Genomic DNA, 72,089 nt, shown 5'->3' on the forward strand with positions numbered 1-72,089 from the left:
AAGCAAACAGACAAATGCATATGATGTATGCCTGTCCTATGGCTGATAATATCATTTATCGGTTATATAGCCAATCCGACATGTTCTGGTAGCTAACCGTGGACAGAAACACCCATCGCGAAGCAAGTGGGACTGAGTCACAACCCCCTTGCTACTATCCGCTCAATGCAGAATAAGCGGAAAAACCACTACTGCTGTTACTACCCAGGCGAATGTTTATAAGCTCAACCTGGAGCAAGTAGAAGAATCCAGTACTGCTGCTACTACCCATGCATCACAATCACTGACCTGGAGCAATTGAGACGAACCACAATCCTTGCTACTGTCCAGGTATCTCAATCAGTGACCTAGAGTAAGTGGGACGAACCACAATCCTTGCTACTGCCCAGGTATCTCATTCAAGAATTCATTCAATCTCAAGTCAATCATTAATTATAATTCATAATCATTTCATTATCAATCGTCCTCATTTATCATACTCATTCAAAATTCTATAATTAACTCAGTTTTTTATAATTTTCCTTTCTCATCTCATACCCGAAGCAAATGAACAATGCCACTGCCTACTATCCGGGAGTTACATATCACATTCACTTACAAACCATCCTATTTTACACTTCCTCAATCACAATTCATTACTCCAAACTTTTCTTCTCTTGTTAAGTTAACTCCTTCTCTACTATCCTTGTGATTAGAACTATGTTTCAAGATCTTAGAGAGCAAAAATAGAGGTTCAAAATCACATTTAAAACACAAAACTCAATTTTTTGAAAAACAGGGCCGGCGTACGCGAACCATGTCCCGCGTACGCGAAAGTGAAACTTTTCCCAACTCGCATACGCGAGCACTTTTGGCCGAACCAAACGGCCGCGTCGCGTGTACCCCCGCGTATGCAAGCCTCCCAAAAAGCCAAAAAGCTGTTCAGTGTTGCAAAATTGCCTTTCTCACATCAAACTTTTGACGCGCATACCTTTTTTATTAAAAATTATTTTTCATTTGTTTTTGGAACGACGTAGACTTCACGGACCAAATTCTCATATAAAACAAGTTTGGAAAGGTTTGAGGGTCCGAAAGCCGAGTTATGGCTCACCGAAGTTCTATCAAAAAATCAATTTTTCTCAATAATACCCAAACCTCTATCTTTACAAATTCTTAACTCAATACCAACATTCAAAACTCCTAAACAGCACTAAAATTTACCAAACCATCATCTCAACTTCCACATTCATTCCATTGCACATTATCACTTTCATATATACAAATTTAATACCCAACTACCACACATAATCATTTTTCATCTTAATTCAATATTATCATCAGTCATCACACATTCTCATTAACTTCATCATTCAACACACTCATCATCAATCTTTCATCATAGTATCCAACCACCCAACGCAACAATTCTAATAACGAGTCACTAATCATCAGTCTTCCACATCATACTACTTATCCTATGGTCTCTTAGCCCAAGTTTCCACGTTACATTATATTTTAATTAGGAGAAACCGAAACCATGCATTGGCTGATTCCTCCCTAATACTCGGAACACCACAAATTATCGTCGTTTCGCAAATACCCATAGCTCCAAACCCTTTTCAAACAGAAATTTAGCAACAATTGTCCGACCTCAAGCTTTTAACACCATCAATTGACCACCAATTTCATCAATTTGCCTCCATAACATATAATTCAATCTAATATCACATATACATCACTAAATCAACACCCCATATTCTATATGAATAATTTCACAAGGGTTAGAGGTTTCTCACTTTACCAACGGAAGCTAGGGACAGAACCTAGAAAATCCACAAAGCTAATTTGCTCTTAAACATCAAAATTCAACAAATTCTCAACACCAAAGCTCAACAAATTTTGAAATTGAGATGAAAAAATCTGGGTGAGAAAACTCAAATTTCTTGCCAAATTATTTAGTGGGTTTTGTAGAGGATTTCGAGACGAACGCGTGACTGCTGACGGCTTGTTAATCGGAGTTTCGGATCGAAAGTTACTTGAGATTGAATTTTGGAACCAAGGGTTTGCATATTATTGGCTCCCATTTCTTGTATTCGGCGTGTGGTTTGTGTTTGATAGAGAAAATAGGGCTGAACATGGGTTTATATACATGGGCCTTGGGACCAATACGGGTTTGTTTTGTCCAGTTCGGCTCGTTTGGCCCAATCTTGCATTGGGCCAAATTCTTTAAAATTAGTGTCAAAGTTCATATTTTAATTATTTCTACCCTTATAAATTATCAAATTTAATTTTTTAATTTCTTTAAATAATAATTAATTTATTCGTTAATTATTTATAAATTCGCGGGTTTCACAACTAGACGATGCCAAAGAATTTGGAAAATACTTATTAAGAATGAAAGAGAATAATTAAAATTTCTTTTTTAACTTGAACTTGAGGTTGATCACTTAATCAAAATTACTTTTTGGGCTGACGCAAGAAGCAGGGCTGCCCGTAAGTATTTTGGAGATGTTATTTTATTTGATACCAATTATAATACAAACAGGTAATTTGCTGTTCTATTTTTTTTTCTGAAACAACTTTTGGTGTATATGAGACTCTACTTTCGATGCATATGATCTTTTGTTTTTGTGTTGTTGATTTAGGTATAATTTCATTTTTTATTTTTTGTTGGTGTCAATCACCATGGTCATTCTGCACTTTTGGGATGTGCTTTGATGAAAAATAAGGATATTCAATCATTCAAATGGTTGTTTGAATGTTGGCTTTATTGAATGGGAGAAAAGGCTCTAAAAGGCATTTTTACCGATCAATGTGCATCAATACAAAGGGCTATTGGGAGTTGTATGCCCATAACCATTTACAGGTGATGTATTTGGCATATTATGAAAAAGATTCCATAGGAATTAAATGGCTACAAGAGACACGAAAAAATTGAACAAGAGATAAGTCATGTTGTTTGGAACTCTTTTATAAAAAATGTATTTGATAGAAATTGGAATGATTTCCTTATGAAGTATGGTGTTGGAGATAATAAGTAGCTTTCAGGTAAGGATGTCTTCATTAGAATTAACTAATAGTCTTATTTTTAGTGTTTGGATATTTATGTGGTTTGCTTGTGTAATAGAGGTGCCAACCTATTAAGGTGCATTTCATTTCTGATTTACGTATTTTATCATTTTTTCAGAGCTTTTCGAAGATCATCATTTAATGGATCCCAATTTATCCTGATCACCACTTCTTGGCCGGGATGAGAAGTACGCAAAGGAACGAGAGTATGCATGCATTTTTTAACAAATTTATTACGCACAACAGCTCTTTGATCCAATTCATCAAATAATATGATAATTGCCTAGGAAGTAGAAAGCAAAGAGAGAGAATTCGATGCTGCAGATTTTCATATTGTCATACCGTGTGCAACAAAATCATCAATAGAAGCTCAATTTCAGTATGTGTATACTCACGAGAAGTTTAAGCACAATTTAGAGTAAAGGTGAATTGCATCACAAGATAAACGCAATCCGCTCTAGGTTTTACAACATATGAAGTTGTAGAACAGATTTCAAACTCAATAGTCAATAAGTTTGAGGTTATATACTACGCGATATCATGGGAAGTAAAATGTCAATCATTATTATTCGAGTCAAAAAGGATATTGTGTCGTCATTCTCTGAGCACGTTAGGCTTTGAGCAATTAGATAAAGTGGCACCAAGATATATATTAGAACGATAGAGTAAGAAGATAAAGAGGAGGCACACACATATAAAGAGCAGCTACGACAAGCCTTTATTGGAGCCAAGAAGCAAGAGATTTGATGATTTGGTGTTTCCATCACACAATATTTGTGAATTTGCATAAGAATCTGAGTAGTTGACAACAATTCTGCACTACGCTTAGGAAAATGTAATGGCTAAGATGCATGAATATGAAGCCAAAAGTATAGAAAAATGTTTGTTATCACCCAAAAATGCTTCTTTGGATGATATTAATGACCTTCAAAGCCCGCCTCGCATGAGAAAAAGAGGACATCCCGAAAATAGATTGGGATCAAATACCGAAAAATAGATTACAAATACATCAATGAAAAAGAAAAAAAAAGCTCTAACGGAGATAAAATTGATGTGCTTTAATTAGGTAAAATTGTTCTTGTGCATGTTAATGGTTGTGCTAATATATGATTTGTTTTTGCAGTTGAACCTTTTAGATGGTAGATATTTGATTCAGTCAAATTCCAGCATTTATCAAGGACAAATTATGAATTATCAGTTTAGATATTTAAGGGAATAAGATAGTTTTCTTGGTGTTTTATGGAATGATTTTCGGTGTTATGTTGAATAATTTCAGTGCTTTCTATGTAATATTTTTATTTTTTAATGGAAATGAGGTTTACTTTTAATATTTTTCTGTGTTGTTCCATTTACCATGTTACTATTGGTTTTGAAATTAATTTTTGTTTGTTCATGATATTTTAATCTAATAGTAAGTATTACCTTCGAAATTGTATTGTGTTGTGTAAATCAATAGTAAGTATTGGTTTTTAAATTAATTTATGCAATCATTTGATGGCTAGTAATTTGAGGTGTAAATCCTGTATAAATTTTGGTATACGTGATTTTTCTTCAATATATTGAATATAATAAGTATAGTATATTAAATATAATAAGTATGAACCTAGATTTATTTAAATTAATATGACTGCAATACCGCATAAACAAAAGATTTGGAATCTATGAATATTTACTAAAGAATTGTTTGTTTTAACAAAACTGTACACAGTACACACAATTCAAAACAACATTGAAGAGAAATTATTAACAGTTTACATCACACAATCTATTGACTTTCTATATCCCCTAATGTAAATTTTCAGCAAGGACTTGATAATGCAGTGGATGGTTTGGAAAGTCTGATGACTTCAGATTCTTCAATGGCTTTACCTCTCAGTTGATTTATTTCTCCAAAGAGAATGAATGAAGCATATTCGAGTCTGAAATGATCAGCTTGTTCCTACAATTTCAAAAAAAAAAAATATTTATTAAACTATGTTAATTTAGTAATAGAGAATTATCTATTTTTAACGATAGTTATTTGTTTCCAATTCTTCCATGAATGTTTTTTTTTTATTTTTTTGGGATCAATTATCTCCAGCTATTTCATTACATATATTGCACAATCCTAACTAAAAACAAAAATTAAATAACACGTTAAAATAGGACAATAACAAAAAAACACAATAAAATTTATTGAATAGAAAGATTGATACCTTATTTGCTGCCCGTTGATGTTAATGTATGGTGCTTCGACGCCCTCATTGTTGTATATCAAAGGTTTTTCTCCAACGAGCACCATCATTTGTGAAATCATCAAGCTCTAAAAATCAAAGAAAGCTAAATATAAGAAGCTCTATATTTAATATCTAATTTCACCGAAATGAATAAATAATGTCACACAAACAAGTACTAGTGCACTTTATTTCAAATCGAAGTGCACCGAATTTATATCATGATAAAAACACACAGAAACAAGAGAATTTATACATAAAATAAAAATATGTATTACATAAGCAACTTACAACAAATTTATTAATTTGTATTTTAGCATCAGAATGAGATTTTTTATGATATGGGTCAAGGATATGAAATTTTTTCTTTCGAACATCTGTAATCCATAGCCACCAATGGTCCGCATAGCAAATTGGGACAAATATCTGAAGTTTAGTCAGAGAGAACAATATTTTAGTCTAAGTGGCACCTAATAAAATAATTATTTAAGAAGCTTTAGAAATTAAAACTTACAAATGGATGTGATGCAAGTTTTTTTCTTATCCAGAAATGCCAAGTACTCCTTATATTCATCAATGTGGAAGGCTTGTTAATTTTTGGATCAATGTAGACCTCCTTATGTTTCGCCAACATGCTATTCTGCAAAATTTGAATAACACCGAAAGAATGAGTTTTAGCACATAGTATATTTTCAAAATGCACCAAAAGTTCAATGGTAATAGAGCTTACCACAATATCAAGTGGGACATAGTATATGAGTTCTTCAAATCTTTTACATTTTCTTCTGTTTAAAATTAGACACATTGCAGAAACTACCTACGAAAACAAAAATCCCAAACTATATATATGGCACAATAACTCATAAAAAAATTATTAATGTTAATCTAGGATTACCAAATTTTTTATATATGATTTGACTTTTAAAAATGAGAAGTGCATTCTAGTTGCCTCCAATTGAGCTTCATGGTCCAACTTAAATATGATTTCCCACTCATTAGTGCTATCATCTCTATAAGTCTTGATATATGTGACGCAGTGATAGCATTTTTTTAAGTTGCTCTGATATTTTCTTTTGCTTTACCAGAGTTTTGAACTTCTCAAGGAAGTTTAGACTAGGCTGCACCTTTTCTTGTGGGAGATTTTTCTCCTTAGCACATTTCAATGCTGCTGTAACTTCAATATCCATTGCTTTAACAAACTTTTTCAACTCTTCCACCAACACTAGACTATCTTGAGATTTTTCAATTTTAACTGGTAGTTCACCTTCTTGGGTAACTGTAGCTTCATCACTTGATTGACTAAAGCCAAGGTAAAATGATGACGTATTAAATTCATCCTTCAATACAGTATTAGCAACCATCATTATTCCAACTTTCAAGTCTTGAGCTGGTGGATGATTGTATAGTGACACATAAAATATTTTACAAATGAACTGAAAATATTAAAAAAAAAATTTATTAAGTAGAACTTACACATTAGGAGAAACTATATGTTGAGTTTTCTTTTGGAGAGCTTCCTCATGAGCTTCTTGTTGAGGTTGTAGAGGACTGCAGGATTACACAAAAAGAATCATGAAGCAAAACTATTAGAAAAAAAAATTAAGTAATACTTACGCATTAATAGGTTCTTCTTCCATGTATTCCTTTGTGGGAGACTTTGCAGTAAGTAGTTCAGTTTACAGAGGACTTGAGATAGTGATTTCCGATGAAGGAGCAATTGCTCGAAGTGGAACTTTAATGAAGGCAAATTATAAAGAAGTTAATATGCATTAAACATTCAGGTGCAAATGATTAACTCAATGATGATAACATTGAAAGTGAATTGGAAAACTCACATGTTCAGTGGTCCAAATTGAGAATGGGTTTGTTTTTTTAAGAATAATATTTGTTCTTTAGGATCATTATTGATATCAATAGTTGGGCTCCTCATCCTTTCCTACAATTGGATTTCTTTTTCCATTCTTGCTTTCTGAACAGGGTTTGGTTCATCTAGTTTTTTTTTTTCTTGTTCTTTGAACCTGTAATGCACCTCAAATCATTTGTTCTTTGTAGCAAATCCTAATTCTTCGACAATAACTTTCTTGTCATCGCTCATCTTGCTAAACATATCAGAAACGAATCTTGTGAAGCACCTCAAATCATGAATTTTCTATAAATAAATGAAAATTATGTTACATAACTATATTTATAAAACAGAAATGGATTTTTCTAACATATATATGCTTACTTGATATTTTGATCCTTTCTGCTTTGTGGTGCTCCTCTCAACAACTCTCTTGATTGTCATTTTTTCTGTAAAGAATAAAAAATTAGATTAATAGGTAACAACAACACCAAGTATACCTCAATTCACATGAAATGCATCAAAAGTCACACCAAATGTACTGAAAGTATTTCTTGATTACATTACATAATCTCAGTTCAAAAAGACATACAAATCAATCAAACATGCACAAAATGACACCAAAAGTACTACAATAACATTCTATGGAATAGTTACAACAAATCCATGAATAAATCCCTCAAAATTAGTTTCAAAATATGCAAATCCCTCAAACATGGACAAAAACACATGCAAATCACTCAAATATGTACAAAATGACATCAGAAACACTACAATATTCTATTGCCTAGTTACAACAAAAAGAGGACAACAATACCAATTGCACCTCTATTCAGACAAAATGAATCGAAAGTTGTTACTGATTACTACACACGAACTTAGTTCAAAATATGCAAATACTCAAACATGCACAAAAACACATTTAAATTCCTCAAATACATGCAAATATAGGCTAAACTATACGAGAAATACTACAATAATATTTTTACACCGACCTAACACAGTTATCACCAAATGAACAATATATGAGAACAATAATATCTACTTTAACGCAAGAACACAAAATAAATCTACTAAATAAAGAGAAATATGACTATCTAGTGTTTCGCGATTGAAAATGTGAAAGAGAAAAGTGAAAAAAATGGACGATTAGTGAACAGTACCTTCAATAATCTTTTGTGTTCTGTTTCTATGTTTTTTGGTGAAGATTTTGAACATTGCTTTGAGATCTTGAGTTTTCACAAAGATTTTGAGAGATTTTTTAGCGATGTTTGAAATAAATTTGTTTCAGTTTCGATTGAGAAATGAAGCATTTTTTATATTAATCTTTGTGCTACTGAGCAGTTGCACGAACGCGTGTTTACACGCTCTCTAATTTAAAGTTGGTTTTTATTAGACTTGAACCAATTTAGTTGAATTTAAATAAAAAAAAGTTTGTATATATATATATATATATGAACCATAATTAAAATTCTATAATATCTATTCTTAGAAAAGGATTGTCTATTTGTCAAGGTTGCGAGAACCGGACCGGTCATCGAACCGGTCATGTGACTGGTTCAATAGTTTAATGATTCAACCGGGAGTGAACCATAGTTGAACTGGTTTAATTAAATATAGAGTAATATTATAAAAAATTCAATACATCATTTTAAAAGGTTAAATTCAATCATTTTTAAACTAATAAGATTCAAAATTTAACAATTTCACAAAATGAACAATACATAATTTATCATTAAAAGGTCATAAACAATTTCAAATATCAAAGTTTATAACTAAAGAAATCAAAACGCACGTAAATGACAAACACAATGTTTTGCAACCAAAAGAAACAATATTCAACAAACAATACTTCAACTAAATAAAGACACTACTCATCAGAAGTCATAATCATCATTAAGTGTTCCGATGTCTCCATCATAAACAGGTAATCCAAAGCCAGCATCTTCAGAAATACATCCAAAGAAGTATTTGAGGATTCAATTACAACATCAGGCATATCCACTTCAACTTCCATGTCTCCACCATCTAATAAAATAGAAAGAAAACTCAATAAGAAATCAATATTAATGACATGTATCTTTATGGAAGGAAACAAAGTTTGCTATGTCACTCACCATTAGGATACGAAGGCATATCATTATCAGTGTATATTAAACTTTCAATGCCTTCAATATCTCAATTAGTAAATTCAGGATCATCCTCATCTGCCATTACCCAAAAATCTACCGTGTCAATGCTTTGAATGTCAATTGGATCATAATTCCTCTTCTTTCGATGCAACCTAGATTGAAGGCGTAGGTTATAGGTGACATAAACAATGTCACTGAACCTTTAATGCTCTAACCGGTACCTCCTCTTTGAATGGATTTGTTCAAAAAGGCTTCAGTTCCTCTCACATCCAAATGAAAAAGAGGTTTGATGAAGAAGATGGACTGTCATTTTTTGCAAATTAGGAGCACTCCCACCGTGTAGCCTCCACCATTCACCTATGTAGATATAAAAATCAAATACTTTTTAATGTTTATCACACAACATATTAAACTTTGAAACTAAACTAAACTTGAATATGAAATAAGTCAAATAACTTACCAGGTTTGAGTCTTGATGCCGCTCTCTTAGCTTTTTCCTCCCAAAACTTTCTTTACAATCTCGATACAGCTGTATCTCTTGCATTGCAGCAACTGAGTCATCACAAAGTGCTTCAACATCAAGCAAATCAAGTAAAGATCGCAAAACATTTGCCTTCTCAACAAAACCCTCACTATAGAAAATGCATGGATTTAAAAAGTACGCTGGCGCATGCAGATCACGCTTCAAATACTTATCCCACCTCATTTTCAAGATACTTGTGTATGGCGTATAAGCAGCTTTTCAATTTCTGAACATTGTCTTGATAGCATTTTTTGCTCTTTGCATGCCTTCATACACGATTCCCAAAGAGGATTTTTCATCAGCATCAATAAGCCTCAACAACTTAATAAGAGAACCAACAATTTTCACAGTGGTAACACAGTCTTGCCAAAACTTACTATCCAAGACAATTGAACTAAAAATCTTTCCATTAGCACTTTTGGCTACTTATGAGAAGTGAAATATTTGTCCACCATCAATGACTGCATATCTTCCTTGTGATCATATATACTTTTCAAAGTAATGAAAACTGTGGCAAAACGTGTGACTCCTGGTCGAACAATTTTTGTCCAACTTTTTCTTTTTCTAAGCCAAGACAATAAGATCATATGATTGTAAACAAACACAGTCACTTTTGAAGCACGGGAAGCAATGTCAACTATGTGAGGAATACTTGCAATATCTTTCAAAATAAGATTGATAATATAGGCAGCACAAGGAGACCAAAATATATTTGGGTATTTTTCATGAATAAGTTTTTCAGCAGATACATAATTAGCAGCATTATCAGTGACCACATGCACAATGTTACTAGGCCCAACCCACTCAATAACAAGAGCAAACAAATTAAACAATGCATTGGCAGTTTTTATCACATCAGAAGCATCAACAGTCTTAACAAATGACATACCAGCATAACAATAAACTAGAAAGTTAATTAAAGTTCGTTGCCTTTGATTAGTCCACCCATCTGCCATCAGCGTACAACCGGTGCTTTTCCATGAGCTCCTATACTTTTCAACCAGCAACTGATACTCTCTCTTAAGATCAGCCAGCAAATGAACTCTCATTTCATCATATGACGGTCCCTTGAAACCAGGTCCAATTACAGCAACACCATCCAATGCAGGTTGAAAGTAAAGTGATTGAATTGCATTGAAAGGAATATGTGCATCAACAATCCATTTGGCAAGTCCCAACTTAGCCTTGTGCACAATTTCTTTACTAGCCAAAACACTTTTCAAAGTCGGTTGAGATCTTGGAGTAGTCCTTTCCTTAAAGTAACTTCCAATTTGTGTAGCTACTACAGCTCTTCTCTTTCCTTTGTCTCTCGTTGTTGTAGGAACAACAGCTTGTACAGGGTTAGGCGATTCAGCCTCTTGTGCAGGTGCTTCCCCACCATAAGACTCCTCCTCAAATTTTCTTTTTTCCATCTTATTTTTTTTTGTTTTCCATCAGAATCCTTTTGAATTGAAGTTCAACTTCTTCAGTGACTTTGTTACATACTTTAATTTGTCCAGAAATTTTCGCAAGATGATATTTCATCCTATATATCCCCCTCGATTATAAGTATTCAAACAAAAGATATATGTATATTGTGCCTTATGATTTTTATCATATTTCACAGTGAAATATTCCCAAGCCGGCTCAGATTTTTCTCGAGAGGAACCTGTTTGAGATTCTTGTACAGCATTATGTTGTTGTTGCTGATCATTTGACTGTTCCATCTAAATTCAGAATGCCAGCAATCTAGAATCCAGACCAATATATCAATTCATAGTTCATACTTCATACAATTCATATAGCATTCAACAGAGCAGAACTGAAAAAATAAAAAAATTGAACAGAGCATAATTGACAAGATAAAAAAATTGAAGAATAGAGCAGAGCAGAATTCTCAAATTCAACATACATCAAATTTATTCTCAAATTCAACATACATCAAATTTATTCAACATTTCATTAATCATATAATAAAAAAATAAAAAATTAAAAAAACACAAGAACAGAAGCCCAGAGCAAAAAATGAAAACAGAAAGAACAGAAGAAGAGCCAGAAACCCAGAACTAACCGCAAGAGAAGTAGAGAACAGAAGGCCAGAAGCTCGAGCCTCGAAGTAGAGAATAGAACGACCCACGACGGTGAGGCGACGACCCGCGACGGTGAGGCGACAACCCGCGACAGTGGCGCTTGCTCCGACGCCTGCTTTGAATCACGGCGGTGGTTGTCCTTCGTAGGCAGAAGCTCGAGCCTCGAAGAGTTTAGGGTTGGGAGTGGGGGTGTTCTTCGAAGAGATTAGCTGATTAGGGATTTAGGATAAAGTCTAAAGTGGTTGCAAGGCTGCAACACACATTCTTCAGCGGTTCAGCCTTCGTTTTCTTTTTTTTTTTTTAAAGCCAAACGACGCTGTTTCGCTACCTGAGAGAAGAATCAGTACTTGCTGAAACTGGGCTGATTCGTCCGATTCGCCAATTAACTACCGATTCGACTGATTTTTCTGTCAATTTTTTACAAAACAGTTTTATAAATGGACTGAATCGATTAAGTGATCGATTTCTGATGAATCCAACCGATCGATTCGATCCGATTTCAGAAATTACTATTTGTCCTATAAAACGAATCACGCGTTTGGAACACGGAATGTAAAAAGAATATCCGACGTTTACAGTGTACAAGTTGATATTTGTATGACCCCATTGTCTACTTGTATGCATCCAATTGGTCAGTCAATAAAGTGCATGACCCACGAAAACATGCTGATTTTTGTGTTTTGACTTTTGACATTAATTCTTTAGGTAGATAAATAATAAGAAAAGAATGCTATGATACTTATTATATTATGTCTAAGTTATTATAAAAGATAAATATATAATATTTAATAAATTTTAAATATTTTAGTTTTTATTTTTAAAAATAAGTTAAACAATTTAAATATTATAATAAAAGACATTATAAAATTTATCATAAAATAAATACTTTTCGGGAATGTGGTGAAATATTTTCATTATTTTTTTATAAAAAATAAGATGATAAATTTGTACTTATTCGTGATAAACTATTATCCAATTTGATCCGTTATTCAAGATGAGTATACCTCCAATTTTACTGTACATAACAAATTATAATTCAATCTTAATTATTGTTTATTTTGAACTTGGTGAGTTTAATGGGTTAAATCCTAAAATAATTTTTGAGATTAGTGTTATAAATTAAAATTATTTTTGAAATTTTAATTGCACCAGCTACATCCTTAAAATTAATAAAGATACACCATGTTAGTTTTTGATTCATTTTTTCGTTAACGACGTGATGACATAACTTTATAATGTAGATTGTTAGTAAAACGTGTCACTCCATGATTTTGTCATGTGTAATGGTATGATAATGTGTTAATCAGTGACACGTGGCATGATAACATAGATGGTTGTACCATGTGTCACAATGCTATTTGACCACATGTTGCAATAGTATTTGTCCACGTGTCATCCGCTATATTATCATTGTAGATGCACTAAATTAGCTTCTAACTTTGCATTAAATGACTCATTTTCGTCTCTGAAATTGAATGTCGTGTACCAAACTAGTCCATTCATCAGTTTTTTTTTCATTTTTTTAAAAATTTAAAATTCTCAATATCTTTGGATGTACTAATTTCAATTCTATTTTTTCACATATCGTTTAAATACAAGTGCTTTTATAAAAATTTTTAAGATTTTCGTTTTAATTATATAATTTTTTATATAATAATTTAACATTGATAAATTTTGTAATATATAAATATGTTATTATAAAAAAAATTATATGATTGATTAGACACATTTTTTCATCAAAATACGTGTTTTTAACAGAAAACAAAGAATTAAAATACACATTTTTTCCGGTTTTTATGAAATACACATTTTCAATTGTGTGTAAATAGGTCAGACTGAAGGCGTTTCAACTTTTTTTAATATATTTTATAATATAAGGATAAAATTGTCTTTCTATAACATTTTTTCCTTCTTATTTTTCTTTCATCCAAAAACACATCTAAAAAAAAATCCACTCAATTTCTTTTTTTTCTACTTTCTTCTTCTCTATTTCTTTCTTTCAAACTAAACATACGACGAATTATATTCTCAAAGAGCTATACACTAAAAAAATATTTTGACACTAAAAATACCTATTATGAATTGGGGAAAAAAACATTTTTTTTCAATAATTAACATTTCTATTTTTTTTTTTTTTGTAATTTTTCAATGCTTTAAATTTGTATTGCTAGTTATTAACTAATAAAAAAAAAATCTTGTAGCACAACTGTTAAGAATTGACCCTAACATAAAGAAATGACATAATACAAGCATGGTCCAAGGATGCCCCATCACATTCGGCAAGGGGAAGCAAATTCACCATTTCAATTCAGACATCAAAGGATAGGGTTATGTTTATATGATCTTATTATCTACAACGATTTATTATGTCTATCGTAGAAAACAAAAAGATAGGATCAGATAATGTATGGGAAAAAGACTCTCTTAAAAAGGACGGCACGATAGAGAGATATAAATATAATCATTTAATTATTATATATAACTTTATCAATATCTTTTCCTTTATGATAATTATAAAAATTAAAAAAAATCTGTAATTAAATAAAGGCATGAAATTAATAATCATTATTATCATAATTAAATTAAAATTTTAATGTTATTAAAATTTTTTTAATTTTTCACGGTATCTCTAGATTCGACAGAACTAATTCGTTGCGATATTAAATTTTATTTAAGAATTTATCGTTAGTTAAAGATACTGTGCGAAAATAAATGTTACATTGTTATATTAAACATGAAATATTGTGAAACTTATATTTAAAAAAAAATTTGAATGATATATTGATTGGGAGGGTTGTGTCTATTGAAAAAAAAAAAATCTGTAAAGAATGAATGGAGAAAATAATTTGATATTTAAAATACATAACGGTTGACTTTATATTTTATGTCTTGTCTAGGAGAAAATCATTTCATCGTATCCAACTAAATATTATCACAAAAATAATATTTTTTATTAAGTGGATCCTATAAACCATATATTTTATATATGGGTAATGTTATGGTAAATAGTAAAACTCTGATAAAAAGTGAAAATAAAAATTATGATATATATAATACACGTATTTTTTTTATAGTTTTAATAAAAAATTTTATAATTTGTTTGTTGTAAAATAACTAAAAAGAATAAATATAAAATAAAAAAATATAAATAAAAATTTTAGAATTAATATAATTAGCTCAATAAAGATGATTTATATATGTATTTATTTAATATTATATGATATATATATATATATATATATATATATATATATATATATATATATATAAAATAAGGGAGAGAGATATATATATATTAAAATGAGAGAGAGAAATTGTTCCGGGGGTTACCTGAAACTGTAGGTCGATCTCGGACGAGATCTTCTGTACTGGTCGGAGATGACGTGTCCGGTTGGCTGGTGGCGGCCGGAGCTGTTGTGTCCGACTTGTTGGACTGGTTGCACTTCTGATCCTTGGCCACTAGAGGGTGGAGGGTACCTGCAAGAGACTCCGATACTTAAGTTAGCATGGGTATTAAACAGGTTTTATGTAGAATCCGAGTATGAGTTATACCTGGGTGCTCCAGTGTATTTATAGTGTTGAGATGTGACCTTCGTTGGGTAAGATAAGTTAGTTATCTTATCTTATCTTTATCTTTAGAGTTGAGGTCAGCGTATCTTTATTGGAACCGCCCTTATCTCTATAGGCTTAGGCCGCCTCAGGATTTGGGTCGTGTTCCTCTATTTGGGCCTTTTTACTGGGCTCTCTTGTTGATTTGGCCGAGCTCTTTGAGACGAGGTCGGATAGCCTATCCTGAGGAGGTTGGTCGCTTTATCTCGAATCATCCCAGGTCGGATAGCTCGACCTAGGGTATGAACAGTGCCCCTGCTTGAGCTCGATCTTCTCTTTGAGGTCGAGTCCTTGACTTCGGTCCTTCTTAAAGTCAAACTCAAGCATTTGTCGATTCCTTTCTTTGTAGAGTCTTTTTTGAATGTAGAACGTTTTCCTCTAGAAGCGCACGCTTTTGTATTAGCGCTTTTTTGGGAACGCAAGCGGTTTTAATATCCGCATTTAATTGGTATTAATTTTGCCCTTCATTCTCTCTTGGCTTTTATTTTGAATTTCGCGATCAAAAACGGTTTCTTTTCTTCATTTCCTCTTCGAAACTTCTCCCTTTACTCTCTCGTTTTCCGTTTCTCTCATCTGCTCTCTGTCTTTCGCTTGCGCTTCTGCTTTCTTGTGTTTGCGGCGTCGTTCGGCATTTTTCTGGGCAGCCTCTATCCCTGCGCTTCCACTCTTCCTCGAAGCTTCTTTCGTCTCCAGGTTAGTCCCATTTCGTATTTTTCTCGTCGTTTTTTACTTTGCGATGGAGTTTTTGATCTTCTTTTTGGAGAAAGTTTGGATCTTTCTGTTTTTATCATGCTTGACTTTGTTGCATGCTTTGGGATTTCTTCATTTTCTGCATCATTGCCTTTGCTTAATGCTTTTAGGGTTTTCGCATGCTATCGCCTTTCCTGTTTTGTGCTTTCGATGGTGGTTTTCGCCTAATTCTGAGAAAGGTTGTGCCTTTGGTGATTTTCTGTTTGGCATTGTTGACATTTGACAGTGCTTTCGCTGGTAGATTGTAGATAGATAGTTACTTTGATGACTTTTGCGTTTTAATTTGATGGACGAAATGCTTGCTGCTTTAGGTCTTCTTTCCTTGTTTTGAGAGATACTGGGGTGTAAGTTTTTCTGAGGAATCTTGCTTTGTTATTGCCTCCAAAGGATGCCCCAGGACTTTTGGTTTGAGTCTTGGGGTTTTCCTTTTGTTTATCCGCCCGTCGAGATGTTTTGACCCGTGCCCGAGATGTTTTTGAGTAATCCGCTCTTCTTTTCTTTTGTAGGATCTTAGTTGACCTCATGTCTTCCCGAAATAACGTCGTAGCGACGCCTTCCCAGGTCCCTGCGGGTATGGCCGATTGGGTGGACTCCATGGTTCTCATGTGTGTCTCACTGGTTGACTCTGAGTTTTGTTCTCAGCTTAGGCAGTTTCACAGCGTCTGTAGTAACTCTGGTGAAGAAAAGAATTATGAGCTTGTTCCTCCTTCCTCTGACGAGAGAGTCTGTTTCTCGACTCGAGTTGTTGACAATCGCCCTTTCTTTTATGCTTATGATTTTTTCTTTGGTCAACTCGGGGTTACTCTTCCCTTTACTCCATTTGAAATTGACTTGTTATGGTCTTGTAATGTTGCCCCTTCTCAACTTCACCCCAACTCCTGGGGTTTTATTAAAATCTTCCAATTGTTGTGTGATAGTTTTGGTATTCCAGCTTCCCAATCTCTCTTTTTCTACTTGTTTGTCTTGACTAAGCCTGGTGTGGTGAAAAAGAAGTCAGCTTGGGTCTCCTTCCGTTCTACCCAAGGAAAGAAAGTTTTTTCCATGTTTGACGAGTCGTTTCGGGATTTTAAAAACTATTTTTTCAAGGTCCGAGCTGTTGAAGGATCTCGGCCCTTTTTCTTGGATGAAAATGATGAACCCGCCTTTCCCCTAGAGTGGCAGAAGGATGTTAGGGACTCCAGGTACTCTTGGGACATGTTGGATGAGGCTGAGCGAGCCTTTGTGACTATTTTAGAGGAGCGTTGGGGTCATCCTCCCCATCTTGACACAAAGAAGTTTCTAACCAATCCTTCTCTTCTTCAATCTGAACTGGGTATCTTGTGTTTCCTTTGCTGTTTGTCTTATGATGCTTCTACCTGTATTTTCAACTTGTTTGATTTGTAGCATGACTTCTATTTTATTTGCAGAGGCAATGAAGAACAATGAGTCTATGAAGGCTTTTAAGAGGGCACAGAAGGCGACTACTGCCAGGAATGCTGCCGCCCGGGCTGCTGGGGAGGGGTCCTCCCAGCCCCGCGAGAAGTCGGCCGTGCCGAGCTCTCCCGGGGTGAAGAAGGTGATCCCGGTACCTCGGGTTCATTTGGTGGATCCTCCTTCTTCTTCTGCAATTCCATCCGCCGCTCCTCCGAGTAAAAAGCAAAAGACTTCTGAGTCTTTCGACCTCAACGCTCCTGATTTCAACGCCATTGAGTTTATAGATCAACAAATTGGGCCATATGGTACCATTTCCATGGATGATGTGTCCATTCTCCATCATTTGGAGTTTATGGCTCAGAATCATGTGAGGATGGCCTTTATGTCGGCTGCGCTTCATCGCACTGCCCAGAATCTTCCTCTCCACGCTACCAAGGCGTTTATGGAGGAGGCGAAACGAGAGTTTGACCGGATGAAGGGTTTGAAGGAGGAGCTCGAGGTGAAGGTGGTCAAATTGGAGAAGGACCTCGAAAATGAGAAGGTGAGTTCTGAGGCGCTGGCTGCTTCCTTGAGGTTGGCTGAGGATGCGGCCATGATGCACAAGGACAGCTATGTGACTTCCTATAGGGAGGGGAGGCGCCTGAGGGAAGAGCTCGACAATGCCTGGGAGGATTATGCTGAGCTCCAAAGTCATCTTGTTGGCTGCGTAACTGCTGCTTATGAGAACTTGAAAGAACAGGTCCGAATTATTGCTCCCGAGGCCGATCTTGCCCTTTTTAGCTTGGATAATGTTGTCAGAGATGGCAAGATTGTCCCTGATGATGAGGGTGATGATGATGAAGTTGTTCCTCCCCTTGTGTCTTCCACCAAAGCGCCGACTTCTTCCGCTCCCCCTGTTGTACCTGACCTGGATTGCCAGATCCTGAATCGGGAGGATGGGACTGTTGATGCGATGCCGCTTCAAACTCGCGCTCCTTTTCCTGGTCCTGATGTCGCCAAGAAAGTTCATGATGCTGCCGAGAAAACTTCTGATGTTTGTTTATTGTAGTTGGCCCGACTCGTGGGTGTTTTTTGGAGCTTTATTAAGATGTTGACTTTTTAGTTGCTTTCCTAGCAACTTTTTATTTAAAAAACATACAAGTAGCTTGCTACACTTTGGGTAGTCAGTGTTAGTGGCCCTTCAAGGCCTTTATAACTTTATATAAAACCTGCTGATGTTGAACTCTCCCAATTCGAACTTCTTGAGTTTTTGACTCTTTGTAGCTGTAGGGGTCCGATTTGGTTTTCTTGCTTTGCGTTGTGTTTTTAGTGCCTTGTGACCGACTTCTTTGCGTTGGTCCCCTGATAGACTCTTTTTTGTAATCCTCTTTCTCGGACCTTCGTGAGGTCTCTTTCAGGGATTGCTTGGATTTTTGTAGTGGATCGTCCTTGTTGGGTCGACTTCTTCTAAGTTGTTTCGTAATCCTCTTTCTTGGACCTTTGTTAGGTCTCTTTCAGGGATTACTTCTATAACTTGTCTTTTGTAGGAGGTCGACTTCGTTAGGTCGATCTCTTCTAAGTTATTTCGTAATCCTCTTTTTTGGACCTTGGTTAGGTCTCTTTCAGGGATTACTTCTATAACTTGTCTTTTGTAGGAGGTCGACTTCGTTAGGTCGATCTCTTCTAAGTTATTTCGTGATCCTCTTTTTTGGACCTTGGTTAGGTCTCTTTCAGGGATTACTTTTATAACTTGTCTTTTGTAGGAGGTCGACTTCGTTAGGTCGATCTCTTTTAAGTTATTTCGTAATCCTCTTTTTTGGACCTTGGTTAGGTCTCTTTCAGGGATTACTTTTATAACTTGTCTTTTGTAGGAGGTCGACTTCATTAGGTCGATCTCTTTTAAGTTATTTCGTAATCCTCTTTTTTGGACCTTGGTTAGGTCTCTTTCAGGGATTACTTTTATAACTTGTCTTTTGTAGGAGGTCGACTTCATTAGGTCGATCTCTTCTAAGTTATTTCGTAATCCTCTTTTTTGGACCTTGGTTAGGTCTCTTTCAGGGATTACTTTTATAACTTTTTTCATCTTGGGCTGAATTTGCTAGGTCGAGCCCTTCTAAGTTAAAGTAATCCTCTTTAATAGGGTTGGCCAGACCTCTTTCCAGGGTTTACTTATAACTTGGGTTGACTTGGTCCGACTTTCGAACGCTGGCCAGTCTTTAAGTTATTTTATTAGCTATCCGTAAGACCTCGTCAGGTTCTTTTTTAGATTGCTTTCTATAACTTCTTACATTATTCTGTGTTCATCTTTGCCGATTTGTAGAAAGTGGTTGGCATCTCTAGCTCGTCCTTTGGGTGAATCGCGTTTTCACCTTTATCGGACGACTCATTTTTATCGTGGTCGTGCAGTGAAATTGTTTTTCACTTTCTGCAGACCTGTAGCTTTATAATCGGACGATGAATACTTCAGATTAATGCGTCTTGAAATCTTTGTAGAACGCATAGATAAATTTTATTCAAAGAAAAATGCAAATATACATATGGGAATTTTCTCATCCTCTTACGTTGGGTATGATCTCTGTCTCATCCTGGTGCCTCATTAAAAAACCTTTTCAGGAAAAAGAGCGCATCCACTGATGAGATTCTTTACCTTTTCTAACTGTAGTACCTTCTTAGGTTGCAGGCGTGCCATGACCTTGGAAGCTCCCGTCCGTCGAGTTCGGACACTCTGTAGTAGCCCTTCCCGAGTACTTCTATGACTCGGTATGGTCCTTTCCAATTGGCTGCCAGCTTTCCCTCTCCGAGTCGAGTTGTTCCGATGTCGTTTCGGATTAAGATGAGGTTGTTTTCAGCGAAACTTCTTGGTACTACCCTTTGGTTATATCTAGAAGCCATTCGGCGTTTTAGCGCTTCTTCTCTGATCCGAGCTCTTTCCTGAACCTCAGGTAGTAGGTCGAGTTCTTCCCTTTGGAGTTGGGAGTTTGCTCCCTCATTATAATGGAATGCCCTATGCGATCCTTCTTCAATTTCTACTGGAATCATTGCCTCCGTTCCGTATGTTAGCCGGAATGGGGATTCCTTTGTAGTGGAATGTGGCGTTGTTCGATATGCCTATAGGACTTGTGGGAGTTCCTCTGCCCAGGCTCCCTTTGTATCCTGCAATCTCCGTTTTAATCCTACCAATATGACTTTGTTGGCGGCTTCGGCCTGTCCGTTAACTTGGGGGTGTTCGACAGAGGTGTACTGGTGCTTTATATTCAAATCGGCTACTAATTTTCTGAAGCCCGTATCTGTGAATTGGGTGCCATTGTCTATGGTTATTGAGTACGGGACCCCAAATCTTGTGACAATGTTTCTATATAAGAATTTTTGGCTTCTTTAGGCAGTGGCATTGGCTAATGGTTCTGCTTCGATCCACTTTGTAAAGTAATCTACCCCTACTATGAGGAATTTAACTTGCCCTGATCCCTGGGGAAAGGGGCCGAGAAGGTCGAGTCCCCATTTCGCAAAAGGCCAAGGGGCAGTCACGCTGATGAGTTCTTCTGGCGGGGCGATGTGGAAATTGGCATGTTTCTGACATGGTGGACATGTCTTTACAAATTCTGTAGATTCTTTTTGTAAAGTTGGCCAGTAAAACCCTGCCCGGAGTATCTTTTTGGCGAGAGCCCGTGCTCCGAGATGATTGCCGCAAATGCCGCTGTGTACCTCTTCTAACACTTCCCTGGTGTGGGAGGTCGGCACACATTTTAGTAATGGTACCGAGATCCCTCTTTTGTATAGGATGTTGTTTATGATGGTGTAATACTGTGCCTCCCTTTTTAGCTTCTTTGCTTCCTTGTCCTCTGCGGGGAGTGTTCCTGTTTTGAGGTAGTTAACTATGGGGATCATCCATCCTTGGTCCTGGCCTGTTATGGTTAAGACTTTTTTTGTTTCCGAGATTGATGGGTTCTGTAGCGTTTCCTGGATGAGGCTTCTATTATTGCCCCCTGGTTTGGTGCTGGCCAGTTTTGAGAGTGCGTCAGCTCGAACATTTTGCTCACGGGGTATGTGGCAGATCCTGTATTCCCCGATTTGTTCGAGCTGTTGCTTGGTCTTATCCAGATATCTTTTCATGGTGGGATCTTTGGCTTGGTAGCTCCCTGCTATCTGTGATGTGACCACTTGCGAATCGCTATAAATGTTAAGTTTTCGAGCTCCCACCTCTTCGGCCAGTTTTAGACCAGCTAGCAATGCTTTGTATTCCGCCTGGTTATTTGAAGCCAGGAATCCGAACTTGAGGGAGAGCTCAACTTGGGTTCCCAGGTTGCTTTCTATTATAACTCCTGCGCCACTTCCCGTTTTATTTGAAGAACCATCCACATACAGATTCCACTCCATGGGGGCTTCTAGGGCATCTGTGAATTCGGCGATAAAATCGGCCAGGTATTGTGATTTGATGGCGGTCCGAGCTTCATATTGGAGGTCGAATTCTGACAGCTCGACTGTCCATTGTAGAATTCTGGCTGCTAAATCTGTTTTCTGCAGTATTCCCTTTAAGGGCTGATTAGTTCGAACTTTAATGGTGTGGGCTTGGAAGTAGGGGCGGAGTCGCCGAGATGTTAAAACGAGAGTGTAAGTAAATTTTTCTATTTTCTGATAGTTTAGCTCGGATCCCTGCAGTGCTTTGCTAATGAAGTAGACGGGTTGTTGCCCGTTTTCGCTTTCTCGGACCAGTGCTGACGCTACTGCCTTGTCTCCTACTGCAAGATATAGTATGAGTGGTTCTCCTTCTTGAGGTCGGGATAGGATAGGTGGCTGTCCTAAGAACTTTTTAAAGTCTTGGAACGTTTGTTCGCATTCTGTCGTCCACTCGAACTGTTTTCCCTTTCTTAAAGTAGCATAGAAGGGGAGAGATCTTATTGCGGCTCCTGCTAAGAATCGGGATAGGGCGGCCAACCTCCCGTTGAGTTGTTGTACTTCTTTTACGCAGGTTGGGCTTTTCATGTTGAGTATGGCCTGGCATTTATCTGGATTTACTTCAATTCCTCTCTGTGTGAGCATGAAGGCTAAGAATTTGCCTGCTTCTACCGCAAAGGTGCATTTTGCTGGATTGAGTCGCATATTATGCTTCCTGATGGTGTCGAACACCTGGGCTATGTCGGTCAATAGTGTCTGTTCGCTTTTTGTTTTAATTAGCATGTCGTCCACATAAACTTCCATGATTTTCCCGATGTGATCCGAGAAGACTTTATTCATTAATCTTTGATAAGTGGCTCCTGCGTTCTTAAGGCCGAAAGGCATTACAATGTAGCAGTAGTTTGCCTTTGGCGTTAAAAACGAGGTCTTTTCCTGGTCCGGTGGGTACATGGGGATTTGGTTGTATCCTGAATACGCGTCCATAAACGAGAGATATTTATATCCAGAGGAAGTATCTACCAGGGCGTCAATACTCGGGAGTGGGTATGGATCTTTTGGGCAAGCTTTGTTAAGATCTGTGTAATCGGTGCACATTCGCCACTTCCCATTTGATTTTTTCACCAAAACGACGTTGGCTAGCCATAGTGGGTATTTGACTTCTCTTATAAATCCAGCTTCCAGCAGTGCCTGCACTTGCTCTTCCACAGCTTGGGATCGCTCTGGCCCGAGTTTTCTTCGTTTCTGCTGGACCGGTCGAGATCCTGGATAAACTGCCAACTTGTGACACATTAGTTTAGGGTCTATGCCTGGCATGTCTGCGGCTTTCCATGCAAAAAGGTCGGCATTATCTCACAAAAATTGTATTAGCAGTTCTTTTAAATCTCCTTTGAGGATTGTGCCGATATTAGTTGTTTTTTCTGAGGTGTTCCCGATCTGAATTTTTTCTATCTCGCCCTCTGGTTGGGGGCGAAACTCTTCTCGTCGTTGAGCTCCGCCCAGCTCTATTGTATGGAACTCTTCTCCTTTGCCCCTGAGGTTGAGGCTCTCGTTGTAACAGCGACGCGCCATCCTCTGGTCTGCTTTTATCGTGGCTATCCCTTTTGGAGTTGGGAATTTCATGCATAGGTGTGGGGTCGAGACTATTGCACCGAGTTGGTTGAGCGTGGTTCGGCCTATGAGAGCGTTGTAGGCGGAGCTTACGTCGACTACAATGTAGTCTATTTTGAGGGTCCTGGATTGGTCTCCCTTTCCAAAGGTTGTATGCAGTGGTATGTATCCTAGTGGTCGAACCGGAGTGTCTCCTAGCCCGAACAAACTGTTTGGATATGCTTTAAGTTCTTTTTCTTCTAAGCCGAGTTTATCAAAGGCCGTTTTGAATAAGATGTCGGCAGAACTTCCTTGATCTATTAGCGTCCGATGTAGGTTGGCGTTTGCCAATATGATAGTGATAACCATTGGATCGTCGTGTCCTGTAATGATGCCGGTTGCGTCCTCTTTAGTGAATGTTATTGCCGGGATGTTGAGTGCTCCCTCCTCTCCTTCGACATGGTATACCTCTTTGAGGTATCTCTTACGAGAGGATTTGGAGATCCCTCCTGCTGCAAAGCCGCCATGTATCATGTGGACATGTCTTTCTGGCGTCCGGGGTGATCGTTCCGCTCGTTCCGTGTCTTCATCCCTTCGTCTCTTTCTTTGCTCGTCATCTCGTGTGGCCAGAAATCGATCTAGTTTTCCTTCCCTTACCAATTTTTCTATGATATTTTTCAAGTTGAAGCATTCATTGGTGGAGTGTCCCCGGACCCGATGATATTCACAATACTCCTTTCGGTTTCCTCCTCCCTTTTTGCCTTTGAGTGGCCGTGCTGGGGGAATTTTTTCCGTATGGCAGACCTCTTTATATATTTCGACCAGGGATGCTCTAAGAGGAGTATAGTTATGGTACTTCTTAATTTTCTCCCCTTGTCTGTCGTCTTTTCTTTTGGATTCTTTGTCTCTGTCACGGTAGGAAGCTCCTGACTTCGAGGACTCTCCTAACCAAGCGTTTTCTTCCATATTGATGTATTTTTCTGCTCGCTCCTGTACTTCGTCGAGGGTGGCCGGGTACTTTTTTGATATAGATTGGCTGAAAGGTCCCTCTCGTAGGCCGTTGATGAGTCCCATAATTGCGGCCTCCGTGGGTAAACTTTGTATGTCCATGCATGTTTTGTTGAATCTTTCCATGTAGTTTCGAAGGCTCTCCCGATCTCCTTGTTTGATTCCTAATAAACTGGGGGCATGCTTAGCTTTATCCTTTTGAATGGAAAATCTGGCTAGGAATTTTTTGGCTAAGTCGTCGAAGCTTGAGATGGATTTTGGGGGTAAGTTGTCGAACCACCGAATAGCTGTCTTTGTGAGAGTTGTTGGGAAGGCTTTACAGCGAACAGCATCTGGGGCGTCAGTGAGGTACATTCTGCTTCTGAAGTTACTAAGATGGTGGTTGGGATCCGTGGTGCCGTCGTACAGGGTCATATCCCGGAGTTTGAAGTCTTTTGGAATTTTGGTTTTCATGATTTCCCTAGTGAAGGGGTCTTGCTCTTTGTGTGAATTTTCTTCGAGATTAGCGCGAGGGGCTTTTGATTTGAGATCGGCTTCCAATTGCTGCAGTTTTTCTTCCAACTCCCGACGTCGCCGCATCTCTCTTTGTAGATCTCTTCCGATTTCTCGTTGTTGCTGGGTTTCTTTTTCCAGTTGTTTTAGGCGATTTAAGAGTGCTTCTATGGCTCCTGAATTTGGCAAATCTTTGTCTTTGCTGGTCTCCGGAGTGTCTTGTAGCGTGACATCCGCGTTTTTGTGCGGTGTTCGATCCTCCAGACCTGAATCGTGGTCGTTGTCATGGTTGTCTGCCATGGTGATGGGATGACTTCCAGGTTCCCCGGCAACGGCGCCAATGTTCCGGGGGTTACCTGAAACTGTAGGTCGATCTCGGACGAGATCTTCTGTACTGGTCGGAGATGACGTGTCCGGCTGGCTGGTGGCGGCCGGAGCTGTTGTGTCTGACTTGTTGGACTGGCTGCACTTCTGATCCTTGGCCACCGGAGGGTGGGGGGTACCTGCAAGAGACTCCGATGCTTAAGTTAGCATGGGTATTAAACAGGTTTTATGTAGAATCCGAGTATGAGTTATACCTGGGTGCTCCAGTGTATTTATAGTGTTGAGATGTGACCTTCGTTGGGTAAGATAAGTTAGTTATCTTATCTTATCTTTATCTTTAGAGTTGAGGTCAGCGTATCTTTATTGGAACCGCCCTTATCTCTATAGGCTTAGGCCGCCTCAGGATTTGGGTCGTGTTCCTCTATTTGGGCCTTTTTACTGGGCTCTCTTGTTGATTTGGCCGAGCTCTTTAAGACGAGGTTGGATAGCCTGTCCTGAGGAGGTTGGTCGCTTTATCTCGAATCATCCCAGGTCGGATAGCTCGACCTAGGGTATGAACAGAAATATTGCTCAATAAAAAAAGAGAGAGAATTATTATTATGTATTTATTTAATATTATATGATGTATATATATATATATATATATTAAAATGAGAGAGAGAAATATTGCTCAATAAAAGAAGAGAGAGAATTATTATTGCTTGCTTGTGTATTATAGCTTAGATATGTGCTCCTATTTATACATGTATGGGGGGTTTATTTTCAACGTTCATTTAAGTTCATTCTTTCTTGAAAACGTGAGCTTCACATAGGAAATGGGCATCCACTTCCCATTCTTATCACAACACTTCCCCTTTGATGTCCATTTAGAAATATGCCTCCTTAAAACCTTACTAAATAAAAACCTAATGAGAAAAAAACTTTAGTGAAGAAAAAAGAATACAATATCCTTGTGACGGGAACTGCCTCATTAAAAACCTTGTCAAGAAAAACCCAATGAAAAAAAAACATGACCAAGGAAAAAAGAGTACAGTCTCTCCCTCTTGTTGACATCATTTAATGTCTCGAAATCGGCGCATCCCAACCTCATGTACCAATTTTTCAAAGGAGGATTTTAGGAGTGGCTTTGTAAATAAATCTGTCAGATTGTCACTTAAGCGAATCTGTTGGACATCAATTGTCCCTTGATTTTGAAGATCATGAGTGAAGAAAAATTTGGGAGAAATATGCTTTGTTCTATCACCTTTGATGTATCCGCCTTTAAGCTGAGTAATGCATGTTGTATTATCTTCAAACAGGACAGTTGGAGCTATCTTATGATCAATCAGTCCATATGATGACAGAATATATTGGATCAAACTCCTGAGCCAAAAATATTCGCGACTAGCTTCATGTATCGCTAGCATTTCAGCATAATTAGAGGATGTTGCTGCAATCGTCTGTTTCGTGGACCTCCATGATATAACTGTACCACCATATGTGAATAGGTATCCTGTTTGGGATCTCCCTTTATGTGGATCAGACAAATATCCAGCATCTGCATAGCCAACTAATTGTGGCTTCCATAGGGATAAAACAATCCCATATCAACCGTTCCATGAAGATATCGAAAGATTTATTTGATTCCACTCCAATGTCTTCTGGTTGGAGAGGAACTATATCTTGCTAGTAAATTCACAGCAAATGATATATCGGGTCTTGTATTATTAGCAAGATACATTAGCGCTCCAATGGCAATAAGATATGGTACTTCAGGACCAAGGATATCTTCATTTTCTTCTTTAGGACGGAATTAATCCTTTTCCACATCCAAAGATCTTACAATCATTTGGGTACTCAAGGGATGTGATTTATCCATATAAAATCTCTTCAAGATCTTTTTTGTATATGTTATTTGATGAATAAAGATCCCATTTTTTGTATGCTCGATCTGTAAGCCGAGACAAAATTTAGTCTTTCCAAGATCTTTCATCTCAAACTCTTCTTTTAGAGTTTTTATAATTGTTGGAATCTCTTCAAGAGTTCCAATGATATTTAAATCATCAATGTACACAGCAATTATAATGAATCCAGATGCAGATTTCTTTATGAAAACACACGGACAGATATCATCATTCTTGAATCCATTTTTGGCCAGATACTCAATAAGACGATTATACCACATTCGTTTAGATTGCTTTAGACCATATAAAGATCTTTGCAATTTGACTTAGTATAACCCTTGCGAATATTCATTGGATGGTTTAGATATCTTTAGTCCTTCAGGGACTTTCATATAGATATCCCGATCTAATGAGCCGTATAAATAGGCTATTACCACATCCATTAAATGCATATGCAATTTATGATATGCATATAAACTAACCAAATAACGCAATGTTATCACATCCACTACAGGGGAATACGTTTCCTCATAATATATACCGGGCCTTTGTGAAAAACCTTGTGCCACAAGTCGGGCTTTGTAGCACGCAACTTTATTTTTCTCATTTCGTTTTCTCACAAATACCCATTGGTATCCAACAGGTTTTACATCTTCTGGTATACGGACTACAGGTCCAAAGACTTCACGTTTTGCAAGTGAGTCTAACTCGGCCTTCATGGCTTCTTTCCATTTTGGCCAATCATTTCTTTGTTGACATTCTTCGACTGATCTTGGCTCAAGATCCTTACTTTCATGCATGATATTTAATGCTACATTATATGCAAATATTTCATTGACAATTATTTTATTTCGGTCCCATTTCTCTCCTGTAAAGACATAATTTATCGAGATCTCGTTATTTTCACAATTTTCAGGTACTTGAACGTCTTCTGGCGTTAAAATTATATCAGAATTTTGGATAACTGCAGGTGTCTTTACTATGTCTTTTTCAACAGGAATATTATTTACCTCTTTTCTCTTTCGATGATTTTTGTCTTTGGAACCAACAGGCCTGCCACGCTTCTGGCGTGAATTTGCTTCAGTGGCTATTTGTCCGACTGGGACATCAATTCGAATTGGGGCATTTTTCGCTGGTATATAAGATTTGGTTATCCTCTTTGTATCGAAAAATGTATCAGGCAATTCATTTTCTATTCTTTGCAAATGTATAATCTTTTGAACTTCTAGTTCACATTGCCCTGATCGAGGATCTAAATGCATCAAGGATGATGCATTCCAATTAAGTTCCTTTTCAAGAAGCTTATTCTCTCCCCCTAATTTTGAAAATTTTGATTCATCAAAATGACAATCCGCAAATCGGGATTTAAATACATCTCCAGTTTGTATCTCAAGATACCTCAATATAGAGGGAGAATCATATCCAACATATATCCCAAATTTTCTTTGGGGTCCCATTTTGGTGCGATTAGGTGGTGCAATGGAAACATATATCGCACACCCAAATATTCTTAAAAGGGAAATATTTGGCTGCTGGCCAAAAGCTAATTGCATAGGAGAGAACTGATAGTAACTCGTTGGCCTCAAACGAATAAGTGCTGCAGCATGTAAAATAACATGCCCCCAAACCGAGGTTGGGAGATTTGTTCTCATAAGTAAGGGTCTGGCAATTAATTGGAGGCGTTTAATAAGTGATTCTGCTAACCCATTTTGTATGTGAACATAAGCTACTGGATGTTCAACACTTATTCCATTAGCCATACATAAGCATCAAAAGCTTAGGAAGTAAATTCACCAGCATTATCAAGACGAATTGCTTTGATTGGATTTTCTGGAAATTGTGCTTTTAATCGAATAATTTGAGCCAGTAATCTCGCAAACGCCAGGTTGCGAGAAGATAATAAGCACGCGTGTGACCATCTCAAAGATGTGTCTATTTGAACTATAAAATATCTAAAAGATCCACATGGTGGATGAATAGGTCCACATATATCACCTTGAATCCTTTCTAGGAATTCAGGGGACTCAAATTCAATCTTTACTGGTGATGGCCTTAAAATTAACTTTCCGTGAGAACATGCAGCACAATAAAATTCACTACTTTTAAGAATCTTCTGGTTCTTTAGTGAATGTCCATGGGAGTTTTCAATAATTCTCCTCATCATGGTTATTCTCGGATGACCCAATCTATCATGCCAAGTTATGAATTCATTTGGGTTAGTAAACTTCTGGTTTACAATGGTATGTGATTCAATTGCACTAATCTTGGTATAATATAACCCAGATGAAAGTGAGGGCAACTTTTCTAATATAATCTTTTTGTTTAAATCATGAGTTGTGATACATAAATACTCATGATTTTCCTCATTCATTGTTTCAATATGATATTCATTTCGGCGAATATCTTTGAAACTCAACAAGTTCCTCAGAGACTTGGTAGATAATAGTGCATTATTTATTATAAATTTTGTTCCTCCAGGAAACAAAATTATAGCTCTTCCGGAGCCTTCTATCATATTTCCTGAGCCAATAATAGTATTAACACATTCTTCTTTTGGCACAAGATGGGTAAAATATATATCACTTTTGAGAATGGTGTGCGAACTTGCACTATCCGCAAGGCAAACATCTTCACTATATGTCCTTGCCATTCTCTTCAAAGACAAGTAATAATAATAAAATGAGTAGTAATACATGCACAGTCAAATTGAATTTTTTATTCGAATTATTTTTCTAAAAAATACTGTACATAAACATTAATGATTTCAAAGCATAAACATTAATATTTTATTATTTATATACATCATATTCAAAACTTAAATACATAGAAAATAAAACTTAACAATAAGTTTCATACATGATTTATTTACATGAATACTTAACAATCTCACGTATTAAACTATTCCATCATTGATCAAATGACCAATATTTCCTTCAAGATCCTCAAAGAAATCAGATACATCATAATGAGTGGTGTAATTTTCAGCATCATTTGAAACAAAATTTGTTTCCTTTCCTTTATCATCCTTTTTCAAAGATGCCTGGTAAAGATCGACTAGGTGCCTTGGGGTACGACAGGTACGTGACCAATGATCCTTTCCACCACAACGGAAAGACTTATCCTCTGTTGATTTATTTTGCCAAATATTTATTTCTTTATCCCATTTTTGGTGAGATCCTTTCTTTTGAACATAATTCCTTTTCCTTCCATAATTTTTCTTGTTATTAAAACCTTGCCATTTACCTCTTCTGGGGTAATTTGCCACATTTACTTCAGAAAATAGGGCAGCGTCAGCTAGGCGCGCTTCATGATTTTTTAAGAGCAACTCATTGCTGCGTTCAGTAACAAGAAGGCAAGAAATTAACTCAGAATATTTTTTAAATCTTTTTTCTCGATACTACTGCTGCAGGAGCACATTCGAGGCATGGAAGGTTGAAAAAGTTTTCTCTAACATATCATTATCAGTGATCTTTTTCCCACATAATTTCATTCGTGAGGTGATTCGAAACATTGCAGAATTATATTCATTTATAGACTTAAAATCCTGTAGACGCAAGTGCGTCCATTCATATCGGGCTTGACGAAGTATCACCGTTTTTTTTTTTATGATTGTACCTTTCTTCAAGGTCTTTCCAAAGATCTGCAAGTCTTTTAATGTGAGATATTCATCTTTCAATCCTTCGTCAAGATGACGACGAAAAAAAATCATGGCTTTGGTTTTATCCTTTTGGGATGTATTATTTTCAGCGTTAATGGTATCTCTAAGATCTATTGAATCAAGATGGATTTCAGCATCTAGTATCTATGATAAATAGTTGTTTTCAGATATATCAAGAGCATTGAATTCAAGATGAGAGAATTTCGACATAATAAAAATTTGTTACATGAGTCTTCCTAAAATTTGATCAGAGTCTCGTGCTGATAACATGTTGTAAAATAACTAAAAAGGATAAATATATAATAAAAAAGTATAAATAAAAATTCTAGAATTAATATAATTAGCTCAATAAAAATAATTCATATATGTATTTACTTAATATTATATGATATATATATATATATATATTTTTTTTTTTTTAAAAGGAGAAAGAGAAATATTGCTTAATAAAAAAAGAGAAAAAATTATTATTGCTTGCTTGTGTATTATGGCTCATAGATGTGCCCCTATTTATATATGTATGGAAGAATTTATTTTCAACATTCATTTAAATTCATTCTTTCTTAAGAATGTGAGAGCATAGAAAATGAGCATCCAACACGTCCTATTCTTATCATAACATTGTTCTTTATTCAATTCTATTCTTTATCCAAAAAGCTTCCATATTTTATATATAAGTCCAGTTTGGTACTCTTTTTTTTGTATATGTACCGTTTGGTACTTTGGTTTATTATAAACAACTCCCACAGTCCCACTGCAACCGATCAATACCTTGTTCTTTTTGGTGATAACCAATCATACATGATCGTATGAAAATTATATTTTGGTGATTTAAACCCATGAAGAAAAGCCATTACCCAAAACGAGAGAGAAAACACGCCTCTCAATTAACAAATTCATATTATTCCTGGGCCTGCACCCTGTTACTCATCAGAGGAGGAAATGCATCCATGATGCTTATGCAAACTTGAAGTTGAATCAGACCGACCAAAAAAAAAAAAGTTGAATCAGTGTTTTTCACCTTTTTGTTTTCAAAAAATAAAAATTTGATTAAGAGCAAGTTGAGCATAACGTGTCAGCACTCAGCATGATATATATATATATATAAAGTCCAGTGTCCAATACAATAATTCCTTTTAAATTGTATTATGTGACTCGCTCTTATATATTTATTATTTTATTTGGTCTAACTCATTCAGACTTAACTGCCAAGACAGTCATCACCACTCAATATCATATCTAATGTAATCAAATATTTAAATAGGAACAACTCTTCGCTAAAATAAAAATACAAATATTGTTTATCAAATTGTTTTGCAATGACTTTTTAAAAAGAATGAAACCATTTGGACTTACATATGCAGTGTTTGACCCTTTTACTAACTGCCATAAACCTACCACCCTCAATTAGGCCATCAACACTGTCTCACTTTATTTGAGTACAAGCCACGCCACATGAAGATACACGTGTATTTAAACCCAAAAAAAAAAAATATAGAGAACAGTAATTTTTGTGTTTTGTGATCAGCACTTAATATTTATTTGGGCACCATTATTTTAATAAAAAAAATTTTTTCAATGAAAAAATATTTTTTTTATTTTTTAACGTGTTTGGTAAATTTCTAATAATAAAAATAAAAACACTAGAAAAATAAAAAAACATCTTTTTTGAAAAGCTGTAATTTACATCTTTTTTTAAAAGATTTTTTTTTTCTTAAAAAAAGATGTTTTTCATGTAATAAATAAACAAAAAAGTACTTTTATATTGTTATACCCAAACATAATTGATAGATAAAAAGATCATTTTACATGAGATATCCAAACATATAATTACTTTTACTTTTACATAGAATCTTCTAAAAAAAAATAAGTCAAAAAAAGATCTTTTTTTAGAAGCTTATCCAAACAAGCCCTTAACCATCAAAAGAAAAATGAGTGTCCCACTATTGAATATAATTTCACACCATTAAAAATACTATTAATGACCAATTGATAGTTATAAAACACAAAAATTGCTGGCCCTAACACACTAATACTCCTCAAACAAAAATTTACAAAGACAAACTTTTTTTTCACCTCAACCACCTATATCAATTTCTCCTCATTTTTTGTTTCGAAATAATTACTTAAATTTATCATAATAAACGTTTATGCAAAAACAACCATGGTACCGATAAACTATGAGGCATAATTTCGAAAATTAGGACGATCCAAAAAATTAGTCCAATTCAGAATAAAAAAAATTAATTATAAAAAAATCGATCAAATAACTAATAAAATCAGTTAAAAATCAATAAATCAATTAAATTTGTCTATTTTTTTAAAATATATATTATATAAAAATATATTATTTTAATATATTCGATTTAACTTAAATTAAATTTTAATATTAAATTTTCAAATCGATTTAGTTTGGCATTTGAAATTGGTATATATATATATATAAAATAAGAGTTTAATTTTAATTTAATGATAATATAAAATATTTTACACGTATAATTACAATAAATTTTTTAAATAATTATTTATCCGATCAATATAAAAATAAATTATTTTTGTTAATATCACATTATACTATTAAATATATGTATACAATAATTTTACAATAACCGAATGGTCAAAATTAAATTCTATATACAAAGCATGGGACTCTTACAAATGTTATTCCTAGTCTTCAAAATTTAACTTAGCTTTGAAGTTTGAACCTCTCTCGCATACATCACAATGGGTGGTCACCCAAGAACATTTCAATTTCATGCATGCTTTGTAGCCATCTTTTTCTTCATCCATCTTCTACATTTCTCAACTGTTGTTAAAGCCAGCAACAATGGCGGATTCAGTGTCAAACTGATTCGAAAAGAGTTGGCTAGAACAACTTCTCCCTACTCTCGGCGCCTCATGGATTCATCAAAAGTAGTACAATCCACATCAAATGCATATCTTGGTCACTATCTCATGGAGCTTTCTATTGGAACTCCACCAAAAACCATATATGGCATTGCTGATACAGGTAGTGATCTTATATGGACCCAATGTGTTCCTTGTCATAACTGCTACAAACAACTCAACCCCATGTTTGATCCTCAACAATCCTCCACTTACACTAACATTTCATGTGAATCAGAAGCATGCCATATACTAGACACAACAACCTTGTGTTCTTCTTCTTCTTTCTCTTCTCATAATGATCAATGCAACTATACATATGCATATGCTAGTGCTTCTATAACACAAGGTGTTCTTGCACATGAGAAATTCACATTCACTTCTACTATGGGCCAACCCATTTCACTTGAAGGTGTTGTATTTGGTTGTGGACATAGCAACAGTGGGGATTTCAATGATCATGAGATGGGTATAATAGGGTTAGGAAAAGGGCCAGCTTCGCTCATTTCTCAAATGGGTTCTTCATTTGGAAGCAAGAGATTCTCACAGTGCTTGGTTCCATTCAACACTGACATTGATGTTTATAGCAAACTAAGTTTTGGTAACGGAAGTGAAGTGTTGGGAGAAGGTGTGGTTTCTACTCCTCTTGTTACAAAAGCTGATGATACCACTCCTTATTTTGTTACATTGCTTGGTATAACTGTGGGGAATACCTATTTGCCATTTAGCAACACTTCTTCAGGAACTGTTGCTAAAGGTAACATGTTCATTGATTCTGGGACACCTCCTACTATTTTGCCACAAGATTTGTATGATAGAGTAGTGGCTCAAATGAGCAACCAAATTGCATTGAGGCCCATTGAGGATGATCATGATTTGGGTTCACAGCTTTGTTATAGAACAGAGACTATTGTTGGGGGTCCTATGATAATAGCACATTTTGAAGGGGCAGATGTGCAATTAACACAAACTCAAATATTTGTTCCACCAAAAGATGGTGTTCAATGCTTGGGATTCACCAATACTAGTAGTGATGGAGGAATATATGGTAATTTTGCACAATCAAATTATTTGATTGGTTTTGATCTAGATAGGCAAATAGTCTCTTTTAAGCCAACAGATTGTACCAAACAATAAATAGTATTTTGCCTAAGATTTTCTGTAACCATGTTATAAAAGCATTATATATTCGAGTGTGAGTAATGATTCAATGATATGGCTTTTGCTTAAAGAGAAAACCTTCAAAAGTTTTGTTTTTCTATAATTTTTTTTTTTACTATACATACTAGACAATTTCACATGTCAAAATATATTAGGATCAATTAGCATTCATTAAAATTATTTAGTATATCTGAATATTTATTATAGAATATTACGTCTTTATTATTACAATCCTCTTAGTACCTATAAATACCATTTTATATTATATCATTCTGAGACAACTTGAATACACTCAATTATACACAAATCCTTTCTCCAGTTTAATCTCTTGTTCTAACATCACATATTACTCGCCCAATGTATTAGTTTAATTTTTTAACTAATTTTTCTTTAAATCTTATCTAAATAGTCTTGGATAAAACTATATAATAGTTAAATATATGGAGAATACATTTTATATCTATATACATGAATTTAAGGATATATCAATATTTTTGTCAACAAATTAAAAGAAAGAAAACTTACCTTTAATACATTTAACTACGTAACTTATAAAAGAAATTTGGAGAGTAATAAGTAATAACATCAATAAATTTGGATCATAGGTAATGTTCTAACTAAAATTATAATTACCATTGGTTATGTTTTGATATTAAATGAAAATATTTGAATATAAAATTTTATAGTGTATAGTTTATACCCAATATATAAGTTTTTTGCTACTAAATCACTCCTGGTGACTACTATAATCTCAGTTTGGTTTTATTATTAGTTGATGCAACTTCTTTGTCAGTCTTGTTATATTTCTGTTTCAAAGAATATTGAGCTTTTATTTGTGTTTTATTTTTATTTTTGGTTAGAACTTTGTCTTCATTCTTCTGGAGACTTATGTAACTCTGGTTCCATTTTTCTTTGACATTTTAGAACCTTTTGTCTTTATACCTCAGGCGAGGCATCACTATTAAGGTTGGAAAAGTTTTATTTATGTCTTATTTATTATGAAATGTCTATAAGTTATTTTCATTTAAATATTTTTATTAAAAAATTATCTCAATAGACTTGTGTATACAACTAGTTAAATACATCGAGAACACATTTACATTTTATATATAAATGCTTTAATTTAAGAATCTTAAAAAAAATTGGTCAACAAATTAAAGAAAGAAAACTTACATTTAACACATTTAGCTATATATCTGTTTTTGGTCTGCATATTCCTTAGTTAAACCTCATGTTTCTATATATACCAATCCAAACTTCTCTAATCTTGACCTTTATTTTAAGTATTATTATTTTGTGTTACTTAGTAGTTAGCAGTCTGTATCACAAAACTTAGTTTATGCAACAATTATTTGGTGTTGGATGATCTCAATGATGTAGCTTCTGCAAGTTATCTTTGGTAGGTATAGGTAGTGTTGATTCTTCGTATTCCTTCGTCAGATATCTTCGAGTCATAAAAATTCTGTTACTATCTCATAAAACATTTTTCTCATAAATTTAAATTGATAAAAAAAATGTAAGTGAATAATTATATTTCTAATAGTTACCAGAAACTCTTGTGCAATTTTTACCCAACATTCTAGCTTCACATGCTACTCATTCAAGTTACAAAAAACACTGTAAAAAAAAAAGAATTTTATGATTAATAGTCATAAAAGAATGTGAAGTTAGAAAACTAGTATGATGTAAAATTGAAGAATGTGATCTTTGTCCAATCCCTTCTCTTGGTTAAATAGAAATACTTAGATTTTTTTCCCTTTAATTGTTGCATGACAAAATTATAAATCAGTTTTCATTTATTGTCCCTTTTAGTGAGATTTGGACAATTTATATCATAATACCTAAAATCTCGATTTAACTCTTAAAATCTTTTGATATTACAATTTTAAATGAATCAATCGATTTTACAAAATTTTACGTACTTAATTTACTTTTTTTTTTTCATGTAATATTTTAATTTTCTCTACCTTGCTCCATATAATCATATATTGCTTTCCTTCTATAACGAAACGGTCAGACTCGTATAATGTTTGATTGTTTCCTTCTGTCATTGGTCTGTTAGATTATCTTATTGGATTCCTTTTGAACTGATTTTCATGCTTTACTCCAATAAATTGTGGGCTTAAGAAAAGGGATATTAATATATTATAGAATGTTGAAATCAGATAACGCAGGGCGGTTACTGATGTAATATTCAATGAATCAATTTTAACACAAGTCAATCACATGCTACTCTTGTTTACGCCTTGTGACTAATTTCTACAGTTATCTTACCTACACCATTCACATGCACAGATCACTATATAAACTAAATAAATTCTTCTATTTTTCAAAAGACTTTGTCCCTTGCTAAAGCTAAACTTCATGGCAAACATTCTCTGCTTCAATTTGTGTTTATTTGCTTTGAATATGCTCTTATATCTAACAACATTTGAAGCTTACAATCCTGGCTTTAGTGTTCAACTAATCCGCAAGAACTCATCTTATTCTCCCTTCTCTATATCAAATCATTTTCATAAACATAAACATAGACATCTGCCATTTTCCCGGGTTCCCAAGAAACCACTTGCCTCAGGTCCCTTCACCAGAGTGATATCCAACAATGGTGACTTCCTCATGAAGCTTTCATTGGGATCACCCCCAGTGGAGATATATGGTTTGATTGACACAGGCAGTGACCTTGTGTGGACACAATGTATACCCTGCAACAACTGTTATAAGCAGAAAAATCCGATGTTCGAGCCGCAACGGTCGGGAACATACAGTTCCATTCCATGTGACTCAGAGGAGTGTAATTTAGTCCCTGGTCAGACATGCTCTCCTCAGAAACTCTGTGGCTATAGCTATGGCTATGCAGATTCTTCAGTGACACAAGGGGTGCTTTCAAGGGAAACAACCACATTTAGTTCCACCAATGGAGATTCCACTGTTGTTGAAGGCATAGTATTTGGATGTGGACATAAGAACACTGGAACTTTCAATGAAAACGACATGGGAATAATTGGACTTGGAGGAGGGCCTCTATCACTTGTGTCACAAGTTGGTGCAAAATATGGGGGAAGAAGGTTCTCTCAGTGCTTGGTTCCTTTTCATACAGATCCTAACTCTTCAGGCACAATCAGTTTTGGTGAAGCCAGTGACGTTTCAGGTGAAGGAGTAGTCACAACTCCTTTGGTCTCTGCAGAAGGTCAAACCCTTTATTTGGTCACACTAAAAGGCATAAGTGTTGGAGACAAATTTGTGCCTTTTGATTGTTCAAATGAGATTTCCAAGGGGAATATAATGATTGACTCAGGCACACCAGCAACATACCTACCACAAGAAGTTTATGACCAATTGTAGAGGAATTGAAGATGCAGATTAACCTGAGACCTGTTCTGGATGATCCAGACTTAGGAACACAACTCTGTTATAAAAGTGAGACAAATCTTGAAGGGCCAATTTTGACTGCTCATTTTGATGGGGCAGATGTGCAATTGATGCCCATACAAACCTTCATTTCACCAAAAGATGGGGTATTTTGCTTTGCAATGGCTGGTGCAAATGATGGAGAATATATATTTGGCAATTTTGCACAAGCAAATATTTTGATTGGATTTGATCTAGACAAAAGGATCGTCTCCTTTAAGCCAGCTGATTGCACCAAACAGTAGACTACTATAATGTAATTTCAAATGTTGATAGTGATACTTATATCTAATAATTTGAAAAAAGGGGGGGGGGGTGTTAGAGATTACTCTACTCATGTATATGAAGAATTTCACAAAATATGTAATCATCTCAAATCTGCAATATTATATAATAAATGAGCCTGTGCTAATTTTAAAATTAAAAGTTAAAAAGAGAAAGTAGGATTTACCTAGATTGTAGTATCCCCGGTAAATTGTTTCCATTATTTTTAGACCTTTGATTGAGGACAAAATAAGAAGAAACGGGGGAAAATTGGACACTGCAGCATTTGGTGTTAGAAACCTTTTTTTTCTAGCATCTAGGTTCAAATGTCTACTAAGTTTAATAAACCTCAATTCAAGATTAAAAAAGATGCCGCATGGAATTAGCTCTTCACTCGAAATGCAAATCATGTACAAACTCTATATGAGGATAATTTAACATGCCATATGTCCCAAAAACCCACCTAGAAAATCAAGCTCCCTTCCCACACTGCCCAACTGAGATTTGGAGAAGTTCTTTGCTTGATTTGGTTTGCCTGCAACAGAGTCGACGTGGAACCTACGACAGCCAAATGGTGGAGTTTAGGAATGTGCAGAAGGTTGGCAATTGCTAATACCATCATATGTAATGAGTAAGAACTTGAAAACATACCAGATGCCAATTCTTGCTCAAAGGATGCGCCACTACCTGGATCTCTTGCACATTGCGCAAAGGTGGGATGTGAGGAAAGCACAAAATTCTCCTTTTGAAATCGTCTTTATCTCCACTCCGAACATATGAGCCCAAAGTAGCATTACCTTCTTTTCTAGCATCTTTGAGAAAGAAGAGAACTGGTTTTCTACAAATGGATCTGGATGGGTCCCTAGCATCAAAGTCGAATTCATTCCTTTGACTAATGCCATTCCAAGCAGAGTAAGTTCGTTCCGAGCGCTCCAGCTCACGGGGAGATACAATGTTAGGAAGGACTTGAACCCCATAACCGAGTGAAACTGAGAACGTTAGATGCTGAGAATTGTCGTAACATATTGAACGCTGCAAGAAGCTTCTGGGATCTGCTCTCATGGCCTTTGTAAAAAGTTTCAGGCTATCCAAAGAGCTCAAGCCAGGGTAAAAGGGATTAACAGCTTCAACATGATGAATAGACACAAATGGTGCTATCGGGTGAGAGGAGAGCAGACCACGGGCATCACCTCTTATGTCCCACTGAAAGAAGAAAAATCAATCACAGTCAATTACCAATTCTGAGAGTTGAAATGGATTGATGAGAGCCATGTAACAATCTGACCAAGATATTACTCCCTAGACAATGGAAAAAGAAATAAATTATGATGATAATAGATCAAAAGTACCTGGTGAAAACCATGCTCCCATGTCAACGGAATTCCAAGCTCAGTAATGCAGGCATGTAAGCGGTCATCACTACCATAGAGTTTGGGATACCTCTCTATGCATTCATCAAGAATCTCAGAAAGTGCCTTTGCAAGAGGATAACTTACTGCAATTCCGCCACCACCAAAGGCCATTGAGTGACTAAAATATGAATTTGCTGAATGGCTCTCCGAGGGGCTTCCTATATAGATCATTTCAGAGGAATCATACTTGCTGAGAACATCCACAAGGTTATCCACATTGAAGATGGTATCGTCATCACAGAGGACAAACCAGCGCACATTTGAGAGGCCAAGGTCAAAGCTCTCTTTGACAATGCGAGAAATCCGAAGACCAGAAGGATGACCAGTGGGATTAGTGTAGCGAAAGTGTGAGATGTCTTCAGAAATCATGGTTGGGGGCAATAAATCATCTCCATGTTGTTGAAGTACTTGTTCATCTAGCCAAACATGCCCACGCATGTCATTGGGACGCCACCATAGTCTGACATATTCTTTTCGTCGTGTCCAAAGTTGAGAAGATCCTGCTATGCCAAACACAATATGTTTAAGTGACAAGCCTTCCTGGTCATCAGTACTGCTACCATTGTGAAGACCTCCCTTGGTTCCATATTGTAGAGAAGGTGGAGATTTTCCTTTTGAATGGTGATGATGAAAGCAGTTATTCCAAGGGAAATAGCGGGGGCTACTTTCCAATCCCCTTAACCGATCAAAACAACAAGTAGTTGCATCAGAGAAGACAAGGGAAAGCCAAGCAGTGGTAGACATGAGAAGTGCTGCAATTGCAATAACCAAAGTACCAGTGCATCTTTGGCGCCATTGACAGCTTCCAGGTCTAACAGTGGGCAAGGTAGAGAGGTGCAAATTCTTGTCATGGTCATCATAGGATGACATTTTTGTTTTCAAAGTTTGAGTCATCATCACCATCACTCCTATGCGCATGCCTTTCTCCCACCACCAGGGGAGAGAAGGTAAAATATCCAAAGAATGAAACAATATAGAAGAGTTTCAGATGCAAAATTGAACCCCCAAGAAGGCTTTTCACACCCTACAAAATGCAAACATAAAAAGGAAACAGTTACAATTGTACATAGGAAAAACCTGCCAGTAGGGACCAAATTGTAAACTAGGATAAATGAAGATCAAGCACAGATTGTAAAAATTTTAATAGGTGCCAATCTTGGAAAACTCAAACTTAACAAATGGAACTATTTCCATTAGAGTTCATTTTACCCAATTCATAAACAATGTCTGATAAATCTATTAAAACACATTTGGAAGGTCAGAAAGGCATGTCATTCAAACAACTAGAGCACATCACAATCGAGTTCACAAGCGCACACACAGAGACAGAGTTTCACACATCAAGATGAGGGTGTTATGCAATTGGGCATTTCCTCAAACAGATAGTGAACAACAACCAAGCAATATTTAGAAATACAAAGGGATGCATCAAAGAACAGTCAAAACAAGTCCATCATTGAAAGAATTTACCTGAGGAAACAAAGCTGAATTGTGTTTGGGTGTGAGAAGTGAAAGCTGCAGCATCAGATAAGTGGTATTAGCTCAAAAATCAAAGAGATCTGCGGTGTTGGGAGTTAAAGTAGCAAAAAAAAAAAAAAAAAAAAAGAAAAAATCCCATTTGGTTCTCTGTTTCTTCTGCTACATTCAAGAGTGTAAACTTTAATGGTGGGTAGGTACACGCATCAGAATCCATTTGCATATCTCTGCATCTGAATCTGCACATGCATACCTATTCTATCTATCTATGCGTATCTCTAATTAGATTCGATTCACCACCTGATCAATGACATGCTTTTTTGGACCACCAAATCAATCATGACAACCAAAAGTTTTGAAATTTTCTTAATCCAACACATGGAAACGCCAGATATGTAATCATATAATCACCGATACCACCGTGTCCGTTTCTCTTTTTTTTTTCTTTTAAGAAAAAATACTTCATCATGAGTTAACTTTATTTTAAAAATAATAATAAAAAACTCAATTTAATAAAAAAAACGCAATATTTTAAAAATTGAATATATTTTAAAAAATCCCTACAAACAACAATTCATCTTATTCTTCAAAAAGATTTAGGTGTCCAACACTAATAAATTTGCTATGTATTAAATTAAACAAAAAAAAAAAAACGTTGATATTGCTAATAAATAAACATATACAGTATGATAGCATATAGTGCAACACAAACATGTATCTGTTTCTGTTACTTGGTTAAGTAGTTAGATAGATGCAGCAGTAACAAGTAAGTACTTCAAGCACTTAATTAACTTGATGCATCTTCAGCTTAATAGCTTCTGAAACCATTTCAATATATGGTAATCACAGTACTAGAAACCTTAAAAAAAGAGATAGAGGAGGATAATTGTAATTACCTGAATTTAGGGTTTAGATGATGAAAGAATGAAGAGAGAAGAGGAAGGTGAATGAATGAATGAAGATGTGATGAAGTAGCCGTTGGGAAGTAGAAGGGAGAGAAAGCGTTCAAAAGGACAAGGATCTTTCAGTTTCGTAAAACGCTTAATAGAGGGGACACGTTTACAAACCAAAAATTATGCTTCTAACAAGGATTTTTATTTTCTTCTTATTTTTTATTAATTATTTTTAATGTACAACGTTAAAGATATGCGAAAAAAGAGTATACATGAAGTGATACATATCACATTTTATTACGAAGAGGACACTTACACATATTCATATTCGTAGTTGGATCAACAAATACGGCAACTCATTACACCTATAGCCCCACCGATCCCATTCTTTCGTATATTAAAATGAGGCGTTTTTAGATACTAGTATAAAATATATATTGAAATATAAATATATATTAAAAATAAATTAAATTATGATATGGTCACCATTAATACGAGCTATAATTTGGTCTCATGATTGTTATTGGCAGTCACTATAATTTGTCATTTTCTGTTACTACTCGGATCTTATGAGCTATAACTCGGTGACATCAATACTCTTATCATAACCGACGTCTCAAACGGTATGATAAAATCGGTTACAAAATCAATCATCGCAGAAACCGACGATTGATCACCCAGAATGTAACGGACGAAGAAATATCTATAAAAAAAAGGTAAAGTATCTCTTTGAAGGACAGTTCTGAATTTAACACTATACTGACTTAAGCATTGGAGTGCCTTTGCAAGTACACTCCACCCTCTTTGTATTGCTCGTGCTCTCACACAAATAGCAAAGACAGGAAGCTCGGATTCTAAGAGACGGACGTTCAACCTTGCAACCCATAGCTCGGCCGATTCCGAGGAATTGAAGCCGATCTATTCCCAGGCAAGATCAATTGGCGCCCACCGTGGGGCCGAGAAGATCATATTTTTTCTTTTGGTCCCATCACCTTCATTTGCATCCATGGCTGACGTGCCGCCTCCTCCACTATCTGAACTCATGCGAATGGTAGCTGAGCTACAGCAAGCCAATCAACGAATGGCCGACGAGAACCAAATAATGGCTGCCCAGATCGCCGAACTAAACCACGCTCGGATTGAGCACAACGATGCTCATCGCCAGCAGACAGAAAACGAGGAACATCAGTCCCAACCCTCTCATGTCTCGGAGACTGCTCGAGGCAAGGAGCAACAACCCGAAGATGAAAAAGAAGAGGCTGACGACCTTGTAGGTCCCTTCACGGAAGAAGTGATGAACTTCGAACTGCCGAAGAGGTTTACTCTGCCGCTGACCCTTACGCCTTATGACGGACTCGGAGACCCAAAGAAGTTTCTAAAGAAATTCCGATCAATAATGATCGTCAATGGTGCATCAGATACAGTTTTATGTCATTGTTTTCCGAATTATTTAGACGGCCCTGCACTTGATTGGTTGTGTGCTTTGCCTGCAGGTTCCATTTCACGATTTCAGCAGTTGGCGAAGTTATTTGAAGAACATTTCGCCGGATCCGTAATATACTTGCACGATTCTGATTACTTGAATACTATCAAGCAAGGACCGAACGAAAGCTTAAAGGACTACATGACCCGCTTCACCAAGGTCGCAATCAGTATACCAGACCTCCACCCCGAGGTCCATCTACACGCAATTAAAAGCGGCCTTCGACCCGGAAAGTTCCAGGAGACAATCGCGGTAGCCAAGCCGAAGACTCTAGCAGAATTTCGCGAGAAGGCAAAGGGACAAATTGATATCGAGGAGCTCAGACAAGCTCAGAAGTCTGACAAGTCACATTTCCGAGAAGACGATAAGAGCTCAACCCCTAAGAAGAGTTTTAAACTAACACTTCGATTTGATTCTTATACGCAGTTTAACACTAAGAGAGAAGACATAATCAAAGAGATCTTGAATTCAAAACTGATCAAGCCGCCAAGAAAAGCCGGTACCTACCAAGATGCAAAGAACGTTGACAAGTCGAAGTATTGCACCTTCCACCAAAAACACGGTCACAATACTGATGACTGCGTGGTCGCCAAAGACCTTTTAGAGTGACTGGCAAGACAAGGACACCTCGACAAATACATCGGGGGTCACATACAAAAGCGCGGATCTAGCTCCACAACAACCGACCTCTCTGAACAAAACCGAGGAAAAGAGAAGGCATCTCCAAGACAATATGAAAGACCACGAGGTATAATCAATTGTATTTCAGGAGGATACGCTAGTGGAGGATATTCGAATTCGGCAAGGAAACGGTCGTTCCGAGCAATATGCTCGGTAAACGGACCACAGCAAGACGCAACAATCAACCATCAACAACCAGAAGTCACTTTCACACACGCCGACTTCAACTCCAGCATACAAAATTTAGACGACCCTGTGGTAGTCACCCTTCAGCTAGGGGATCTGTTAGTAAAAAAAGTGCTCTTGGATCCCGGGAGCAGTGCCGATGTTCTGTTCTACTCCACATTTCAAAAAATGAAGCTCAGCGACAACATGCTACAATCCACAGGAGGAGACTTGGTCGGATTCTCAGGAGAACGAGTTCCAATACAAGGATCAGTGTGGTTACAAACCACACTGGGTGAGCATCCTCTTTCAAAAACTAATGATATTCAATATTTAGTTGTTGATTGTTTCAGTCCATATAACCTTATTCTTGGCCGACCTTTCTTGAACAAGTTCGGCGCCATTGTTTCTACAGTTCATCTCTGTGTTAAGTTTCCACTACAGGACGATCAGGTTGTAACAATCCACGGGGATCATAAAGAGGCACGACAATGTTACAACATCAGCATGAAATTCCAAAACCGCTCCACTTAACAAGTCAACAATGTCGACCTCAAGCAAAACGGCCACTCACTAGCCGACCTTGACCCAAGAGCTGATTTTCTCGAACGACCACAACCTTCCGACGACCTACAAAAAGTCTATTTTAATAATGACCCTAACAAATTCACTTACGTAGGTACATCAATCAACAAATTTGAGTTACAGGCCATAACGACCTTCCTGCAAGAACAAGCCGACCTTTTTGCGTGGACACCTTCAGACATGCCCGGCATCGACCCCCAAATTATCAGTCATAAACTAGCAATAAACTCGGCGGCAAGACCGGTACAGCAGAAGAAAAGAAAACTCGGAGAGGAGAAAAAGAAAGCGTCACTAGAAGAAACCCAAAAGCTCATCAACGCAGAATTTATCAAAGAAATCAGATTCACTACCTGGTTAGCCAATGTGGTAATGGTAAGAAAACAAAACGGTAAGTGGCGCATGTGCGTCGACTTCACTAATTTAAACAAAGCATTCCCAAAGGATTCTTACCCTCTACCATCCATAGACTCTTTAGTAGATAACACCTCAGGTTATGCTACTTTAAGTTTTATGGATGCGTATTCAGGGTATAATCAAATACTCATGCACCCCTCCGATCAAAATAAAACGGCTTTTATCACTGATTTCGGTAACTATTGTTATAAAGTTATGCCATTTGGATTAAAGAACGCATGTGCAACTTACCAATGCCTTATGGATAAAGTGTTCGCTAAATAGATCGGCAGAAATATCGAAGTCTATGTCGATGACATGGTCGCCAAAACAAAAGTCGGACATAGTCACATCAGCGACCTTACAGAAATCTTCGGCCAGATTCGCCAGTACAATATGCACCTCAACCCCGAGAAATGTGCATTCTCCGTTCAAGGGGGTAAGTTCTTAGGGTTCTTACTAACATGCAGGGGAATAGAGGCAAATCCAGATAAATGCCAAGCAGTGCTGGACATGGCCAGCCCTAAAATAGTCAAAGAAGTTCAGCGCCTCACAGGACGACTTGCCGCACTTTCCAGATTTGTTCCTTGCCTAGCATCCACTTCTATTCCTTTTTTCCAAATAATTAAAAAGAAAAATAGATTCGAGTGGAACGACGATTGTGAGAAAGCCTTTTCAAAACTAAAAACAACTCTCTCACAACCGCCGATTTTGCAAAAGCCCCTACAAGGGGAAGACTTATTTCTATATCTGTCAGTTACTGATTGGACGATAAGTTCGGCCCTTGTTACAGAAAGAAACAAAGTTCAGCATCCAATATATTTCGTCAGTAAAACTCTCCAGCACGCCAAGCTAAATTATCCACGGATAGAGAAGCTCGCCCTAGCACTGATATTTTCGGCCCGCCGTCTCCGACCTTACTTCCAGAGCCACGTTATACATGTCAGAACCGATCACCCACTAAGACAAGTATTACACAAACCAGAAATTACAGGAAGACTTATAAAATGGGCAGCCAAATTATCTGAGTTCGATATCAGATACCAATCCAGAGGACCAATCAAGTCCCAATTCCTGGCAGATTTCATCGCCGAGCTCACAATACTATCAGAAGAAGATCATGCAAAACAATGGACTTTGTATGTAGACGGCTCTTCAAATAATGGGGGCTGCGGAGCAGGAATCCGCCTGGAGGCCGAGGACGGATTCATATTGGAACATTCAATACGCTTAGCTTTCAAAGCCAGCAACAACCAATCCGAATATGAAGCATTAATTGCTGGACTCCGACTTTGTCTAGATCTCCAAATCTCGGCGATCAAGGTATATTGTGATTCTTTATTAGTGGTACAGCAGGTAAACGACCTTTTTCAGGTAAAAGATCCTCTCCTCTCTAAATATCTGCTATTAGTAAAGAAATTATCAACAAAATTTGCCAAATTTGAAATAGAACATATACCACGCGAACAAAATCAAAGAGCAGACATCTTATCTAAACTCGGCAGTACACAGTCCGAGTTATCTACACTGCAACAGTTCACCATAACATCACCCACTGTTACTCTGACAAATATGTTAAGTGTTACACAGGTAAAAGACTGGAGAGACGACTTTATACACTATCTACAAACAGGTGCTATACCAGAAGGGGTCGAGAACAATAAAAAGTTCCGACGACAAGCATCTTCCTTCACAATATTCAACGGGACACTGTACCGACGAGGTTATACTCGGCCTCTACTCAAATGCCTTAACAAATCGGAAGCTGAGATAGCATTAGCCGAGGCACATGAAGGAATCTGTGGCACACATACAGGTGCTCGGAGCTTAGCATCAAAGGTCCTCCGAGCTGGATTCTTCTGTCCTACTTTGAACCAGGACTGCCAACAAAAAATCCGGTCATGTAACAATTGCCAAAGACACGCACCACTGATACACATACCCGCAGAGCAATTACATCATTCAGACATCAGTTGGCCATTTAACAGATGGGGTTTAGATATACTCGGTCCGTTCCCTACGGCACCGGGCCAGGTAAAATTTCTCATTGTCGGCATTGATTATTTCTCCAAATGGGTGGAAGCCCAACCTTTGGCAAAAATAACATCCCAGCAAATGATTTCATTCATTTGGAAAAACATTATTTGCCGTTTCGGCATACCTCAACATATCATAACTGACAATGGTCACCAGTTCGCCGATCAGAAATTTCAATCTTTTTTGCAGAATCTCAAAATAAAACAGCATTTCGCTTCTGTTGAACATCCTCAAACAAATGGACTAGCTGAGGCCGCAAATAAGGTCATCCTACATGCACTCAAAAAGAAGCTAGATAATGCCAAAGGGCTCTGGGCCGTGCTTATACCTGAAGTCCTTTGGGGATACAACATCACCCAACAAACATCAACAAAGGAAACACCGTTCAGGCTTGTATATGGCTCCGAGGCTATAATACCACTGAAAATCTCCCAAAGCTCATTCAGAACACAGCTCGGCAATCAGGAAGAAGCTCGGAAAACCGGACTCGATACCATCGAAGAAGTCAGAAACATCGCAACATTAAGGCAACGCGCAGCACAACAAGCAGTAGCTCGCCAATACAACAAAACGGTTAAAAGCAGATCCTTCATGCAAGGAGACTTAGTACTTCGTAAAACGGAAACTGCTCGGAAACCAACCTCACATGGAAAGCTCGCAGCAAATTGGGACGGTCCATACCGAATATCAGAAGTTCTCGGCAATGGAGCATACATACTCGAAACAATAGATGGTAAACTACTACCCAATACCTGGAATGTATCCTCCCTAAAGAAGTTCTATAGTTGAAAGTCAGGGACATGCTAGTACTCTTTTTCCTACTACCAAGTTTTTGTCCCAAAGGGTTTTGCTTGGAGAGGTTTTAACGAGGCTAGCCTACCTGCAAATTTGTATTCAAAATAAATACAAGTTTATCATCAATAACACCTAATTCTATTCAATCATGTAATCTATCTTTCTCATTACTACCAATTATCAATATAGCTCGAAAAATGACAATCATCGTCTAAAATCGCAACCTGCCACTACTCGGTAGTTTTCTCAAACCAAAATGAAATATCCTCATTTCCTATTAATCAACAAACAGCTTTTCCCCTAAACGGAAAACACTACCATTCAAACACATTCAAATCCATAACAATATCCAAAAAACAAACATCAAAGTTCAAATAGCTATCCATTACAGAATAAAACAAAATAACCAACAAAACAAAAAACTACACATTATCAGCCTGATCTTCAACGTCACCATCATCTTCGACCATCTTGCCATCACGAACGACTTTTCCAGGGTCCATCCCGGACAGATCAGCCTCTGGCGCCAAAAACTTCGCCTGTAACAAAGCCCTTTCAAACCCCTCAACAAAAGAATCCAGAATTTCATCAACCTTTTTCTTCTCCAACTCCTTTAATTGGGCAGCCACCTCAATTAGATGAGATTGTATACTCGCCAAATCACTTTTCTTTTTCTTTAAATCCTCCACATCCTTAGCATAACTATCTTTAGTCTCCTTCAATAACTTCTCAGTCTCAGTTAAACGCGCCTGAAGCTCGGCAGCAGCACTTTTTCTTCAAAACAGAAACCTCTCCTTTCTCGGTAACAACTCTCTTATACTTCAACTCTTGGCTACGCCCAAGACTCGCAAGGCACAGACCAACAACCTAACAAGAAAGCAATAAAGCAAAGTTTATAAGACTACCAAAGAGAAAACGGAAATAAAACAAACACGGTCACCCATTACCTGCATATACTGCCCAATAGCCATATCCCCGACCTCCTTTGCAAGAGAAACATCAGCCGACGATTGACAATACTCGTCCACCACAGCCACATAAGGATACTCTTTTCCCCACACAGAAAATGCCTTACTCTGTTCAGAAATTTCATGGAGCCTTTTTTGATTACCCATAAAAGCTTGTATTTCCTCCAGAGGAACCCTAACTCCTTTTCATCAGAATCATCGGACAGCTCAACAAGGTCGGACTTCCTTCTCTTTTTCGCAATCACCTTCCTCCGACCTTGACGAGGTTGAGTAACTTCGCCAGTCCCAGCAATCTTCTCAGCATTAGAAGATGATACCTCCTTCTCCAGATTCTTATTTTTGAAACGTGTCCTAAGGGACGCAGCTGAAACACCGGAATATTTACCACCTGCAAAATACAAATAACATCAGATATATGACGAAAAGAAATAAACACATTAGCAACAACCCTATAACTCACCCAAATATGTTACAACAGCATCTTTATCCTCTTCCCACTTGAGAAGCTCATACATCGAAATCAGGTCTCCCCGACCAATATTTTCAACAAGAAACTCAATCAAACAAACATTTCTCGGAGAAATAACTTCAGGTCCGAGTATATTTTAAGGTTCCGAGCACCAATACAATGGGAACTTCTCAGCCAGATTCTCGTCTACGAAAAAAGGAAAATCTTTTTCCAGACCTCTAACCTTGAAATACATCTCTTTAAAATCTTTGAAAGAAGATTTGTACAATCTGAAAATGACAAATCCAGGGGTGCTATTGAAATTTATCCAACCACCTTTCCACACCCCTTTGGCCTGAAATAACGAAAAGAACAGGTCCACAGACGGCACCTCCTCCAGAAATTCCATTAGAAGTTCAAAAGAACGAAGGAACGCCCACCCATTTGGATGAAGCTGCGACGGAGCACAGTTCAACTGTCTCAAAACCTGACATTCGAAATCAGTAAAGGGTAACCTAACTCTCAGCTCTTCAAGAACACAGCTGTACATATAGAAAAACTCAAAGCCTCTACCCCGGTGATAAACCCTATCATTAACACTACATGGCAGTAACTCAACCCCAACTCCAGAATTCTGCCTCACTACCTTACTCACATCCACCTCCTTAACCGCAGCCTCATCACAGAACAATGACACCCGAGACCTCACATCATCCCCAACCCAGTCATAAGGCTAATCTATCTTAACTTTCTTCTCCTTCTCAAACCCCATCAGAAACAGTAAAACAAACATGCAACCAAGAAATACAAAGAGACGAGGGAAGAAAGAAATCACAAGAACACAGACATAACCATACCTCTCTTGCTCATTCTTCAAACAGAAGCAGAAAACCAAAACGCCCAAATTCCAATTAGTAGAAATAATAAATCACAAACGAAAACGTTCCAAATATCACCCCTCAATCACATCAAACGGCGAAAAGAGCATTGGAAACCATCAAAATATTAATGAAGCTACCACTCTTTCTCTCTCCTCAATAAAAAATGGGCACGATTCCCCACGTGGCATAATACAAAGTTCATTTAATGAAGTACGTTGAACTGGAAGCTCACTCAGTAATCCACTTCACCGACTTATAACTCATCACAAAAGCTCAACCTGCTTCATTAAAAAACTTTCTTCAGGCTAAGCTTGGGGGCTGTGATATGGTCACCATTAATACGAGCTATAACTCGGCCTCATGACCGTTATTGGCAGTCACCATAACTCGTCATTTTCCGTTACTGCTCGGATCTTATGAGCTATAACTTGGTGACATCAATGCTCTTATCATAACCGACGTCTCAAACGGTATGATAAAATCGGTTACAAAACCAATCATCACAGAAACCGACGATTGATCACCCAAAATGTAACGGACGAAGAAATATCTATAAAAGAAAGGTAAAGTATCTCTTTGAAGGACAGTTCTGAATTTAACACTATACTGACTTAAGCATTGGAGTGCCTTTGCAGGTACACTCCACCCTCTTTGTATTGCTCATGCTCTCACACAAACAGCAAAGACAGGAAGCTCGGATTCTAAGAGACGGACATTCAACCTTGCAACCCATAGTTCGGCCGATTCCGAGGAATTGAAGCCGATCTATTCCCAGACAAGATCAAATTATATATATAATATATAAATATATTAATAATTAATTTTAATATATAACTAATATTTTTTAATAAATAATAAATAGATAAATAAATAGATAGATAGATAGTATATGTAAGTCCTGTGCGAAAATATAGGTTGTTTCGTAAATCTATTTTATCTTTTGATTTTTTAATCTATACGTAAGAGAGTCAGTCTATATATGAATATTTTTTTTGGTGACTCGTTTATATATGAATATTTGATATACTCTATAGAATTTTGTATTATTAATTTATAGGATTAGTTTTATATATAAATTTATTTAACCAAAATTATATATAATTTTCGGTGTCATTTATATAAATGATTGGTGACCGAGTTCATTTATTAAATTAGATGATAGATACTGAGATACATAATATAATAGCATGAGTTAATAGTTAAAATCGTCTCTGAAAAATACTTTTATCTTCATTTTTGTCCTCGAAAGATAAAGTTAATCAAAATAGTCTCCGAAAGATAACCGAGTTATCCACGTTCGTCCTTCCGTCATCTTTCTCGTTGAGTTGGCTAACGTTGGTTGACGTGTGACGTTAACTGCCACCGTGGTAGACGTCTAGGTGTCCCCTGCTATCGCTGACAAGGTAACTATGCTGAAATAATTCAAATCAGTCCCTTAATGTTTGAACCCTAATTTTCAATTTGATGCTAAATAAGTCGTATTCAACAATCAGAGGTTGAAGATTCAACACATTCACAGTAATAGGTCTTTTAAATTGGACAAGTATTTCTTTATATACAGAGCCAAAGCTTCCGGTGCCAACTAGATTTGATGAAGAAAATTCGTTGGTTGCTTGATGTAGCTCTCCATAAGAAACCTTCAAATACCTATGTTCCAGTGATGGTGAAGAAGATAATGTTTTGGGATTTTTCCTCAAATAACAAATGCAGATGAAAACCATAAAAGATGCCGAAATCCCATTAATTACAATGATCAGGGTAATTTTAAAAGAACTCTTATATTTATGTGAAAGCAACTCAAAACATGGAGAGAGATTCAACTGAGGTATCTCACCACAGAGATTTTCGTTTTTGATGAGTGACATTGCCATGATATTTCTGAAGATTCCTCCTATTGGGACCCCACCATAAAGATGGTTAAAAGACAAGTTCAAATAATTTTAAAAAGTCAGATTCTCAAGTTCATTTAGAATTGTGCTTGAGAAGTTGTTGATTGAGAAGTCTTTATTTCAAGATTTCTTAAAGAACCAAAAAACGAAGGTATACTTCCATTAAAGAAGTTTCTCGTCAATCAAAAGTCTGTTAAAGCAGAACAAGCACCAAGTTCCAGGGAAACTTCACCAAACAAATTATTTATATGTAGATATATTATGGAAAGTTGTTTCAAGTTACCAAAATCTGAAGGAACAGAACCGGTCAAGGCATTGATGGATAAATCAAGAGTTATTAAACCTTTTTGATACCCAAATGTATTATTGTGTATATTACCACTTAAGTAGTTTGTATCTGCAACAAATTTCTGCATCATGGTGCAGTATCTAAGGGTAAATGGAAGGCTTCCTTCTAACTTATTGATGCCACGATAGACTTCAGATAACATAGTAAAATTGTCAATTACACTAGGAATGTTACCAGATAACTTGTTCTGTTGCAAGTTCAATCTTGCTAGATTTTTAAGCTTTTCAACTGAATCTGGAATTGATCCGTCCTCAAGAGAATTCTGTGTCAAAATAAGTGTAGTCAAGCCGATTAAGTTCTCAATTATTTGAGGTATCCTCCCAGATATATGATTAACTCACATATTAAGTAAATAGAGATGGGTAGATAAGTTGCCTATGAGATCTGGCAATACATCAATTAGATTATTTGCCTTAAACACAACCTTTGCAATTGAGTACAATTGGTTAGTGAGGAAAGGAAATTCAAATCATGAGCTTATCCACTCCCAAGATTGTTATAGTCCATTATAAGTTACTGAAACTTGTTCAAGCCAATTCCTAAAGTAAGAGGAATTGGTCCTCTAAAACTATTTACTCCTATATCAAACACTTGCAACTGAGATAGGTTGGATATTGAAGATGGAAAAGTTCCGGTAAATTAGTTCAATGGAATAGTAAACTGGTGGAGATTGGGAAAAGCATGGTCTATATTTGAAGGAAGAGTACCCACTAATTGGTTTTTCCCTAAATCAAAATCTCGAATATCGGAAAGGTTGTAAAGTGGAGGAGGAATCATGCCTGACAAATTATTTGAACCAAGAAAAATAGAATTCAAATTGGATAACCTACCCAAAATATGAGGTATATTTCCTTCAAGATGATTGTATGCAAGTGACAGAGTCTCCAACAGATGAAAGATTTCCCAAGGAAGGTGGAATTCTTCCAACTAAAGTATATGGTCCTCTGATTGTTGAACGCAACTTATTTATCATTGAATTAAAGATTAGGGTTCAAACACTAAGGGACTTATTTGAACTGTTTCAGCATAGTTACCTTATCAGCAATAGCAGGGGACACTTAGGCGACTGCCACGGTGGCAGTTAACGTCACACGTCAGCCAACGTTAGCCAACTCAGCGAGAGAGATAACGGAAGGATGAACGTGAATAACTCGATTATCTTTCGAGGACTATTTTGATTAACTTTATCTTTCGAGGACGAAAATGGAGATCGATGTATTTTGCAGGGACGATTTTGACTATTAACTCATAATAGCATGTTAAAAATATATACTAATTTTGTGAGCATGTTCATATTTGATTCTGAATTTTATTTTTCTAAAAGTATGTAAAGATTAAAATTTGCTTATAAATAGTTACAGAGTTAAGTCTTAAAACGGCCTTTAAGATTGACGTTATACACTAAAATTATCTATAAAATTTTAATTATATTAATTATATTTTTGAAATTAACAAAAATGTAGTAAGTTAGTCCGACGGCTCCGACCCATTTTTCGTTAATGACGTGATGACATTGCTTGATGATGTGGATTGTTAGTGACATGTATCACTCCATAGTTTGATAACGTGTAATGGTATAATGATGTATTGACCAGTGACACGTGACATGCTGACATAGACTGTTGTGTCACGTGTCATGATGCTATTTGGTTAGGTGTTACTTTATGACATGTGTCGCAACAGTATTCGTCCATATATCATCCGCTATGTCTCATTATAGATGCACTAAATTAGTCTCTAATTTTACATTAACCGACTCATTTTAATCTCTAAAATTGAATATCATGCACCAACTAGTTCATTCACCAATTTTTTCTCATTTTTTTTAAATTCAAAATTCTTAATATATTTAGATGCACTAATGTTAATTTTATTTTTTCACATATCGTCTAAATATAAGTACTTTTATAAAATATTTTTAAAATTTTAATTTTAATTATATAATTTATTTTATAATAATTTAACATTGATAAATTTTGTAATATATAAGTATGTTATTATAAAAAAAATTATATGATTAATTAGACACATTTTTTTGGACCAAAAACAGGTATTTTTAACAAAAAATCAAGAATCAAAATACACATTTTTTATTTTTCGATTATTATTAAATACATGTTTTCAATTGTGTGTAAATGTGCTAGATTGAAGGCACTTCAAGCACCCTCACAACCATTTTCGACCTCTTTCGTCTAGCTCTAGACAAAAAAGGTCGGAGATGGTAGTGAGGGTGCTTCAGCAGTTAGGGATCCCTGTAAGAGGGAAAAAAATATTTTATAAAAGAACTTGTATTTAAACGATTTGTGAAAAAATTAGAATTAAATTAGTTATTAAGAATTTTAAATTTTTAAAAAATGAAAAAAAAATGGTGAATGAACTAGTTTAGTATACACATTCAATTTCAGGGACAAAAATGAGTCATTAAATGTAAAAAGAAAAGTATATGGAACCAACTCCAAATCAGCCAAGAATGGAACAATTTAATTAATTATAAATATAGTAATTAGTTTTATTTATTTATGATTTAAAATATTGGTTATTAAATGTTTCACCACATTTAAATTAGGAGAAGATACGTTTAGTATCATTGCAACGTGAATCACGGAAACTGATTCAATTAGCTTCTATCTCTTCACCCTCCTTTCCTCTCCACCTAAAATATGATAAATCAGAAAACAGATTCAGAACCATCCACTTTACAAAGAAAAGAAACATCCTAATACCTAGCATAAGCACCATTCACGATGAGATTTTGGATTCACCCAAAGGCATTTTGCTGATTTTTTGTTGGAACCATCTTGGTTCCCTAGCATTATTAAATGTAAAATTAGGGACTAATTTGATAAATCTATAATGATGACATAACATATGATACATAGACAAATACTGTTGTGACACATATCACAAACGGACATGTAATCAAATAACATTGTGACACGTAGCATAATTGTCTAAATCAACATGCTACGTGTCACTGGTCAACACATTATTATACCATTACACATGATTAAATTATAAAATGCCACATGTCACTAACAATTTATACTATCAAACTATGCCATTATGTTATTAACAAAAAATAAATTAGAGACTAATATATACATGACATACTTTTATTAATCTCAAAAATAATTTTAGTGCTCGCATTAATCTAAAAAACTATTTGGAACTTAATCTGAAAAATAATTTTAGTGCCCCTATATTAATCTCAAAAACTATTTGGGACTTAACTTCGCGTATAATAACTATCATAAGCAAATTACAATCTTTACATATTTTTAGAAAAATAAAATTTAGAATCAAATATGAACATGCTCAGAAAACTAACATATTTTTAACATGTTATTATATTTTGCATCTATCATCTAATTTAATAAATAAACTCGGTCACCAACCATTTATATAAATGACACCAAAAGTTATATGTACTTTTGGTTAAATAAATTTATATATAAAATTAATCCTATAAATTAATAATACAAAATTATCTAGAATATATCAAATATTCATACATAAACTCTCTTACGCATAGATTAAAAAAATCAAAAGATAAAATAGATTTACAAAACAACCTTCGTTTTCGCGCAGAGCTTATACATTTATTATCTATTATTATCTATCTATTTATCTATGTATTTATCTATCTATCTATTATTTATTATATTTTATTAAAATCAAATTTCTTTAGCTAATAGCATAGTTAACATGTTCTTAAATGTGTTTATTTATTTATTTTTTTATTTATTTAAATATGTTAATTAATTAATTATTTGAGTTATTAAAATAAATATCAAATTATTTAATATTTTATTTGACTACATTGATGATAACTAATTAATTATATTAATGATTTGATTTAACTAAAAAAATAAATTTTTTTAATTTATATTAATTTTTTAATTTTATGTATTTTAATTAATAATTTTTAAGAATATCATAATTAATTATTTATTTAATTTGATTAAGATAAATATCTATCAAATTATTTAGTATTTTATTTTAACACATTGACTATAATTATTTAATTTAACTGAAATAAATGAATTAAATTTGTTTTAATTTATATTTATTTTTTTGTCTACTTTAATTAATAATTTTTATAAGTGTTATAATTTTTATATACCTTATTTATAAGATTTTTTTAACACACAACTGCAGCTAGCTTCTCAAAATTCAAAATTATATATAACTAACATTTATTGTGAGACAATAAAGTAGGATACATATAATTGTACTTTCAACCTGATTATACATACATTTATATTTAAAGCATATTTTGATATATATGTGACATACTTTGCATCTCTAGCAACAATAAGCTCCTCCAAGTTTTTTTATTTTGAAACAAAGGAAACTCAATACAATAAAGTGGAGCATAAGTAATCAGAAAATAAAAAGTGTCTGCCTACATAAAAGTTATCAGTTCTCTTGGCATCCCCATTACTGGCATCAACACTCAATAGGATTCTTGGAAGTCCATTTTTGGTAGCTCAAAACCGTCCTGCTTTGTATGTCCTCAACACCTGCTGCTTTATGTTTGAAGATTCTGTCGTTCCGTTTCAACTAGATGTTCTAGATTACTGCAAAGAATCCAGTCAGCCACGTCCTCTACTCTTGTTTTCTATTATGCATGCCAGTCCAACTTTTAAACAGCCCTTTCATAGTACCAGGAACAGCCCAATCTATATCAAAATACCTCAACCAAGTGCACCACACCTGCCATGTCACCTCACATAGAAGAAATAAATTCTGAACAGATTCTATTTCTTTATTACATAGAACACAAACATTATCACTATGAGGAATAACACCGAATCTGCTCAACCGCTCCTTGGTATTAACTCTACCAACTAGCACAAACCAGCCAAACAGCTCCACTCTCGGAGGTACCACGCCTCTCCAAGTTGAACTTGTGAAACTATAGCTTGTGATCTCGTCCGACAGAGTTTTCGATTGGATGACCTACATAAAGGAGTTAGTAGAAAAGACACCCTTCTTATCAAACTTCCAAACAACATTATCCTCCCGACCAGTTGATAACTTAACTGGCCTTAACTTGTCATGAAGTTGATGGACTAGCTCCAACTCCCATTGGAACAGCTCTCTCCTCCAATGGAAATTCCAAATCCATTCAAACCTATCTCAAAACCCACAATCCCGTATCACAGCACCTTGTTGATTTGAAATGGAGAAGAGTCTTGGAAAACTCACTTTCAAAGGACCGACTTGAACCCAGTTATCTTCCCAGAACAGGGTCTTGCTTCCATTCCCTAGCTCCATTGCCAGACCACTTACCATTTTTTGTCGTACACGATACTCTTTTATATTCAATTGGCATATGTCTTTCCAGGGCCCTCCTTTTACTGGTAAAGGCTGATATGCTAGCATCACATTCGGGTTGAAATTGTTACATGAACAAACAATCTTCTTCCATAACGGGCAATCCTCCTTTGAGAACCGCCACCACCATTTAAACAGGAGCGCTGTGTTAATAAGCACTGCATCCCCAACCCCAAGCCCCCAACCTTTTTTGGTGCCTGAACCAGCTCCCACTTAACTAGAGGTATACCATAATTTCCATCCTTTTTACACCACAAAAATTGTCTCTGTAAGGCAATCAGCTTATCAGCAACTACCTTCGGCATCTTGTACAGACTAAGGTAGTACATAGGGAGGCTATTCAGCATTGATTTAATGAGGACCAGCTTACCTGCTTTGTTGAGCACCTTCGCTTTCCATAAGCTAAGCTTTTCTTCCACCTTATCTATGATCGGTTTCCAAGTCTTCACCAGGCGCGGGTTTGCTCCTAGAGAAATCTCAAGGTATCTAACAGGTAAGACATCTTGCTTGCACCCCAGTAGACGACATGCCTGATCAACCCATCCTTGCTCGCAGTTCACCGAGATTAGATTCGACTTATCAAAGTTGATGCTCAAACCAGACATAAGCTCAAAGCACCTCAACAGTCTCTTATAGTTCACAATCGTTTTAGTCTCCGGAGGACAGAACAAGATGGTATCATCTGCGAATTGAAGATGTGACAATTCAATATGATCTCCCCCAACTAGTAGCGGAGCAATGCGTCCGTTTCTGACAGCTTCTCCAACATCCTATGTAACACATCAACCACAAGCACAAACAGAAGTGGCGAAAGAGGATCCCCTTGTCTCAGGCCCCTCTCCATATTAAACAGCTTGGATGGGGCCCCGTTAACGAGGACTGACATAGTGGCTGTGCTGACACACTCCCTTACCCAATTCTTCCACCTTTGGCCAAAACCCATCTTCTGTAAGACAATATCAACAAAGCTCCATCTGACTTTATCATAAGCTTTTTGAAAATCCAGCTTGATTATAGCCGCTTTCTTTCGTCGCATCTTGAGCCATTGAACCGTCTCACAGGCTATGAGCGCACCATCATGAATTTTTCTGCCTTTGACAAACGCAGTCTGAGTCTTTCCTACCAGGCCCGGCATAACTGAGCTCATCCTTCTTACTAAGACTTTCGAAATCACCTTATACACACACCCCACCATACTAATTGGCCGAAAGTCCCTGATCTCCTTAGCACCCACAAATTTTGGGGCTAGCGTCACCCACGTGACATTTACATCCGTTGGTAACTTGGCACTTTGGAAAAAACCCATAACTACTGCAGTGAACTCCTGACCAATATCCTCCCAACAATGCTTAATAAAGTTCAAATTGTACCCATCACTACCGGGTGCCTTATAAGAGTCACAATCCCACACTGCCTTCCTGATCTCTTCCATAGTCGGCAAGACATCCAAAGCCTCAGCCTCCTCTCTATCAATCTGCTTTACCAACCCATCCCTAACACCAATCCTTGGAGCATATTCCTGCCTATACAGATCCTTGTAGAACCCCCTAATTGTAACTTTTATTCTTGCCTGATTCCGCACTAGCCGTCCTTGAATCATCAGTGCATCAATTATGTTATTCCGTCTTCTAGCTGAGGCAATGTTATGAAAATACCTGGTATTCTTATCCATGTTTGTAGCATGTTTGGACCGAGACATCTGCTTCCATTGGATTTCCTTCCTCGTGTACCACTTTTCACAAAAACTCACCAACGCCTTCCTTCTAGCCTCCGTCGTACCATCATAGATCCCATCACTAACTAGAGTATCAATCTTCTTGATTTCATCCTCAAACCTCATCAGTCTCTTATCAATGTCACTAAAGTTATCCTTGTGCCATCTCCTCAACGGTGTAGTCAACGCCTTCAGTTTACTTATGAACGGAACATCGCCCAAGCTTCTTCATTCGGTTTTTACCATCCTTAGAAAACCCTCATGTGTAAACCAGGAATCCAGACTTCTGAAAGGACGAGGCCCCCTCTAACCCTTGCATCTTCCACAATCAATGGGCAGTGATCTGACAATCCTCTCGGGCCACCCTTTAGTCGAATATTAGGAAACTCCTTAGCCCATTCAACGTTGATCAGAACCCTATCAATCCGACTACATGATCGACCTCTGAACCAGGTGAATTTTCTATCCGAAAGCGAGAGATCTATTAGCTACATGTCATGTACCCAATCCTTAAACTCTTCCGCTACTACCGGCAAACTAGCCATCCCTTTGCGATCCTCCAATTGCAAAATCTCATTAAAGTCCCCCAACAAGCAGAAAGGAACCTGGCACAGACCCACAATAGAGCTCAGCTCTTCCCACACTACCCGCTTCTCCTCCCTTCCATGCGCCCCATACACCAAGCAAAACGCACAATTAAAGTTCGTCTTTGCTAACACTCCTTCAATGCACAACTACCTCTCCCCTTTATAACAATTACGTTTTTGAAAAAACATGTCATCCCAAATTAACAGCAAACCCCCAGCCGCCCCTACAGACTCCACAAACTCCCAACCAACAGTACCATTTCCCCAGATTCTTACAACATCATATTTAGTAATTACCTCCCTCTTCGTTTCAAGCAACCATAGCATACTTAAATTATAATTTTTCTTCAAAAACTTCACCATGCTCAATTTTTCGTCACCCCTCAACCCCCTAATATTCCAACAACTCACAATCATTTAGCCAAATTTTTGCTCACCTTATTTTTATTCTTGGGACGGCACCTTCTCGCCTTCTCTTTTTGTTTCGCCAGCTTTCTCTTAACCGCTATCTCTTCATTCTGGGCTTGCAACATACTCATAATATCCTCTTCTTGATTGCACAAAACAGTGCCCGACTCCACTGCCAGTGCCCAAGTTTCTTCATTCTCCTTCATCTGTTCCTCATTCGATAGCTTGGCCTCATCTCCTCCGGACTGGCGCCATATCTCTGTTTCTGATTTAGCCCCTGATCCCAAAGTTTTCCCGTTGTCAGCCATGTCTTGGATGTCTGCATCCGCGGCTATGTGTGCTCCCATAGGTCTCCCGTTCTCTCTTCCCTGTTCCAGGCTTCCTGTGCCAGCTTCACAAGCCAGACCGGCCTCTTCCTCCCCTTCCCAAGCCAGCGGCACCTGCAGCATATCGACCCCGCCACTCGTGCTCACCTCAACAACAACCCCACCCGTCTTCCTTTTAGAACCCTTCAAACCATCCACTTCATCTCGGGGGCCAGCCTCCACCAGTCGCCGGTCGTTTGGCCTTCCCCTCCCTATTTTGGCCGCGTCTCCTTCAATGGTCCCGTCACGCGTAGCCGTGCCCTTCACCTCAGCATGCTTGGCAAGGAAGACCCGCTTGCCTCCTGACCGCCCCACGTCCCCAAAGGAGTGGATACCAGAGACCCGTTCAGCCATCCTCAGGCCCAGTTTAGGCCCAGCATGCATCACACTCCCCCGAGGCCAGCTTTCATGATTCAACGGCCTGCTCTCTTTTTGTTTGGGTGTTGGGCCACTTGGTCTCAAGCCCAAGTCACACCCCTCATTGTTACATAACACAGTAGGGTAGTATAAGGGATGGCCCACATTATAGAGATCCTTGGTCCTATAGTCCTGTATAACCGTTTGCTCAGAGTCCGTCTCTGCACTCGCATTAAATCCCTGAAATTCTGCCACTCCATGATCTTGGGTACAACTAACTGAATTTGTTACCTTCCTATCCCCTTTGAATTTTGAAAAATCAATGTTAACATCATTCAATAACACCTTCTGAATTACTATTCTGTCCTTCCCATCATCCGCCACCTTTGCCTCACTGCCAATCAGGGCGGCCGCCGAATCGCACTACAGCGCCACCTCCATTCGGCTATTGCCACCCGATCCAGCAATTCCGATCGCAGCACAGATTGTTTGGCTCCCCACCGAGCTCTCTTCTCCACAAGCCTCCACACCCGTTTCCTTCACAAAAACTTCAAACCCAGCATTCCCGACAGTGATATGAACCCATTCCTTAATGACTTCAAACACACATGTATCAACTTGAACCCTCCCCGTCCTGAAGGATACACCTGCTTCTGTCGGTACAGCACACCGAAGTACCTCCCCCCACTGTCCACCGATCGCCCTAAACGTCTCCGATGACCATGCGTGTAAAGGCACACCATAGTACTCTAACCACACTCTTCTTGACTCGCATCGTTCCGCCTCTTCCCACCTCCAAATCCTATGAAAAAATTGCAGCAAAGTATCCAACTTGTAGGTAAAAGACTCGTCCGCCTACCTCACCGTATGAAAAATCAATAGGACTTTTGATGCCCCAATCTCTCTAACGTCCACTATCTGAGGCAGATTTTTGCACACTGTGCTCTTCAAAGACTGCATGTCCATATGCGTAAAGGTTTTTCCTACTAAACTCCTTCCCAGCCACTCCAGATTATCGTCTACTATGGGGATGTTAATCCTTTTTGTACACCGACTCACCTGTTGGATTGCCGTTGGACCACTCCCCGTGGTTTCCTCCACGGCTAAGGTGGCAATCACTTCTTTTCCATGATGTCTTTCCTCTGATCCTCCCTTGTTTTGCTGTCTCGGGTCCACATGCACCAGTCGTTCCTTCACCTGCGGTTGTCTCCTAAAATTTGCTTCTCCCACCGAGAGCACTTTACCACGTAACCTCCAGTGATTCATCTCTGCGATAACTTTCAGAGCACCCCCTTTTGTCGTGTATCGGACAAAGGCAAACAGATAGATCATATTCAATTTCCGTTTTTGGCAAAGGTAAATGTCGTTGATTCTTCCCGTCCAACCAAATAATTGGTACAGTTCCCTCCTCGAGATATCCTCTGGTAAATTATTCACAAACACAGAGAAAGACTCGTTTTCCAATCGCTGATATTCTTCTCGATTCCAGATCCTCGGATCCTTTGGATGCGAATGCACGATCATAGAACTACCCCCCTAGTGTATCGTCCCCTCTCATTTTCTCGTCCTCTCATTCTCTCAGCCCAACCTTCAAAAACAAAAAGTTCTCTCTGGATTCTTCTTCTGTTGCAGATATTGCTCTTGCTGTATCTGCATTTGTTCTATCTGCGGATTTGGATTCCAATTTGAATAGAGTTCTTGGGGATGAGAATGAGAATGAGGCAAGTAGTTCAAAAGGGAGAGGAGGAGGGAGAGGGAGAAGCTCTTCTTTCAGGGAGAAGCTCTTATTTGAATTTAGTTATACACGAGGGACAAGTGCGGAAGCATAAGCTCCTAATTATTAGGAGTGCTGATATCTACATGTATTAATATCTCGTCCTCTGTAATGAGATTGTACCCGCTCCTAATTGCTCTTAGAAGATGATACACTTTACATATGGTTGGTCTCTCCTTTGCAGTTAAAGAAACACAATTGTAAGCGACTTTCAGAAATTGCTCTCAAGTGTTTTCAAATGACTGACTTCAAGGTTACTCAAATAACAAAAAAGTAAAAAGCATAAAAGAGTAGCAAATTCTATGTTGGGAATAAGTAGTATGACCACAATCCAATCAATCAAGTGTCAAATAATTTGTTATTGTTATTATGTTAAAATGTTAATATAATAAGGTCCTTGATTAAATTTAGAGATTTATCATTGTGATAGTGATCATAATATTGAGAGATAAATCTTTTATAATTTAATCTAAATTGTTCTTGGCCATAGGATTATTAAAATGGAAATTAATAATCCGGAAAGACCAATATATATATAATGGTCTTCATTGGATGAAGATTAATAGATCTCATTTATTAAATTATATATATAGATGGTACATATAGAGATATGACCATTGAACTGGCTCACTTTGAGAATTCCTAATGGTTATAATTACCGTATATTTGTCAATAGGATATTCTCAAGATGAACATAGTAATAGAGTTTCCTTTGACCTGCGACTGGCATAGTAATTAACAATGTATTTATTATACTTTGATTCCGGACACCTAATACCTTAGGGTGCTAGTTGAATGTATATTGGGTATGATTTAAATACTTGTAGAATTAATGATTAGTCAATAAGGAATCCATCAACTCTCGGTAAAGAGTTTGAGCTCTATGATTATAATGACTGAAATGAATAAAACATTGGCCAAGGGAATTGAATGAATGAAGAAATGAGTTTCTTAAGTCATTCACAATTCATTATAATAATGGTAACAAGTTAGAGTTTGACAATTAAACCATACTCTAAGGATTAACCAAAAGTTGAAAAGATGGAAGGAATTATACTTTGTTCTTCTCAGGTTCTTAGTAAAAATATATTACTTCATACTATCGGGTCGTTAAAGAGTGTTGCTAGACGCCAACTTTGATTAGTAAATTTAGTATGACTAATTTACTACTCGCTTAGTATTGAACCTATGGGGTCACATACTAACGAGTGTTCTAATCTTTGCTGTAGAATTATTTAATTATTATTTTGATTTGATCAAATAAATAATTATATTAATTCAAATGGAATATTATTATATTCTTTGCTAGCACCAAGAATATAATAATAGTATGATGATTGAGAATATTAAATGAGATTTGAGAATAATTAGTTATTCTATTTCTAAATTTGGATGAGATCCTAACTAATTCTGTTTTAAATTGAGTTATGATATGATTCATAAATTTGAAGAATTTAGATTTAGAATTTCAAGATATGATTTAAATTTGAATTGAGAATCAAATTTAAAATCAGTAACAAATCTCATACTATATATATGTATGCCAAGAGTAAAGGAATAATATGAGAGAATAACAAGAGTTTTATTCTTTTACCTCTACAAACATAAACGTATGTGAGCCTAATTCTTGGAGAAGAATTTTATGGCGTGCAAAGAGTTGCAAGAGGTTTCTCAATTTAGATCAGATATCCATTGGTCAAGGAGTTGATAGCAAAGGTTGGTCTTAGTGTGGATACGTATAGCGCTTTCGTACCATCGAAGGAGAAAGTGATTTTTACTAGCGTACACAGGTATTTAGATCTGATCTATATATTGTATATTATTGAAATAAAGTTTAAGTACAAAATAGATTTTTAAGGATTACTTTCTTTTCTTCCGCTGCATGTTATGAACACATGGTAATCCTTCATTCTAAATGACCAAAATTTCTAAATAATATCATGCAAGGAAACTTCTTTTTCAATGCAAATTTGATAAAGCGGAATTGAACTTTCATAATTTTTTCAAACACAATTAGACATGATATAGGTGCTACAAAAATATATTCTAGAAAGACAACCCAAGCTGAAAAAACCGAATAATAGGATATTGTGTTGTCTCATAAATAAGCCAACAACTGAGTCGTTAAGGATGAAGATATATAAAGATTTTTCAAAAGCTGCTTATGTTCTTTGATTGCTTTCCATTCCTTTAAATGTGCACTTCAGGGATCATATTATAAAAGATGCAAATAAGTCTATCTATTTTTGTTATTTTACAATAACATCCTCAACTTCAAAATCCAAAACATCTGCATTGGCATAATGTTTTCAGTGAGTCTGAGTTGAGTTTTACTATTTAAATTTACCAAAGTTCCACAAATTTATGTAAACTCTTAAGAGTTTGATAATCTTATTTTATATTGGAGTAAGAATACAATCAATCATTTCAATTATAAACCACAAAAAATGATCTATTTTGTATATTTCAATTATTAAAAATTATTAATATATAAAATTACTAAAATCTCTTCTTTCAAAGGAATTATAGACAATCTCAATAAAAAAGGATTGTTTTTAACCTGTTTTTTTCTAAAATCAAACACATAAAAATATAAAGAATTAATCTCTATCTCAAGAAACGTGGTCTCATAGAGGACATGTATTGTCTATTATCACACATGCTTCTTGGAAGACTACGTATATATGAAGAGCTGAAAAAGAAATCCTTTGTAAGATAGCAATTTCTTGTATCTAAAATGTCAATGGAAAAAATCATATGATTAATCAAAATGTGACATTCTAAATAACAAAAAATAGGCAAAATTGCTGTGTTTAAATTCAATGATGTTACAAGAAAAAAAAAGAACAGAAGATGTGTATAATAGATGGGTGCCAATAATATTAAAATTTGGTTTGAGAATTGAATGCAACAAGATGTTAAAGGGTTATGTAAAAATAAGTGATATAGATTATTCTTTGCTATTATTTGGATTATCTGACACAGTAGAAATATAAAAATTTTTGAAAATTTTTTTAAAAATAAAGTGTCTAATACTAATAGCAGTTGGCAGCATGTTAATGCGCTTCTAAATTAATGGAGTGTAAAGGTTAGAAAGGATGTAGGAAGTTAATGGAGTGTAAAGGTTAGAAAGGATGTAGGAAGTTAATGGGATGTGGACTTGTGGGTATGTGAAATATATGTTCCTACATGTAATAATTTTATTGTTGGTGGTCACCTTGAAAATTTTTATAGTATGATAAAGTGTTTTATGGAGAGAGAATGTTATTGAAAAATTTGATGGTGAAGCTATTATTACAAGTACAAAATTAGTGTTTCAATTTTTACTAGAAGAATTACAGACCAAAGAAGAGGACATTGTGATATTTATTGACAAGAAGAGTATATTAAAGTGGCTAAATGAGAAGAAAAGTACGTCGTGGAAGCAATGAAACTTTAAGAAATAAAACTCATGAAATAAAGTATTTAGTACAAAATATTAGAGGTAAAGAATAGGAATATGGGATTTTAAGGCAAGAAAGGAACGGGAGAGTGTAGCTGTGACTATTGGGTGAAGTGGATCACATAAATATAAGTATATGGCAATAAAAGTGGGATGAATGAAGTGAGTCGGTAAAATTAGAATGATATGAGTGGTTAGCATGGTGAAATCATTTGGAAAAAAATCAAAACAAGACAAACACAACATTTGAAGTACTCAACAATAGATATGAAGAGATTTATTCGTGTTTTCTCATATAATGTTATTCATTATTTGTTTGTTTAAAAGTCTGTTATGTTTTGGTTGTAAGTTTCTAGATGTTTTTAGTAGGATGTGTATTTAGTTTAATTTGGGTTTATCCTTGATGGCATTGCCAGAAGAGATAATTCACAAATTAAACCTTCTCTACTTCTCAACTTGGATCGAGTTCTATAACAATGATGTAAAAAAAGTAAATTAAAATTTAAAATAAATGAACAAAATAAATTAAAATAAACAAATAAAAAGGATAAAATGAAATAAAAGAGAAAGTTAAAATAATGAAGATAAAATGAATAAAAGAAAATTGACTCCAGACACTCGCATGCACTTGCACTCCATAGATATTTTAGGCGTTAATTTTTTTTGTTCATTTTATTTTCATTATTTTAACTTTTTCTTTTATTTTATTTTATCATTTTTTATTTATTTTAATTTATTTTGTTTATTTATTTTAAACTTGAATTTACTTATTATTTCAGATGTAGTTCTTATTTATTTTATTTTTTTTTCTTATTTATCTTTTTTTCAAACATTTTATTTCCAAGTTTTACTTTGCTTTATTTTTTTTGTTTTGTAATTTATCATAAATATTTTGATGTAACCACCCTACCCCATAAGGCCTGTGATTTCTGATTCTTTACAGCATTTGCTGGCGCACATAAGATTAGATATATGAAAAAATAAAGCGTAGATAATGAATTAGTTGAGAAATTAGCTTAAAAGCGTTACCAACCATTAACTCGGTTTTTCCTTCCTCTTTCCAAAAGTACATTTTTCTTTTTCTTCTCCCGATTCAACCGAACCAAATTTTCCCTACTCAAATCTAACCCTGATTACTTCTCCTCTCAGCACCGTTTGGGACCATGGTTACACCTCTTCAAGCATGCATTGATGCTGTGTTGAGGTGAGGAGAAGCCACGAAACCTTATGCACCGCCTCACCCACTTCCTTTTCTTCCACTTAATAAATTTAGTACTTCTCATTTTCTTTGAACCAAAACACGCACAAACGAAGGAGAAGAACAGAGAAGGGAAGCAAAACAAAACTGAAAAGGAAGGAAGAAGCCATCCACAGCAAGAAGGAAGGCGCCCCACCTCTCATCATCCGGAATCTTCGAAGCTTCTTTGCTGGGTAAGAACCAGCAACTCTCCTTCTTCCTCTTCTTCAGATTCAAATTCTGTTCTTCTCTTTTATTCCACCTCTGCCATTCTAATTCCAATTCTTGCTAGAATAGTAGTGACCGTAAGCAAGAAATCTTCCCTAGTTCGAGTTGAGATCGGCCATTCGTTCTTGGAAGAGAGGCCAAAGCTCCAATTCCGTACAGTTAGGGTTCTGATTCCATAAAGAAGTAAAAATAGAATTTCCAACATCAAAAGAGGTAAGGGTTAGAATTATGGGTAATCGTTAATCGATAGACACAATTTCTGATCTAAGGTGATAAGTTGATAAGATTGTTGTTGCTGAAATTCTGTTAATTGGTTGGTTTATTATTGTTAGAAGAAGTGTAGATTTCTAATGCTTTAAAGTGTGCTTGTACGATATAAATCATGGTGATTTTTGATAGGTACATGAAACTGAGGTTTTCGGGTAGGGTTATGATATCATTTAAGTAGATATGGTGATGAATAAGAGGAATGGTGGATTAGTATAAGTTGGAAACCAAGAGGACTAAATTTAGTTAGCGAAAAAAATTGAGAAGTCTTGTTGCAGAAATTTTTAAACAGTTTGGACAGCAACTTAAAGCGAAAACTGAGAATAATATGGACATGATTTTCGAACCAACCCATTTTTTTAACAAATTCCTATAAGTCAAGATTACCCTATAAAAATTTTCAGGGAATTTGGCCTAGTGGTTTGGAAGATATGAATTTTTTAAGTTTAGAAGTTGCTGCAGAATTTTCTTGTTTTCTGGTTCTGCAGTACCAACTTCCAGATGCTATAACTTTTTATTTCAACGGAATTTTGAGTTGCTTCCAAAATATTTTTAAAGATTTATCAGTCTATTTTAATTGAGTACAAGTTTCATGTCCATATCTATTTTGTAGACTTAAATAAGTCACTTGGAAGATGGGTTGTTTACTAAAAACTCTGAACTGATTTATGAAAACAGGGCACTACTTCCAATAGCTAATTAATTAATAAAATGAAGTGATATGAACCTGAAATTTGTGGATTCTGAAACTTAGGGGTGTTGATTGTAATCTCACCAATAAAAATACTGCTGCTGTCTGTTCTTTTCTGAATCTTTGTAAATGCAGTAGCAGAATTCTAAAACTTGTATAAAATTCAATTCTAATCCAAATTCAGCAAAACTTAACTCAAAATAAAGATTAGGACCTCTAGAATTATCTTACCAAGAGAAATAGGTCGTGAATAAGTATTCACAACATAAGAACTACATAGCAAACAGCAAGGTGCTGCCCCAAAAATCTAAGGACAACAATCTTGGGTTTTCTTTAATATTTAGTGTCAAAATGTCCAGAAAAATATGATTTCTAAACTTTTAGAAACTTGAGTTCAATACGAACATGTGGACATAAAGTTTGCTCGAATCCAAGTCCGTTTGTTACATTACCTGTTAAATAGAAAATTGGTCGCCAAGAAGGTTTTAGACTAAACAAGCCTAGGAAATGAATAAGGATGTAAGTTGCCTCTAGGAAGGTTTCAAATTAAAAGGTGATGCAGAGGTATGCTTAGTAACATGGTGATGCGGAGGTATGCTTAGTAACATGGTGATACGGAGGTATGCTTAGTAATATGGTTATGCGGAGGTATGCATATTTATAAGGTGATGTGGAGGCATGATGAAAAGAAAGAAAATGAAACGACCATGAATGGATAATGATTCATGAGAATTGTTTGTTTGAATGGGCCTTTGCGCCAAAGTGCTAATGCGGGAATGTCTGCCTAACTGATAGCATAATTTTATATTGAATGGGCCTTGTGCCAACTTGCTAATGCGAAAGTGCCCGCCTAATTGATAGCCTGAGATTGCTAATGCGGGAATGTTCGCCTAACTGATAGCACCGTTCCTTACTGTGATGCACATTGAAATGTTATTATAATGAGACCTAATTGACACAGTTAACCGTGATACCAAGGTGTCTAATTGACATAGTAAAGGGACCATATTCGGTGTTCATTCTGAGTAACGTCGGGTTGCGGATAGACAACCGACGCATGAGCTCATGGCCTGCTCTAGGAACATGCATGCATCATCTTTTTTGTGCATAGGTATTTCTTGTGAATTATTCACTGCTATTTTCCTGTTTGTCTATGCTATATACTTGTTATATGTATATTTGTGCCTTGAGTCTCTGTGCTTGTTCTTTTTTTCTGCTTCACGACAACTTAGAGACAAAGACTCTAGGTTCTCCTTTTACCTTGTTGAGAACTCTAGGTTCTCACCCTTCTTCTCTTTCTTTCTCCCCCTTCACAGATAGGTTTGGTAGAGGAGTCCGTTGAGTTTCGGGTTTCGGTTCATCATCCACATTTCGACCCCGGCATGTCATACATATTCACTCTAGCTGGAGGCCATTCCGGAGCTTGACCTAGTTGACTTTTTACTCCTTTTGATGATCAATAATATTATTTTCCCCTCGCTTTTGTAGTACTTTTAGAGGTGTAGGACATCTTAGTCGTTCGGTTCCAGTTTAGGAAACCCGTGTGAGGGTTGGGACTGACTTCTTCTTTTGTATCTGTACATATAACTTGGTGTGATACTCGGCTTTTTATAGATGGCACGTATCCTTAAACTTAACTCAAGTGTATATTTGTATATATGTTTATATATGTTATTTTCTATTGCGTTGTGTTTTCCTACATCATAACTTTTAAAGAAACTAACATTGCGAGCAACTAAACACTAATCCACGAATAATAGTTTATTCACGATTAAATCGATAAAGGCTTATAATAACATTTTCTTATGAAATCTGAGTCTAGAGCTAAGTAGGTCTTTACGATGAGTAGCACCTGAACATTCGGCATTGGTCATGACGTGTCGAAAGTTGGGGTGTTACAAGTTATTTTCAGAGCAGTTCGTCCTTTGAGCATTGGGATGGACTGTCTATGCTTCCTTGCATACTCTGAATCTTTTTACACCATGCAGTTATGATATTTTTTCAATATATTCTGCATGAAGGTCTGTGAACATCCATTATAGTAATATTAATACTTGATTTTGATATATTAAGACTGATCACCTTAATATTGATTGTTGTATATTAATAGGACTCAAATGGCTGCGAATAGGCGAGGACGCCCACAATTGGAGGGAACAAGTGAGAGAATTTTCCCTAATGCAGCGGCTATTCTTGAATCCGTAAACGCTATGGTTCCTGCTGTGCGTGATTCAGTAGCTGCTGCCAACCGAGTAGCTGAACGACTTAATCGCTACAACGGAGCTGAAAGTAACCATGAGCCTAGACATGGAAATGGAAATAGTGACGCAGGCGAAGGTGGACTACGTAATTATAATCGGCCAATGACCTTAGCCTCTTTCTTAAAAATTAATCCGCCGCAATTCAATGGAAACACTAGTGCTCGCGAGCTGACGACTGGTTTAAAGAGATAGGACGATCAATGCGAGCATAACAAGTCCCTGAAGGACAGCGAGTGGAATTTGCTGCTTACATGCTGAGGAATGATGCACAAAATTGGTGGCAGAGAGTACTCCAACTTCTAGGGAGAGAAGCTATTGACA

General features: G+C 36.4%; 5 protein-coding genes across 12 annotated transcripts; 3 read left to right on the plus strand and 2 right to left on the minus strand.

Moving 5' to 3' along the window:
* Positions 1-8,811: 8,811 nt before the first annotated feature.
* LOC112749780 (uncharacterized) lies at positions 8,812-12,379 on the minus strand. 2 transcript variants are annotated; one of them, XM_072218738.1, is made up of 5 exons: positions 11,810-12,379; positions 10,649-11,487; positions 9,697-10,025; positions 9,222-9,593; positions 8,812-9,132 (listed from the first exon to the last, which is right to left on the minus strand). In XM_072218738.1, exons 2-3 carry the CDS (start codon positions 11,169-11,171, stop codon positions 9,979-9,981), a joined length of 570 nt encoding a protein of 189 aa, XP_072074839.1. In that variant the 5' UTR covers positions 11,172-11,487; positions 11,810-12,379; the 3' UTR covers positions 8,812-9,132; positions 9,222-9,593; positions 9,697-9,978. The 2 variants fall into 2 exon arrangements, with proteins under 2 accessions (XP_072074839.1, XP_025653950.1); XM_025798165.3 differs by having other exon boundaries at positions 9,697-11,487.
* A 21,209-nt stretch (positions 12,380-33,588) lies between these two features.
* Positions 33,589-35,008, plus strand: LOC112749781 (aspartic proteinase CDR1-like). Its single transcript, XM_025798166.3, has one exon. It carries the CDS (start codon positions 33,648-33,650, stop codon positions 34,944-34,946), a length of 1,299 nt encoding a protein of 432 aa, XP_025653951.3. The 5' UTR covers positions 33,589-33,647; the 3' UTR covers positions 34,947-35,008.
* A 2,168-nt stretch (positions 35,009-37,176) lies between these two features.
* On the minus strand, positions 37,177-42,583 carry LOC112749782 (uncharacterized). 7 transcript variants are annotated; one of them, XR_011873204.1, is made up of 6 exons: positions 41,525-41,959; positions 39,992-41,078; positions 39,294-39,845; positions 39,106-39,200; positions 38,287-38,603; positions 37,177-38,148 (listed from the first exon to the last, which is right to left on the minus strand). XR_011873204.1 is itself a non-coding variant. In XM_072218741.1 (5 exons), exons 2-4 carry the CDS (start codon positions 40,970-40,972, stop codon positions 39,114-39,116), a joined length of 1,620 nt encoding a protein of 539 aa, XP_072074842.1. In that variant the 5' UTR covers positions 40,973-41,078; positions 41,525-41,959; the 3' UTR covers positions 37,177-38,603; positions 39,106-39,113. The 7 variants fall into 7 exon arrangements, 5 of the variants coding, with proteins under 5 accessions (XP_072074842.1, XP_025653952.1, XP_025653953.1 ...); XR_011873203.1 differs by having other exon boundaries at positions 38,283-38,603; XM_072218741.1 differs by having other exon boundaries at positions 37,177-38,603.
* On the plus strand, positions 37,335-38,312 carry LOC112749783 (aspartic proteinase CDR1). Its single transcript, XM_029293097.2, has one exon. The coding sequence runs from the start codon at positions 37,335-37,337 to the stop codon at positions 38,310-38,312; it is 978 nt and encodes a 325-aa protein (XP_029148930.1).
* Positions 42,584-43,429: 846 nt separating the features above from the next.
* On the plus strand, positions 43,430-45,286 carry LOC112748030 (uncharacterized). Its single transcript, XM_025796237.1, has 2 exons — positions 43,430-44,468; positions 44,676-45,286. The coding sequence occupies exons 1-2, from the start codon at positions 43,430-43,432 to the stop codon at positions 45,284-45,286; spliced, it is 1,650 nt and encodes a 549-aa protein (XP_025652022.1).
* Positions 45,287-72,089: the final 26,803 nt, after the last annotated feature.

This window comes from Arachis hypogaea, chromosome 15 (genome assembly GCF_003086295.3).
Source record: "Arachis hypogaea cultivar Tifrunner chromosome 15, arahy.Tifrunner.gnm2.J5K5, whole genome shotgun sequence".
NCBI classification, from domain to species: Eukaryota; Viridiplantae; Streptophyta; class Magnoliopsida; order Fabales; family Fabaceae; genus Arachis; species Arachis hypogaea.

Coding starts and splice junctions, on each gene's coding strand:
- LOC112749781 (XM_025798166.3), top strand. CDS start 33,648: ATGGGTGGTCACCCAAGAACATTTCAATTTCATGCATGCTTTGTAGCC.
- LOC112748030 (XM_025796237.1), top strand. CDS start 43,430: ATGGCTGACGTGCCGCCTCCTCCACTATCTGAACTCATGCGAATGGTA. Junction 44,469..44,675: donor CACCTTCCACCAAAAACACG/GTCACAATACTG, acceptor ATTGTATTTCAG/GAGGATACGCTAGTGGAGGA.
- LOC112749780 (XM_025798165.3), bottom strand. CDS start 11,171: ATGGAAAAAAGAAAATTTGAGGAGGAGTCTTATGGTGGGGAAGCACCT.
- LOC112749783 (XM_029293097.2), top strand. CDS start 37,335: ATGGCAAACATTCTCTGCTTCAATTTGTGTTTATTTGCTTTGAATATG.
- LOC112749782 (XM_072218741.1), bottom strand. CDS start 40,972: ATGCGCATAGGAGTGATGGTGATGATGACTCAAACTTTGAAAACAAAA. Junction 39,846..39,991: donor GGGAGCATGGTTTTCACCAG/GTACTTTTGATC, acceptor TTCTTCTTTCAG/TGGGACATAAGAGGTGATGC. Junction 39,201..39,293: donor TGAGCAAGAATTGGCATCTG/GTATGTTTTCAA, acceptor TGGCTGTCGTAG/GTTCCACGTCGACTCTGTTG.